At 47.1% G+C, this 71115-nt stretch overlaps 1 protein-coding gene across 2 annotated transcripts; it reads left to right on the forward strand.

Moving 5' to 3' along the window:
* The first annotated feature begins 11345 nt into the window (after positions 1–11345).
* IGF2BP1 (insulin like growth factor 2 mRNA binding protein 1) lies at positions 11346–50184 on the forward strand. 2 transcript variants are annotated; one of them, XM_049702536.1, is made up of 15 exons: positions 11348–11920; positions 13113–13173; positions 36097–36145; positions 36664–36715; positions 40098–40161; positions 41683–41964; positions 42723–42857; positions 43566–43688; positions 44464–44599; positions 45448–45570; positions 45919–46038; positions 46743–46817; positions 47555–47686; positions 47953–48066; positions 49746–50184. In XM_049702536.1, the coding sequence occupies exons 1-15, from the start codon at positions 11746–11748 to the stop codon at positions 49836–49838; spliced, it is 1734 nt and encodes a 577-aa protein (XP_049558493.1). In that variant the 5' UTR covers positions 11348–11745; the 3' UTR covers positions 49839–50184. The 2 variants fall into 2 exon arrangements, with proteins under 2 accessions (XP_049558494.1, XP_049558493.1); XM_049702537.1 differs by lacking the exons at positions 41683–41964; positions 42723–42857 and having other exon boundaries at positions 11346–11920.
* Positions 50185–71115: the final 20931 nt, after the last annotated feature.

Raw genomic sequence — 71115 nt, forward strand, 5'->3', positions numbered from 1 at the left:
CTTCTTTCCTCTTCTGCTCTCCTCCCAGGCAAAGTGCTGGAATTAGGAAAGCTCGTTCTGACTAACGTTTCTCAAACCCTAGGGTCCTCAGATCCAGGGCTCTAAGGAAGGTATAATGGGTACAGTATATCCATGAACTATTTTCAGCCAGTTAGGACATCAAACCAATCAGACATTATTCCAGGCAAGGCTCTATGGGTAAATTCCAATGCCAAGTCCCTTTGCTTTTGGTGGAAATAGTATAACCTCTTGCCACTTGTGTGGAAGCTCTGCTTAGCCACTCAATATTTGATATTACTTGATCGATGGAATTTTTTGATAGGCAACGTTTTTCAAAATATTGGGCTCATGAGGGAATAATAAAGGAGATCTTAGGTGGTAAAAATAATGAAGCCACTCACTTAGAGACAGGAAGCAACATGGATCCTGCCATGTGTATTGAAGGGCATGAGATCCCTCAGCAAGAAACTCCGAGACTAATGAGGAAGAAATAAGCTTCAGTCTTACAGGTTTCCAGTGAATGCAAATGAGAACGAAAATGACTCAAGCCTGGGAGTTGAAAGGAGCAATGTGTCTGCAAGATCCAGGACAGACTGGGCAGGTGTGAATCCGGGCGCTTGCTTCCTGTTGTTCACCAGCTGGTCCTAAGTTTTAGCACATACCACCTCAGTTTATTATAAATACATGTATAATTAATCAGACCTTTAGCTAAAGTCAAGCCACATCCATGATGGATCAGGGTGAGTTGCAGTTAACCCTCAACCCTGACTGCTAATGGAAAAAGAACTTCTGGCTGCATCAAATCTTGGAAGAGCGGATGAGCCAAAGCTATTCCCTAGCTTTTAAAGGTATTTGGGGATGATTAACTTGAATATCCCTTTTACCTTTTTTAAAAGTTTGTTGTAAAAATGTAATAGTCTAGAAATCTTGAAAATATAGCAGAGTCAAGAGACAGCAAAACAGACAGGGGGGAGAGAAAGGGAGAGAGTGGGAGGAAACAGAAAGAAATCCACTCATAGTCTCAAAACCGAAGAGTTATTGTTAGTGGTGATAATTTTGAAACGTATAGAAATATTGAATCACTATGTTCTGCACCAGGAACTAACATACTGTTGTATGTCGTTACTTCAAACAAACAAGCAAACTCATAGAAAAAGAGATCAGATTTGTGGTTACTAGAAATGGGGGGGTGAGAGGAGGGTGAATTGGAAGAAGGTGGTCAAAAGTCACAAACTTCAAGTTATAAGAGAAAGAAGTGCTAGGGATGTAATGTACAATGTGATTAATATAACTAACACTTCTGTGTGTTATATACGAAAGTGGTTAAGAGAATAAATCCTAAGAGTTCTCATCACTAGGAAAACCAATTTTTTTCTATTTCTTTAATTTTGTATCATATGAGATGATGAATGTTCACTGAACTTGTAATCATTTCATGATGTACATTAAGTCATTACGCTGTACACAAACTTATACAGTGCTGTATACCAACTATATCTTAATAAAACTGGAAGAAAAAAAGTATTGTTAACAATTTTTCCAAACTTTATTATTTCCATTAATTTTTATTATGAAATATTTATACTTAACGAAAATAATGCAAACTATATACGTACGGTTTCAAGAATAAAACAAACACTTGCATAGCCATGACTCAGATTAAGAACTAGGACATCCATTCCCAATATCTTTGAAGTGCCCTATGAGCCTCGCTACAATCATCCCTGTGCTACTTCCCAAAATTCACCACATTCTGGAAGTTTGCTTATCATTCTCTTTCTTTTCTTTAAAGTTTAACCTCTTTTGGATGCATCTCTGAACAATATATTGTTTAGTTTTGCATATTTTTTTGAACTTATATAAATGGAACCATAACGTGTATATTACTCAGTCTCTGTTTTTTTTCTTTTTTTCAATCGACATTACGAAATTCACCCATGCTGATACACATTGCTAAAATTCATTCACTGTTACTGCACCTAGTATTCCATTGCATAACTATACCTGGCTTTACTTACCCACTCTCCTGTTGATGAATATTTGTAGCGTTTCTAGGTTTTGTTATTATAAACGACGCTGATGTAAAATATTCTTGCACATGTCTCTGGGTACCCACATGGAAGAGTTGCTGTAAGGTAATTTCTAGTCTTTATGCACATGTAGTTTTTTTTTCAATCACGCAGACTATATGAGCACAAATACTCAATTTTGTGACATGCATTTTTTGTAAGCTTCCCCCAAGTTTTTCTAAATTCTGCTTGAACATAATTTTTTTGATGTTTTAACACAAATGTAGTTTTATTTTATTAAAGATTTATGCTAGTAACTGAGTTAAGAATTTGCATACTCAGGTAAAATAAGATAAAGGAGAAAATTCAAAATAATAAGACATGTATTCAAGGAATTTTATACAAAATACTGAGTCCAAACAATAGCCCCCAATTTAACTCTATAACAAGTGCTAAATTATCTATTTTGGGGACTTCCCTGGTGGTCCACTGGATAAGACTCCACACTTCCAAGGCAAGGGGCACAGGTTAGATCCCTGGTCGGGGAACTAGGACCCCACATGCTGTGTGGTGCAGCCAAAAAAATAAAATGAAATAAATAATCTATTTTGTCAGTAAAACTAATATTACTGAGGTTACACTTTGAAATGATATTACCTCTGTTGTATTTAATCAAGGAAACAACATACAGACATACATCCATTACTGTATTCACGTGGCCAGTTCGTGAACTAAGCAGAGTGTAACGTGAGATAGTTTTATGCCTCTCTAATCACAGTCATCAGTGATGATCTATGGAATCTCATCTTCACACCACTTCATGAAAAACTGATCAAATGTAATAATTTAAAAATTTTTTATTTTAAAATTTAGTCTAGTTTAAAACTTGAATTTTAAACTCAATGTAAATCACGTTTCTTCCTCTGCATTATATATGTTCAGGCTTGATCTGGAACTCTTGACAGTTTATTGTGAAGGATGGTAGGAAATATAAAATATAGGTCAAGTGTACAATTTGATAAGTTTTGACACATGTATACACCCAGGAAATCACAACCCCATTCAAGAATGTGACTCAGAGAGTGTGGAATTTTGTGTATGTCCTTCAGGAGCAGAGTTTCTGTTTCTAACAACCCCCCAGCTCTCCCGAACACAAGCTCCACTGGCCTTGTTTGAACATAACTTTTAACGGCTACATAATATTTTACTAAGTAGCTATGTTAAAGTTACTTGAAGATTCCACTACTTTTAAGCATTTATATTGCCAACGTTTTTTTTCTTGACATGCACATAACACATCCATGTTCATTTTTTTTTTAATTTTGAAAAAGATATTTTTTGCCTTCTTTAATCATGGTAAAATATATATAACATAAAATTTATAACTGTAACCATTTTAAATGTAAGGTTCAGTGGCATTAAGTACATTTACATTGTTGTGCAACCATCACACTATCTCAAGAACTTTCTTATCCTCTTAAGTTGAAACTCTGTACCCACAAACATTAACTATCCACCCCACCTGCTCCTCCCAAATCCTGGTACTTTCTGTCTCTGTGAATTATTTAACTATTCTAGGTATCTCATGTAAGTGGAATCATATATTTGTCCTTTTGTATCTGGCTTATTTAATTTAGTGTAATGTTTTTAAGGTTCATCTATATTGTAGCAGGTATCAGAATTTCATTTCATTTCTTTTTAAGGCTGAAAAAAAAGTTTTATATACTGGACTTTTGGTAGAAGTGTTACTCAAAGGTGCAATTTCTTAGTCAAATGGTATGAATTTTGAAAGTCTTTTGTTGCTTTAAACTTGTTTTCCTCCACAGTTATATGGAATGTTTTATTTCACTATATTCTTGCTAGTAATGAGTATTATAAATTAAAAACAAAACAAAGCACTTTGCTATTTTCATGACCGGCTTAATTTTTTCTTTAATTTAACCTGCTATAAAAATTGGTTTGCCTTCTCCTTGAGGGTTCATAGCTGTATTGATAGCTAGGATATTCAATAAACATCTACTATGGGTGGGTGACTCTACCAGACATTCTGGGAGATAGTCATCAAGATGGAAGGCTGTCCTGGAGTGACATTTTTGCTTTGGATGACATACAAAATAACAAATCATTACATGGTTAATGGGGTGCTAGCTGCATTCCCAGAGGAAGACCCTAAGAGGGCTCTTGGCAGGAGGTGCACGTAGACTGTCCCTTGAGATTGTCATGCTGGCTGTGTGGCATCAAGGGAGATCAGGATGACAAAGAGATGTGCCAACTAACTCTGATGGTTGCCAATGAGTGCCTGAAACCCCGAGTTGAGAATAATTCCGAGGCTATTCCTTTGACCAGACATGGAGAGAGGATGTTCCTCAGTGGGCAATGGGTACTGTCATGGGCACAAGACTAGGGAGCGACAAGCCCAGAGATACCCCTTGGTTGCTATTTTTGATGTAGACCAGTCAGTTTTTTGGAGGGCTGCATTTACTTGTAGTTCATCTGATGATTGTGGAGTATTGTATTTAAAAAAGAAAAGAAGAGGAGGGGAGGGGAGGGGAAATGAAAGGAAAGAAAAGAAGGAAGGAAGGAAGGAGTGGGGGGAAGGAAGGAAGGAAGGAAGGAAAGAAGGAAGGAAAGAAAAAGCACTTACAGGCTGAGCACAGCATTTTATCTAATCACACTGACCTCATCTTCTTCTCAGGTAGTATCAAAAGATACTTATTTTATATATATACACACACATACATATATATACATATATATATACACACATATACATATATATACACATACACATACACATACATATACATATATATATATATCAGTCACCTGTGTCTGACTCCCTGGGTGATAGTCTTTACCCCCAAGGATTTGAAACATAAAATGCTAATAACCAAATTAGTTATAAGCAACACAAGACACAGGAAAATGATGCAAAGAAGTACAAGTGTCTAGTGAATGTTCAGACAACACATGCTGGGAGTACAGGATGGAGGAGCTCTGGGGTCTGAATTACCCTGGAGTTCTCCTCAAAGATGTAACAAGTTTCCCGTTTTGGTGTATAAAATAATTCAAGCATCTCTGTATCCTTCCACTTCACCGGAAATAACAGTTTGAATGACAACAAGTCAGTGATAGTGGGAGAAGAAGGAAGAGGGAAGGAGTGAAGAAAAGCATAGAAAGTTTGAATAGGTACACCGATTAAAAAGAGGGAAGAAATGGGTTGAGGGGCAGAAGAGTCAGAGAATAATAAAAGGGGGAAGAGAAGTAACAAAGAAAAAAGAAAAATTGAAAAGAGGGTAAAGGTAAAGGGGGAGGAGGAAAGGAATTGACAGTGTCGGGAGTAGGAAGAAAAATGGAGGAACAAAAGGAGAGGAGGGGGGAAGAAAAAGGGGAGGGGCAGGGGGAGGGGCGGGGAGGAAGAGGAAGATAGGGAAAGAGATCCTGAACCTCATTTCAAAGCAATTTAGAAATAACTCTAATATTGCTTCCTACACACTTTGTAAGCAGATTTTAGAAATGAAAAGAAATTCATAAAAATTATTCAATCATTTATCATACACATGCTAATCAAATACTTTCCAGTTATGTTTAAGAATGGAAGTTGTGTTAATAATAATTCTAAAAAATTTTTCAGCATTTATGGGAGAAGTGTGTGGACCAAAACTCTTTCTAGATTGTTAACCCATGAAAATTGAAATCACTTTTAGAATTGTATCTCAATTCAGTTAAACAAACAGTTTTTAAAAAATAATATACTGTTAGGCTGGGTCCCTTTCCTTTTACAAAGGAAAGGTTTGTTTTACAAAGACAGATTGAAGTGTTTTTAATGAGTATTTTGCTGATGAAATATTAGTGAAATAGTATATGTATTACTTTTTTCAACTTAATAAAAAATAGTAGCATCCCCTTTTAAGCACTCAGAAACATTTAAGACACCTCGTGAAAAAAAAAAGTCCTAACTAGAAACAGGAGTAAAATCAATTAATTTCATCATCAGAAGTAAATTTTTAATGAAGCAAACAAAAATATTTTGCTTTCCAGATAGAAAAATTCTTTCAGTCTTAAAAAACATAGAAGTTATGCAGCTAAAGTCAAATTAACTCCATGCAGTTTGATGTTGTAACTGATTCATTTTGAATTAAAATCATTTAAATACCTAGAAGATATGTAGCTTTCAAGTACAAAATTGTCTTCCTACTATTCCCAAATAATATTGAGGTATGTATTCCCTCACTTTTGTTGCTTTTTACAATTGTTTTATTTTGAAAAGTAACATTTATTTCCTTGTCTTTTCTTCAATTGTACAATTTCCCCCCAAACAAACCAATAATCTATTTTACATTTTGTGCAAAATAGGGACTAAACAAAGTTGTTCATTATCTTTTAACCAAATGATTTTGGAGTGAAATGCAGTATTTGTAATCTGAGGAATGTTATCGACCATCTCTTTTACATGTGTCAATAGGGGCTAGTGTGGTGCAGTTTAATTGACTAACAAATTGAATTTGGAAATATCCATTTTTTTTTAAGTTAATAAAATAAATGATTCCCTGCCTGATCCAAGTTTCTACATTGTAAACCTGGGCCAAAACCAAAAATTAAGCAGCTTTGTCACACACATTGTGTGACCCATACAAAAACAAATGATTGTTCTTCAAGTTCTTTTTCCTCCTTGAATCTCTTCTATCTCTGGAATAAATACATTTCTATTTAAGGCTTTAAACATTGAACACTTTTACATAATAATTTGAAGGAGTAAATTTCCTTTTCTGCTTATAATTCTCTTACCTTTTATGAGTTATCTTAAACACAGAGTTATCTTTATTTATTTGACAGGAGAAAATGCTGAATGTGCTTTAAAATTGGGACAAATTTACACTTTTTCAAAGTGTATAGGCATTTAAAGAACCACACTAAGACTTCAAGTTGCAGGAAGAAATAAAATATCTGAAGACAGTAACAATGAAAAACAAGCAAACAACAACAGAATAAACAAAAACCAAGCAAACAAAAGACAAATTCTTTCAAACACTTTGAAGTCAAAGTGGCCATATATCAGTAAATGTGAAATTTTCTTTTTCTCTATTTCATAGAAACCATAAGTTTATTTCAATATTGATTATGATTCATTAGAAAACAAAAAATGGAAAAATTATATTTTAATGTATTTTCCTCCTAACTGCTTTCCAGTTTGTGTGTGTCTTTTTTGTAAAACATGTGAACCTTTTAAAATAGAAAGTCATTGATAACTGTTAGATTTAAAATGCAATATATATTTTGGGGATTTATCCAAAGGAGCTAATCTAAAAGAGGAAAAAGTTATATGCCCTCAAATACCTATTCAGCACTAACAAAAGTAAAAAAAATTTGATGTAACATATATCTAAGAATAATGATTAACTTACATCTATTGGACTGATGAGAACATGCTGGCTAAAAATGATCATTATCAAAACTTGGAGGCAGCATGGGAAAATACTTACGGCACAACAGCAAGTAAAACATCAAGATATACAAATAAGATGACAAAATATAAATCTATTACAAATGGAAAACAACTGAAAAGAAATACTAAAATTAATTTTGTATGACAATGGTAGACATTGATTTTTTTTTACTTTATATTTAAATTTTTTAAGTTGTTTTATTCTCTTTTTTTTCTCTCTGCATGTATTTGTATGTTCACACTGAAGGAAAATGGATCAGAATCCCATCTTTAAAATGGAGTCAAGTTTCAGTGTTTCTGAATTCAGAGAATTGAATTATGTAACTAGACCAAACAGTTCTCCAGGAAAAAATAGAGAAGGAGGAAGGGGGGAGGAGAACAACAAGAAGTATAATGATAATACTTTTAAAAATCATTATTCTTAAAGAAAACAATTTATCCTGCAGCTATATTTTTAACTCTCACAAACTAAGTTGAACTCTGCACTGAAGATTAAATTTTCCCAAAGAAGTTGTGTAGAAAAAAAAATATTAACAAATAAGTGTTGAGTAGTTGTCTTTAATTTTTAAAAAGCCAAAGAAAAGAATGATGATAAATTATGGAATCCCAAGTCATCCCATTCCTATCCCTAACCTGGGAATGTGAGTCTTGACAAGAAATAGCCCTTCTCTCAGGTTAATTTTAGAGCTGGACTCACTCAGAGGGGAGAGATGAAGCACCAATCAACATCATTCAGTCTCCCCAACCTCAGCCTAAAATAGCCAGGTCACTGAGGCAAAACTGATTTGGGGGCTAAAAGGGTCTGCATCTCAGTCCCAGCTGCCTCCTCTCTCTTGTGTTCTTGCAGCCTCTGACTATACACAGAAGCTCTTGGTGGGGGTGGGGGGAGGATTAGAATTCAGTGAACAGCTGATTTTTGAAAAGAACTAATCAGTTTCAATTTATCAGTAGTTGGTAAATTTTTAATTTAATACATTTATATTTTTTCCTCTGTCATTTTAAAACATTAAAGAAACAGTAATTTCAGCTAACATTTAGACTTCTATTTTTAAATGGAAAAAATCAACATAAAAGTGAACCGATTTCAATTATTAACTTAAATTTGTTTCCCTTTGAATTTAGGATAAGAAAAGGTGGGCTGCATTTTACAGGCGTCTAGAGATCTGAATGAAGATTTTTGTGGGGTGTAACTTGCTTTTGTTTTAGGAATAAAGAGTAGTGGACATGCTCCCCAGGGAGAAAACCTGAGAGGTGCTTCTATTAATTCCTAAAGATTTAAATTAAATGAAGCAAACAGCACTTAAAGTTTCTGGGAACTGGAATGCCCTCCAAAGTACCCTCTTCCTTGTTCCCAGATATAACAGAAAAGGTTTCAGGAGATCGGGGTTCCTATATAGGGAAAGGCAAAGGAACACAACAGGCTTTCTGAGACCATATTTTAGCCCTTTCAAAAGTACACACACAGCACCAAGAAGAGTCCCCGGGCAACAGACCCACACATTCTCGCCAAGATAATTTTTTTTTTTCCCCTGGCCTCTTAATTTTCCTCCGAATGTTCTTTGCTCTAGTACAAAGAACATTTGTATTAGCTTGCTTTTCACTTAAGAAATTACTTCTTGAATACCTACTATGTGGCAGGCAGTTTCCAGTTCGTTGGTTTGTTTAAAATTGTTTATGGTCAAGAGCTGACTGAATATTAACAGTTAGAAACAGGGGGTAGAGTCGGAGGAGGTGTGGGGGGGTGGAAGAGAGATATCGCCCACCTTCTTGGAGAGAAAACATTTTTTGTCTGCTCAGCAACTGATGGCTTATGGTATTTTAATTTCTGCAGACCCATGGAAAGAAAAAATATCACAAAAGTAAAAATCCGACAAACACGTGGCTGGCAAGAACAAAACGCGGATTTGGAGGGTGGGTTTTTAAGGTGGTGGAGATGGAGAAACCGAGTTGGAAGCCCTCCCCCACCTCCACCCCCAAGCCCCATTTCTTTTCAGCGCGCGGGGAAAACGGGGAGGGGGACAAAGGTGGAGTGTGCAGTTAACTCCTGACTTTTGAACGGTAGAAAATCTTCTGCCAGAAGGGCGGTGCGCCGAAGTCGGAATCGGCTCACTGACTCTGCAAACACAAAATAATAACAAGAAAAAAAAAAATCTAAGGCATTCATATCGGTGCAGCCAACACGTGTTGCGGAGTCGGCCCGGGCCGCAGGCGACTGAGACAATGGGGTCGGGGACCGGGAAAGGGAGAGTGACCCCCTTCCTCACCTGCCCTCGCAGCACGCGTGCCCGCGACAGAATTATTTCTCCCTCCCTTAGAACCCAGAGCAAAACCCCAGCTTCCGCCCAGTTCGAAGAGACTCTGGTATGACTGGGGGTCCACCCCCGCCCCTTTCCCTGGTTCGCTGGGTAAGGGGGCTCCAGGGTCCCCTGGCCGCGCTCTCCACCACCCGCTGGCGCCATCCCAGCCCCCGCCGCTAGAAACTCGTTGGCCTCGCTCGCCCCTCGGCCTGGGATCCCGGGTGCTCGTGGACCGCACGCCCGGCTCTGCGTAGCGTAGCCGGGACTCCGAAACGCGCGGCCAACTGCCCCCTCCCCCACCGCCGAGACGGGGTGCTACAGCCCACATCTCGCCCCTTGCCCAGTCGGGTCCGTCCCTCGGGTTCCCGGGGCTAGAAGATCCGGAACGAGTTGGTCAAAGGCGAGGGAAGGGACCAGGGCGGATCCGCTTCCCCCTCCCCAGGCGGGCGGGGGAGGGGCCGCCGCCCCCTCCTCCGAGCACAGCTCCCGCCCCTCGCTTCCCCGAGCGCCGAGCGGAAATTACCCCCTCCCCCTGCGGGTCTGACCTGGGGACGTGGGCGGGGCTTAGAGCTCGGCCCCCGGCCCTCGGCGCCTCTCCCGCCTTCCCGCCGGGATCCAAATCCCGCACCCCAAACAAAGTTCCGAGACCCGAACCCAGCGCTGGGAAAGCTGCCGTCGCTGTCGCGGGTGGGACGGGGGTAGGGTACTCCACCTGTCTGCCCCCGCGTCAGGGAGGGAGAAAGGGATCATTTAGATCTCCACCCTGTCACTCCCTGCCTGAGACCTCCCCCTTTGGTTAGCCCGGGTCCGCTCACGCGACCACTCCTCTTCCTTCTCTCCACCCCTCCCTCTCTCTCGGGGTCATCTTGGGCCGGATCCGCGCTTTCCCCCAGGACCACGAGACGTTATAGTTCAACAGCCGAACCCCCGGTATGAACCCCGGGGGAATCCCGAAACATGATTTCCTGTGGATCCCTGGTTTCCAGCCACGATCCCCCGTGTTTCCAGCTTCCCAGTCCCGCGCTCGCCGGGCCCCTCGATCCTATATCCCCCGAGGCGAGGGATTCTCCTAGCGCTGGGGCTGGGAAGGCCGAGACCCCCCCCCACTTAAAGATGTAGGGGAATAGCGCTTTTCTTTTGAAATCATCGGCTCGCGCGACCCCCTCTTGAAGACCCCAAAGTCCTCGGCTTCTCTTTGTCTCTCTCGGCCGTCCCCCGCCTGTCAGTCGCTAGCAGTTAGCTGGGGTAGGGTGGGCAAACTCCCCCCACTCCCGGCCACTCGAATGAAAAATAACCGCACATTTTATCCAACCCATTAAGAGGTGGGAGATTCTGGGCCGGACCACTCTCCCCCCAGCTAGGGCCCGGGTAGGGGGATGGGTGGGGGGCGGGGCGCCTCCCTAGGGGCCAGATTCTTGCAAGGGGGAGGGGGCAAGTAGAGCTTCGGGAAAACAGCCCCCACCAGCCCAACTTACCCGGGGGGTGAGTTGAGAGGCACCCTCCCCCCCCCCGGCCGGGAGTTTGGTGGGCTGGGCCAGGTTGGAGGGCCCAAGGGCCCAGAGGCGTCGGGGGTCTTCCCCTGCAGGGTGGGTGGGGGCTTTCACCACGTGGCTTCGCCTTTTTTTTTTTTTTTTTTCCGCTCCATTTTTTTTTTCAAGTCGATTTTATTTAGAGGCGGCGCCAGGGCGGCCGCGGAGAAACGTGACACACCAGCCCGCTTGGAGGGGTTTCGGACAGAAGGGAAGGAGCCGCGCCGCGTCGTCCGCCTCCCAGCGCGCCGCGGGCACTTCTCCCGGGCCTCCCCGAACTCTCCCGCGACCTCTGCGCGCCCTCCGGCCGCCTTCCCCTCCTCGGCTCCGGACAACTTCAGGGGTGGGGTGCAAAGAAAGTTTGCGTCTGCTGCCGCCGCCTCCCGCCTCGGCCTAGGAGGCTCGCCGCCCGCGCCCGCCCGCTCGGCCTTGCCCAGGACTGCGTCCTGCCCGAGACCGCCACCATGAACAAGCTGTACATCGGCAATCTCAACGAGAGCGTGACCCCCGCGGACTTGGAGAAAGTGTTTGCGGAGCACAAGATCTCCTACAGCGGCCAGTTCTTGGTCAAGTCCGGCTATGCCTTCGTGGACTGCCCCGACGAACACTGGGCGATGAAGGCCATCGAAACTTTCTCCGGTAAGAGTGCACCCACCTCCCCGGAAAAAGCACCGCGAAATGCCTAAACTACGGGGACCTGCTCCTCTTATTTCCTTGCCCGCCAACTCCTCTCTGCCCCCGGCCTGCGGGGCTTGGCCTCGGTACCGACTCCCATCCACCTTCTCCGACGCCCCCTGCGTCCCCTCGCTGGCCCCTCGCGCGGAAATATCCGTCTTTCCTCGCCCCTTCCTCTTAGCCCGAGATGAAGAGCTGGAGGCTTTAGTGAGGTGATTCTCCTAGCCCCCAACCGACGGGGCGGGAGCCCCTGTTGGCAGGAGTTGGGGGGGGCTCGCCACCGAGGCGAACTCAGTCTGGGCGCCCTACGTCAGTCCCTCGGTGTCCGAGGCTGGACGCCCCCACCCCGTGCGCACCCCCTCGCCTTCCTCCGCCGTAGGCCTTTCCGGGCTGGGAAGGGGTCCCCGCTCCGCTCCCGACCTCCAGGGTTTCCGTGGGGACGGCAGCCTTCGGGCCTGACCTGAGAGGAGCGGGGTCCCGCCTACCGCCCAGGGCCCGGGGCTTGAGCCATTTTGATTTGAAAGTGGGGCGTGAGCGGGGTGGCGCGGCGGCGGCGGCGGCGGCGGCGGCGGGTCGCCATGCTGCTTCCCGAGACGCCCAGGCTGGGCCGAGAGGAGCGCGCGGCGGCCGCCGGGGACCCTCCTCGCGGGGCCCAGCTCCGCTCCCCCGGACCTCGCCAACCGGCCGGCCCCGACAGGTGACCACCCCGCCGCCCGAAGCCCTTCTCCCTGGTTCGACAGGAAAATAAAGTTTCATTCTGCAGCCCCACCCCCACCTCCCGCCACAGACTTTGGGAGAAACGGGGGAGCCCTTTCTCGGCCCCTTCTCCCCACATCTGGGAGCCGTAAAGGCAGCCGGCCCACACGGACGGACGCCCTCGCACCTCCCCCAGATCCGGCTCCCAGAGCCGTCCACTACTCGGCTACCTCAGTGAGAGAACAAAACAAAAATTCAGAAAACACGGTAATGAATTTAGAGAGTCCACCATTCCCCAGGCGACCTTTTCGCATCCGGCTGCGGAACCCACTACCTGGATTCCTAGGAAGATCTCAAATCCCAGTAACTCCTGAATTACTCTGATTTCTCCTTCCTTTTGCCGCCCCCCCCACCCCCGCCGTCCAAGCTCTCATGTTGTCTTTTTCAATTTAATCTTTAGGGAAAGTGGAGCTGCAAGGAAAACGCCTAGAGATTGAACACTCCGTCCCCAAAAAACAAAGGTAGGAAAGAGCTCTTCTCTGGGGAGGGGGTCAGCCTGGGGGCGCTGAGAGGCTGTGTTCAGGGGTCCATAGTGTCTCCAGTGGAAGAAACCCATTACTGGCCTTCCCACCCCCAACTCCGGATGTTGGGGGCAGGGAGGGAAGATTGGCTAAGATCTTGTAATGGGTGGTTTACAGCTTGTAAAAAAAAAAAAAGGCTGAGGCTGGGGTGGGCTAGGAGATGTTACTTGGAGAAGTAAAAGCGAGAAAAATCAATAGAGGAGGAACCTTGTGGAGTTTGTTCATGGTGTGTGGGACCATTTTTGTGGGGAAGCTAAAAATCTTTAGAGAGTTGAGACTCATGGACATTCAGCAAGTTTCTAGCAGGACTGTTTTTCCCCCCCTTCCCTCACCATAATTCTTAAGTGGATTGGGAGGGGGTCCCCTTTGACTCCCTAGGGGAAGTGGAATGAATTCCTGCCACCCAAAGAATTCTGTGCTTTATTTATATTTCTGCAACAGGCAAAGACATTATTTTTTCACAGACACCTATCTCTAGTCCCTCCCATCACACATCCTCCCCTCCCAACTGGATTTTGCAAATATGCTTTGGCTGTACTATCCTTTCTGAGCCCCCCACCCCCACTCCTTCAGTCCATTGTTGCAAGGGGACCGACCATCTGGGGTGAGAGCTTTGTGTTCAGGCTGTGAGCTGGGGCTCTTTGGAGGGTCTAGAACTCCCTGGATGAATGGGGTGTGTGTGTGTGTGTGTGTGTGTGTGTGTGTGTGTGTGTGAGAGAGAGAGAGAGAGAGAGAGAGAGGGAGAGAGAGAGGGAGAGAAAGAGAGAGTGTGTTCCAATACCTTCCTATCCTCACTTGAGCAAAGGGGGTAACTCTTACCATGTTATCCCCAAAGCTGATTCATGGTTCAGATCTTTCATTGAACTCTGGCTGGGAAGTATAAGGGCAGTCTTTCTGCTTTCTCAGACCTGACTTTAAACATGTTGACAGTGCAGAGTTTTCTCTCATGTTGCAGCCCCCAGTAAGTCTTTGATCTTCTCTTCGCTTTCTCCCCTCATTTCAACTGGAAACTTGCTACATTTTAGAATAGTTCCTGGCCTTTTCTGGGTGGGAAGGTGGAGGTGGGTGGCTGTGTTTTTCTGAAGGCAGTTAAGAGAGTCTAGAAAGTTTAATGTGAGAAAAATCTGTTCCGTGGTTTAGCTTGAGATACTTAAGTAACTTGGAACTATTGTTTCTATAGATGATCAATATGGCTTGTAACTATGTTTATAGAGCTTGTGATGTAACCTCAAGTGCTTGAAATACTTTGTTATTGGAAAGGCAATTAGAGTTAGGAGTAAAGAGACAATAAAATCGGAAGAAAGAAAAAAAGTCTTATTTATTATTTGGAAGCATTTCCTGGAGATGGGAATGAGAGAGCTATGTACACTGACATCAGTAGATCTACTGAGAAGATAGTGGATATTTGACCTGAAAGCTAAGTGTTTGAAACATGTTGATGGACAATAACCAGAATAACTGGAATTCTGAAATATATGGAATTTTTTTCTTTTGCTCTAAAGGATGGTTTAAATTTTAAAGGGAATAAAGTGATAAGCAAGAAAATAGCAAAATGTGATGAAATGGAACGCAAAACATTTATATTTTAATTTTCATGGTGCACAGTGTTTATGGGTCTTTTCCCCTAAGCCATCTGCTTGCTTTAAAGCCATTTTTAGGCTCCTTCTTGTTCCCTCCAAAATGTATTACTGAGGGCTCCTTTGAGTTGGGAAGGGGTGGGGTTTGTGAGGAGTGGGTACAAAATCTTCCCTTCCACACCCATATTCAATCTTTTGTGTATTCTCACCCCCTTCCTGAAATAATTTTTGAGCACAAACATTGAGTCAGTTGTGTTTTATTTTTTTCTGAGTGGTGGTAAGGCACTTCATTTTTCTAGAATGAATCAATTTTTGAAGTTTTAGGATTTAAAAAAAGAAAGTTTGTTTTCATGAAGTCAGTTTGCTCTCTATCATTTTGTGTTCTTTGAGGAAGCATGTTGTGGTATGTGTTTTTAGTCTGTCTGAAAGTATTTCTTCAGTTGGTTTGTTCCTGGCTTTTTCAGTCTCATGATGTATAGAACAGGAACTAGTTAATTAATTATGACTAATATATTTTAAGCAAAATGAACAATGGTGCATATATAGGTATATTTTTGTGTATATATATATATATTGTTTTAACTGTTTAAAATAGAAGAGAACTCTTCTTGATGTACCCAGTTCCAAATGAATTATGACTTTTTAAACATTTCTAAGAGATTCATAAAAACCTGGCAACCTAAATGTTCCTCTTTTTTTTTTTTTAAGAGGGGGGTTATCAAGAAAATGATAAAATATTTTTTAGCAGTTAACTCTAACTGATTTTGAAGTATTAATATATTTTGTTTTAACCTTGTATCTATTTGCTAAATATAATTTATTCCTTTTTAAGAACTCAAGAGACTGAACTTTAAGTTGAAAAACTGAAAACATTAAGTTGAATTTTTAAAATGGGTGGCGTTAAATTTCTCTGAGATCACCTTCCCAAATACCCTCTTAGTCAGTGTTGGAATTTTGGTCAAGAGTTTCAGCTTATTGTTGAGAATTTGTATATATTCACTGTCAAGTATTAGGACAAAGGAGGAAAACCAAAAGCATTTTAAAGACAGTTGTGGAAAGGATTTGTATGTTTTTTTTGTTTGTTTGTTTTTAAGACACTTGAGTAGTTAAGGTAGAGGGGTATCATGTTAGTGAGGCTTGGGTATTTGGGGAGAAAATTCCTTAAAAGGGAATTAAATTTTTGTTTCATTTGCCACTGTGTGTGCCTTTTTCTAGAGGAATGTGGCCTAAAGATAGCATACCTCCTGTCCACTGGTGTCATCAAAATAAAAGTTGTTGCTGTTAAGAAAAGAAGTGAAGAGATGTACTGCATTTCTCTAGGTGAAACGTGTTCAAGTTAAAGACTTTGATTTCCTTAGGCAGATTAATGGTTGTTTTCTCTGACTTAAAATGAGGTGGGCTAATAACACTTTCCCTTAAATTTCTAAATATCAAAAAGCACACAAAAATTGGTCTCCTAGCCCTATAAGTGTGAGAACTCTCAGAAGAGAAGTATTCAAACTTAATTCTGATCTTATGGTTTAATTTTCTGAAGTTAGTTGCTTTAAAAATCTCTGCAAAGGGATGTCTCGTAAGTGGCAAAAATATTTTTAAGTGATTTGTGGAGACTCTGAAGAAATAATTGGATCACTAAATGTTTTCAAAACAGACAAAAATTTTGCCTTCAGAAATGGGTTTGCCTTTAAGGAAAATTGTTCTTATGGGCTGAAAATTAATTATGGGGGTTGTTAAGAAACAAGGGAATGTCTTTAAAAAACAACTATAAAGGAGGACAAGTACTAGGGTGGGAGTACTTGCAGGCACTTTTGCCTTAGTGGTTATGGTTGAAAGATATGTCTGACCAGATAATCAACTAGTAAGTTTAAAGTAGAAACGGTTTGTGACACTTTTAGTCAAAAGGTTTTCTTACTAATATCAAGTTTTTCAGTTTTAAATAAGTTGATTCTTAATTTTTCTGCGTTCTTTGGAGGAAAGGTGGAAATCAATTCACTTTACCCATTTTAATTTTCACCTAGAAAATAAATGTTTACAAATTCATAAATTAAGTTTTTTTCACTGCTAGAGAAATCTTTAACTTGTTATTTAGTGCTCAGTATTTCAAGGTGACTTTCCTAAAGACAGTGGTATATGATTATCCTTTGGAAGAGTTGTAGGTTTCCAGAACACTTTATTTTCTAACCCAAAGTAGAAAGATGAAATTTTACTCCAGTGGTTTCCCAGATGGAGAACTTTTGAGTAAAGAGGGGGAAGAATTGTAATTCCCATCACTAATTTATTCAAAGTATAGTTAGCTGTTTCAAATGTAAAGTTTTAATGGCATAGATTTTGCTGGAACAAGAGCAAAACATTCTTTCTTGTAATTATGTTTTAGAGACAAAATACATGACATTCCCATTGGAAGAATCTTGATTCAAAGGTCCAGAGCTTCTAATCTTTTTAAATTACCTTAATATATGTTATTTGAATCATATTTTATGTGTTTGGGTACTTTTAAGGCTTATTTTTTGAGCTTATTTATTCTATAATGTGTAACAGCCAGTTGACAAAGATACCATTGAGATTGGCTAGTGAGTATAAAATTTTAAAACATTAAAATTTTAGTTAAGTGAAAAGAGGGAGACCTAAGTGCTATTTGTAGAAGTCTAAGCGTTTTTGTGTTGAAGAGATATGTATTGGTTGTACCTGTGTTGGTTTTCGTGTGTGTGGGGGGGTGGTAGTGTTGGTGATGTTGTTATTAGAATAAATGTATGAAGCAAAGGCGTTTGAAGAACAGACATTTTGCCAGCTGTTAGAATTTAAATTCAGTCTTGTTCGCTCCCCATCCTCTTAAAAGATTCTTAAAATGTGGCTAATGCCTTCCAGAAAGTGCAGCTTAGATTTTGGGATGGGAGTGTTTGGGAGAGAAAAGAGGAGGAGGAAAAAAGCAGCAGGGGAGACTGGAAAAATCAGACGAGTTAGTCCTGGGTTGGAAATTCCAGACGGGGAGAAAAAAAGAGAGAGAGGGAGAGAGAGGGAGAGAGAGAGAGAGAGAGAGAGAGAGAGAGGGAGACAGAGAGAGAGAGGAGAGAGAGAGGGAGAGGGAGACAGAGAGAGAGAGAGAGAGAGAGAGAGGGAGAGGGAGGGAGAGGGAGGGAGAGGGAGGGAGATGGGGGTTGGGGTGGATTGCCCGCTTCCCTTTTAAAGAGGAGCGGCTAGAGGCGCACAGCGACCCACGGGAGAGGGGGTCGCAGACACCAGGTTTGGAAGACGGGTGGTAGATTCAGCCCAGGGCAAGGCGATTTTTGCTTTCGGAGTTGCCTGCCTTCCCTTCGCTTTTTCAAAAAACAGAGAAAGTCGCGGCGGCGCTGGAGGCGCTTCCTGGAGAGCCCGCGCCGGCCCCGCTGCCCTTCCCCGCCCGCCGCAGACCAAGCCCAGCCCCGGCCTCGCAATCTCTGCCCGCTCCGCGCAGGGGCCCTCGCCTGCCTTTGAACCAGCCCCTGCCCGGGAACATCCGCAGGCCTGGGTCTCCGGCGAGGGCTTCCTTTCCCAGGGTCCCGAGACCCCTGGCTGCGGCGCGCCGGCCCACAGCCTCGCCTTCGTCCTGGGAGCCCCCAGATCCCAAACCTCGCCGCGGCTTCCCCAGCCTTCCCCACTGGGAGAGGTCCCAGGCCCCGCGGTGCAGACCTTCCAGCGCCCGCGCTGTCTCAAGCCCTTTACATTCTAAGGCAAAAGCTAAAGGCTGGAGGGTGATTGTGGAGTGAAGAGTCAGGGGAGGGAGGAAAAGAGCAGGTCAGGGGAAAGTAAGAGGATGGAGAGGTGGAGAGAAAATGGAAGTCCATGTTAACTGTTGCCCTCTCCCAGGAGCTGAGGCCCCCTGGCCATGGGGCATAGAACCTTGGAGAGTTAACAGCGTCGCATAATCTGTAATCTTCAGTAGATAGACTGTGTGTCCCCATGTTCCAAAGGCTGACTGAAACAATAACAAAGGGAGTAATAGTAACCAGAGGTTCTATGATGGGTTTTATTTATGTTGTAAAAGATTGACAACAGGTCTTCCATTTGGCCACTGGTGAGGCTTTGAAGATCTTTCTCGGGGTCTCAGTCAGTGTTTGACTCCATGTTAATGTCAAATTTGCATAATACCATTTCCACCTGGGCCCAGTCCACACCTTTTTAAATGTCTGTCAAAACAAATAAGAAAAGGTCTCCTCAAAAAACGTGGAATCAAAATGTATGCTTTTTTGGTTATTGATAAAAGTTTGATTTAGCTAGAAAATGATCAACCAGGAGAGTGCCTGTGACAACACAAACCATTTCAAGGGCGCATCGCCAGCAGGGAGATGTCCAGTCCCCAGTTTGTTAACTGCATTCTAGTAGAAGAACTTGAGTTTGTTCAAAGGGGGCTCTGTACTTTTTAGTGGGTCCAAGGGGTCATCCTAGTATTGAACAAGCAGAGCCAGCTTTGTAAGACCTGCTTCTCCTTCGCAGCCAGTAGGTTTGCAATAAATAGTCATGGAATGAAGGAACAACAGGCTGGAACAAGCTTTCACCCTAAACGCAGACTGCTGAAATCAAACGTGTGTTGATAATGGGTAAATCACAGGAGAAAAGTAGGTCTGGACCTCATTTTAATATAGTTGGAGAAAACCTGATTGCGAAACACTGAAATGTAACTGTATACAGAACAAACACCACCAGAAATGCAGTCCTAGTGCAGAAGTCCAGGCTTCCAGGATTTGATGTTCTGGTCGTGTGGCAGAGAGCAGAGAGCATGGCGAGCCCACCAGTAAACTGCTTTTGGATGAAATACAGAGCAAGAAGCTGGATGAGTAAAAGAATTTTTGACTGGATTGTCCAGATATTTTCAACACCCCTAGGACAAGTCTGATTAATAGACAAGTGGCATTTTGGTGGCTAAAGGCATATAAGTGACCCATCAGGATGGGTGGGAATTTTGGCCATAGTTTAGGGGGAAGGTTGTGGAGACAGGAGAAGTGGAGGATCTCTCTTCATTTTCTCTTTCCCTCTCCAATGTATCTGTCTTGTGGATTCCAGTCAGTCCTTTCACCGTTTCCTTAGGAAAAGTGGGTTAAGGAAGGCTTCAATTTTTATTCATTTTGCGTTAGTTTCAGTTAAAAAATTAGTCCTTCATCCAGATGTTTTGGCCACCTGAAATGGAAAATGTTAAGTCTAAGTGAGGTGTGATTGCATAGTTTAGTTGATTGGATATAGTTAGAATCTTTAAGAGGAGAAATCGGAGAATTTAGAAATTTTTTAAAAAATTGTCTTGTGTAAAGGTTGTTTGTGGAGTCTGAGTTCTTTGGCAACAGGAGCAGGGAGGACAGGAATCATTTTCAGAATTCTTGAGGCTCAAGGAGGGAGGAAGCTCTATTATTAGGTCAGAGTCTCATGACCTACCCTAGGTCCCTCACTCAATCCTACAGGAGTGTGGAGGAAAGGTCTCTCCAGGAGAGCTCAGTGCTCAAAAACAAGAGTTTTGGAGTCAGGCAATGACTGGGAAACTGGAAAAGTTACTTAACCTCCTTGAGCCGTCATTGCCTTAACTGTAAGCTGGTGCTATTACGCATTAGCTATTATTTGTTTCCCATGTGGACCTGTGCCTCCTGTCTTTGGACTGTGTGTAACAGCTTGGCCATATATCTAAGGCAACAGGTACGGTGTTCAGGTACACTTCTGCGGATATGGCGTGTATTTTGTGTGGAACGATGATGGATAGGCATATTGAGGGGGATTTGTGTGCAGGATGCTTTTGATCACCTGTGTGCTGAAAGGAAAGGCCACCTTTTGGGAGAAGGAGATGAAGCTCATCAGGGCAACCCTCAAGAGCCCCTTACCACTGTCTCTTAACCATCCTCTTAGGAGAATGGAGCATACATTGCAACGTTGATGCCCTCAACCTGGGCCAGGTTCCTCGCTGAAATTTCACACTTTTGGTGCTCCTGTCAAAAGTGCATGTAGGGTAGGACTTTGATGAGAGGAGAACTATCCTAATTCTGCAGATGAGGTGTTATAAGAATTCAGGATGAAGGGGACTGTGTAAGTCCTTTTGGGGGTCTGAGGAAGAAGAAATGGGCAGCTTCCCCTATCTGGTAGGAGATGGGCATGTTTGTCTTGAAGTTCCCTTCTTGCTTAAGCTAACAAAGTAGGCATTCAGGAGTTGGGGACCCTTGGATGCGGAGGAAGTGACTGCCATGGCTCCCCTTCCCGTGCCTCTTAGATAGCAAAGCCACAGTGGTCTCAGTTTCTCTACCTGGTCTGGAAACAGTCCCCAAAGGGGTGCTCAGGACCCACTTTGATGTCCACTTGCTTTTTTCAGCCCTCCCTGCCCCAAAGGTACAAACTCACAAACCCACAGACATATAGCCCCTTTCCACATCTCAGTCCAGGGAATGAAGGTTGAATCTTCTCTTAGTGGGGTGGGGAGAAGGGCTTCCAATCCGGATGTGGTTTTAGGCCATTTAACAGGCTTGTGACTTTATTCAGTTACTATAAAGGGTTTTACAATTAGTTTATGCGGAATGATGTGTGTTGCCTCTTTTCTGGAGTGGCATTTGGGATTGCTTGGGGCTTGTCACCTTTCCATCAGGTACTCTGAGGAGGAGAAAATGCGGGGAGAGAGGAACTGGAGTGGGGCTGTTGGGTGGAGTAAGCTTGGTGAGGCTATCTATTCAGAGTTAGACGTATTTATGCCACTTCCTCCTCCAGGTCTCTGAGTTGCTTGGGAGGAGAAGTCCAACTGTAATAGCAGTTGCTTTGGCAGGATTTGGAGACAGAACCCTAAATTAAAGGGCAAAGATGATCCTTCACAGACGTGGCTGTTGGTGGCTGCAGCCAGTGTGTTCTGAGCGAGGATGAGATGTAAATAGGATGTTGGCTGCGGAGACGGCAGGGTTAAGAAGAACAGTCTCTTCACTTTTCTAGAGTGTCCACTCCAGCAACCTTTTATTTAATGTAGAAGGGAAAATCTAGCTGACTGAAGTTATTTTATATAGAGAGGTTTCCTCCCAACGTTTATTACCATTTGATTCAAAGCCGCTTCTGCTGACTTTTTAGAATAGAGTGGAGTGATATCTGTCCAGAATAAGCTGTGGGAGGCAAGAGGTGGAATAAAATGATCTTCACGAACCTCATAACCTCACAGATCTCTCGGATCATCTTTCTTTCACTTTCCCACCCTTGCCCCTGACCATCTTGAGTAGTTTCCTTTAAACTTCTTTTTTTTTGTGGGGGTGGGGGGCATGCCTTACGGCATGGGGGAGCTTAGTTCCCCGACCAGGGATCGAACCCCTGCCCCTTGCATTGGAAGTGCAGAGTTCTAACCACTGGACCGCCAGGGAATTCCCTACACTTCTAACTAGAAGAGGAATGATGCCTGTCTAGGCCGGAGTTCCTTTGTTCTCCTCTTCAGAACATCACATGGTCAGCCACTTTAGCCTGGGTGTGTGGGGCTCTTGCCAGTCAGTCATTAGCCATTTTTTGGAGATGGAGTGGGGTGTAAATTTTAAAAATACATATTTACAACTAAATCATGCAAGAAAATATTTAACATGGTGTAGACATTTGTTAGCTTGCATATTGCTCCAAAGCTTGGTACTTCTAATCATGCATTCATTCACACATGTATGCGTGCACCCACTTATTTTTATCTATTCAGAGTCTACTATTTATTTATTTTTAATAAATGTATTTATTTATTTATTTTTGGCTGTGTTGGGTCTTCGTTGCTGCGGGCGGGCTTTCTCTAGTTGCAGCGAGCGGGGGCTACTCTTTGTTGTGGTGCCCGGGCTTCTCATTGCGGTGGCCTCTCTTTCTGCGGAGCACGGGCTCTAGGCGCAAGGGCTTCAGTGCTTGTGGCACGTGGGCTCAGTAGTTGTGGCGCACGGGCTTAGTTGCTCCGCGGCATGTGGGATCTTCCCTGGCCAGGGCTCGAACCTGTGTCCCCTGTATTGGCAGGCGGATTCTTAACCACTGTGCCACCAGAGAAGCCCCAGAGTCTGCTACTGACATGCCCTCTGCCAGGTTATAGAAATATAATTAAGAACAAACAAAAGACCTTGGTCTTTACAGTGGAGATGAGATGGCAAAGAAATACAATTTATCAGATCATTTTTCTCCAGGAGCTTTTAGGTTTCCACCTCTATCCTTTTTTATTTTTTTATTCTTTATTTTGCTAAGCTGAATGTCACAGCCAAAAAAAACGCACCTAAATTTCAAATTAAATTTTTATATTAAAAATTAAAATTAATATGAAATAATTAAAATAATTTTACATAGTAAAATACACATAACGTAAAATTTACCATTTTTAAGTGTACAGGTCGGGTGTATTAAGAACATTCACAATGGTGTGCAACCATCCTCTCCGTTCGTCTCTAGAACTCTTTTCATCTTGCAAGATTGAAACTGTACCCAGTAAACAGTAACACCCCATTCCCGCCTCCCTCTGGCCATATTTAAAGATCACCAATTTTGTTTCTTACATGGTGGCCACCTCCTCATTCTGTATAAAATGGGGGTCTTTGCCTGACCCCTCTCCTGAATTAAACATTTGATTATTTATTGGGTTTTTATTTAGCATTATTGGGTCTTTTTCAGGGCAGGGAAGGGAGATATAGGGAGGAGGAGCTGCACAAAAGAGGTGCAAGATAAAATTCCTGCCCTCCAGTGTTTTCACTTTAGATCCAGGAAAAGCTGTGGGACAGCAATGAGAGGCACACAACCTCAGGAACTAACAGGAGGTAGGCTTTGAGTGAGCTTAAGCTGTGTTTTTGGAGGACAGGCAGAAAAAATAGGAGTGGATTCAGGAGAGCACTGTGGACAGGCAGGGAGATGTTTGTGGGAAGACAACTCTTCTGGAAGAGAGGGATGGCATCCTAGTGGGGAGAGGCCCCCAGGTAAGTATGGCAGATGTCCGTAATTTCCCTTATTGAGCATCTTCTTTTCTCTAGAGCTCTGTGTGACGTGCTGTGGGTCAAAAGACGAGTTCCTTCTGCCATAATAGGCAGCACAGGGCTTCCGTGGTGGAGCAGTGGTTAAGAATCCGCCTGCCAATGCAGGGGACACGGGTTCGAGCCCTGGTCCGGGAAGATCCCACATGCCGTGGAGCAGCTAGGCCTGTGGGCCACGACTACTGAGCCTGCGCTCTAGAGCCCGCGAGTCACAACTACTGAGCCCATGTGCGGCAACTACTGAAGCCCTCTCACCTAGAGTTCGTGCTCTGCAACAGGAGAAGCCACCGCAATGAGGAGCTCATGCACCGCAACTAGAGAAAGCCCACGTGCAGCAACAAAGACCCAACGCAGCCAAAAATAAATAAATAAATATTTTAAAAATGCTTTAAAAAAAATAATAGGGAGCGTTTATTGACTATCTGTCTACTCAGAGCTAGGCACTGTTCCTTCATTGAATCCTAAGAACGCTGCAGGCATTAGTCTTCATTCCACAGAAGAAGAAGCTGGAACTCTGAGTGGTTATGGTAACTTAGCCAAGGTCATACCTTGAATACTGGTGCTGGGTTTCAAACCCAGGCCTTTCTACCTTCAAGGCCGAGCTCTCCTAGAAGGTGGGAATAGCTGATCCTCTAACATTCAGAGAAGTTGAATGTTTTGCGGGGGAGAGCATAAGGCTAGCAAATAAAAACATGCCCAACATTAACTTCTCCCTGCTCTGAGCCTCCTTCCTCCGTAGGTGTTTCATACTCGCCTTGCATTATTTTTCCTCTCACCATTGGGATGTTCAGGCAATCTTGAATGGTTGAAGAAAACTAAGAACATTCTCCCCTTGTCTGGGCAGCTATCATGGGAAATGGGAATTCTGCTTTTAGTGAAAAACCATGGAAAGGGGGCTGAATGAAGTGGAGAAGGACTTGAGTGGTTTAGGATTCAGGCGTCAACCTCGGTTTGCCCTTCTGCCAGATGTGTGCACACTGTGGGATCTGGGGTCAGTATCTTCCTGGGCCTCGTGTCCTCATATGAAGCCTCCCCATCTCCATGAACCCCGCAAAAAAAAGCTGGTAGCTATTTTGAGTTCTAAGAGCTTCCATCCTTTGGCATTCCTCTAGGTGCCAGGGCTGGCGCTTTGGGCTAATTTTTTTTTTTTCCCCTTCCCCTTTCCTTTTGTTTGGGTTCAAACCTGGGGAAAATGAGAGGTTGGGGGGAAGGGCGCAGGGATCGAGTGGCTTCCCCTCCCATCCCCCCTCCTCCTCGCAGGAAGGGACAAAGAGTTGACCTTTGTTACAAGCCTGCAGAATCATAATTCATAGCTCATACATGCTTTTGAGGAGCGAGAACCCAGTTACCTTTCCCTGAGGAGCAGGAGCCGGCTTCATGGTGTGGTGACAGTGGCTGGCTAGTGTCACCTTGGGACTAGGCACTTAACCTCTCTGAGCTTCTTCCTGAATTGCAGAATGGAAATAAAAATATTCTCAGTCTTCTGTGGTTTAGAGGCTCAAATCAACCTGTGTTCTAGGCTCATAGGAGAGTGTGGATTGTAAACCCTAAAGTACTGTGTAAACGTGAGTTATTAATAAGACTATCAGTAATTGATGACACCCCAAGGGGGCAGACAAAAGAAGGTCATTCGCATCCCCAGACAAATGCCCTACTCTGCATGGAGGTGTGACTCTTCGATTATAAATTTTCTGTAGCGGCTCCCAGAACGCCCTGGGAGAGGAGGGTCTTTTTTTCGAGGCCCGGAAGGCGTCTTGGTTCTGCGCCCCCAGCCCACCCCACTCCCAGGCCTCAGTTCCTGCCTTCTCAGTGGGAGGCCTCCCGCCCGGGTCCTGCCTCCTCCCACAGCCCAGCCGAGGTCTCCAAGGAATGCCGCCTCCCGGGCCATTTTCTCCCCTTCTGCTTCTGCGGCCCCACTTCCAGCCCCCTCCCAGCCCCCTGCCCCCAGCCGGTTCCCACTTAAATGCTTGCAGGCCTGTTCGCAGGCGGGAAGCCCCCTCCCCCACAGGACCACCTCAGTCAGCCCTGACCACGGGGAGGTCGGGTCTGGATTTACTAAAGGACCCCGGAGGGGGAGCCTGCCCCTCGCTGGCTGCCTGGCTCACTGATGGGGTCGGGTTTCGGCCGGTGGCTCTGGAGAGAGAGAGAGACAAAGGGCAAAGTCCTGGTCCCCACCCCCACCCGGCAGCCCCCGGCGCGTGTCCCCTCCCCCTCCGGGCCCTGCGCGCGTAGCCCAGGGCCCCCTGGGCCGGGTGGGACGGGCTGGGGAGAGTCGGGACGCCGAGGGGGTTCTGGCGGCAGAACGTTCTAGACCGCCGGGCCCCGCAGCAGAGGGGGCCCCCGGGGACATCCTCTGTCCCCCTCCTTGTGCTCTGCCGACTCGGCCCACCCAGCGGCCGGGGTGCGGGGCCGGGCGTTCAGCTTCCCCTGGGTGAGGTGAGAGGGGCTGGGGGAAGGGGCCGGCCCACGTGGGGCACAGGCCCGGCGACGCCAGCCCGGCCGCTCAGCTGCTCGGCCCTTCTCAATTGCCCGTTCATGAGGACTCCCCTCCTCCCCCCCAGCTGCTGCCAGCCCTCCCCCACTCTCAGCTGCTGCCGCCCTTCCCCGGCACCTCTTTCTCAATTGCCCTGCCCGCGCCTGCTTTCTGCCGGCCTCCTGAAAGGCCGTGTTCGCCGTCCCTTGGGCTGTTAGAGACCTTGCCCCTGCTCCCCCCAGGATGGATGAGAACCGTCTCGAATGGTGCTGTCGTGACGCCCTGGCAGAGGCTGGGGCTGGGGAGAAAGACCTCTACAGAGAGGGCATTTTGCTCCCGCACAAGCGAGGGCAGAACTCAGGGTAGGTGTCCATGTCAGAAGAGAGTTATTCTGATGAAGACCTACACGCTGGAAAGAAACAAACAGCAGCTTCCTGAAGTTTTCGGCCACCAACAGGTCTGTGTTGGCAGCCGTGGAGAGGAGACAAGGCTTCCGTGAGGTTGTTAAACCTCCTGTTGGAGGGTCACACCAGAGCGCCTTTCCACTAGTAGGGTGAATTCGTATTTTTCAACGTATGCTGGCATGCATTCTTATCCTTTAGCAGGAACACTGACAATTCCAAGAAGTACCCAAACTCCACTAGGGTCTTTCTCAGTGCAAATTGTGAGTTGCAGAAAACTGATTTCTCTTGAGTCTGGTCTAGTATCCTTTTCTTTGCTTCCCTGCCTCCAAATCCTAGCCTGGAGCTGTGCTTCCAAGCTTGCCAGTCCCTCCTGAGGAGAGAGCCTCTTGCTCCATTTCCGAGGCATGCCCCGCAGGGCTTTCCTCGGGGTGTCAGCTCCACCCTCAGCCAGGTCTCTGGGCCCCAGAGTGCCAGACCTTTTGTCTCTTAAGCTTTCTGGAGAGATGCTGACACCTCCACTGGGGGGTGAGCTAAACCAACGTCTCTAGTGAGGCTGGGGCAGGAAGTGGTCTTTCTAGGTCCCCTCCACCTTACCCTCTGTCAGAGGAAATTAACACCCGCGCCGCTGCCCCACCCCCCCACCCCCCGAAGAAGATCCTGGAAATGCTTCCCACTGCTAGCCAGAGAAGGCAGGTGAGCAGTGTCCCCAGTGGTTAATTTCTTATCCACACCATCGCTGCCTGCACCAACAGGGTTGCACTGCTTACACTGGGTCACTTCTCCTGTTTGTCTCCACGCATGAGGTTGAATCTGATGGCTTCATCACACCTCGCACTTCACACTGTGTAGGGCTCAGGAGGCCAGCTCTGGCTCTAGGAGCCCCTCAGGTGAAAGAGCACGGTTCTAGGCAGAGAGAGCACGGTGGAGGGAGGGAGTGGCAGTTGGCCCAGGCTGACTTGGAATTTGACTGGAAAGAGCTCCACTGTCTCAGCTTCTGTTTTGGCTTCCTCTGGCACTGCCTAGATGGGCAAGAAAAAAAACCCGTGAGCTCTCTCTAGTCAAACGGTGTATTTCCGAGATGAGTGAATTGAGCAAAGGATTTATTCCTCTTCTGCTTGCTTTCCAACATCGGGTGGCGCCTCCCACCGGCCTCTCACCTTTGCAGCCCTGCCTATCCCAAACCAACGTGAAATTTTTCAAGACAGAATTTTTGGTGACTACACTTTTTCCCTGCTAACAAATCTCTCTGACAGTCATCCAGCCGTATTATAGTACAGTTAGCTCTTCTGCAAGTTAAATCCTGTGCCCAAATTGGAGCCGCATGCAGTAAAAGCCAGTTGGCATGCACTTAGCCATACAGGATATGGGCATTTTTCCTGCTGCTGACATCGGGGCTATACAACTTCTGCTGTGTTAACACTTCTTGTCAGAGAGAAAGGAGCGAAGTTTGGTGAGATGAGCATAAACCAGCCTGGGAGGAGGCTGGTATAAGCTCATCATAAACCAGGTAGGACTAGAGCTCAGCATAAACCAGCTGAGTTCTAGTCCTACCTCAACGTTGCCAAGTCTCTTTCCTTTTCCTGAGCCTCAGTTTCTCCATCTATGAAATGAAGGTGACTATTTAAGACCCTCTCAGACCTCGGTGTATGAATCTTATTCCCTCAATGTAGGAATCTGATTTTCTTCAATTGGAACTTCCGATTGCCAGGTTCATGGGGTGTGTGTGTCCTTGGTCATGTAAGAGGCCTAGTGAATCCCCCTCTTCTTCCCTGACTCCAGGTAGGCCAAGAGCACATTAAACACAGCACAAGAGCCTGCCAGAGAGGGAATGTCGTCCATCACAGAGTTTCTCCCCGAGATTTGCTTTTCCTTCCTATCCTCAGAATTGGTTCAGGAGCACATGTGGGACAGTGTGTGTGTGCCTCATACCTTTAAAAGACCATGTTCGTGGGACCACAGATACATTCCAGTGGTGTCCCTGCTTTCCAGCTCCTCCCCCCGATACTTTGACCCCTTGGTGGTAGCATCTGCCCTGCTTGGTCCTGCACCTTCCAGTAGGTCAGTGTTTTCCTTTCCAGCCCCTACCTTGCTGGTCAACCCACCCGACTGCCTGCCTGTCTGGCTGCCCTGCCTCTGGATCAGCCTGGCACGGAGCCCTGGGCATTGGGCCAGCTCCTCCTCCCCTCCCCAGCCTGGCCCGCTTTCTCAGCTACTGCCATGCTTGGAGCGTGCCAGGTCCGCCCCCTTCAGAAGCTTTCCTAGACAATTATTTTTTTCTCCACCTCTCCACTCTACAGGGATAAGGAGGCAGGGTGGAGAGGAAGGACTAGGTCAGTGGTGATCTTATGGAAAGGGCAGAGGTTGGCACGTTAGGACATCTTTTATGTGTGATTTCCAGCTGGGGGAAAAAAACTGGGATGGGAGCCAGCTTTGGGGGGGGGCGGTGCTTATTCTCCGGTGTCAGCCGCATGGGACTCTTGTTGAGAAGTCAACAAGATCACCCACTTCTTTTCTTTGGCCGCACTGCGTAGCACCCAGAACTTCCCCGACCTGGGATCGAACCCACACCCCCTGCAGTGGAAGCATGGAATCTTAACCACTGGACCACCAGGGAAGTCCCAGGATCACCCACTTCCGAAAGGGTACTGTGGCCAGCCCACCTCCCCAACCCACTTAACCTTGTCTGTTCTCTTCTCCCATCCCAAACCAAACTGAGGGGAATTCCCTGGCAGTCCTGTGGTTAGGACTCCTCGCCTGCACTGAAGGGGCATGGGTTCGATCCCTGGTCGGGGAACTAAGATCCTGCAAGCCCCGCAACATGGCCAAACAAAACAACACAAAACAACAACAACAACAAAAAACCAAACTGGGGTCCCCTGCTGGACTGTAAACTCCTGAGAGCAGGAGCCTTACCTGGCTTCTTCATCCCTCCATGCTGTGTACTGCAGCGTAGTGCCTTGCACTGTCCAGTAGAAGTGTGAGGCAAGCCACGTGTGTAAGTGTAAATCTTCTAATAGCCACATTAAAAAAGAAAAAAGTGAAATTAATGTAGAAGATTAATTCAAAATTACTTTTAAAGTTAATTCAAAAGATTATTAGTTCAATATGGAATCAATATAAATGATTAATGAGATCGTTTACTTTTGGGGGGCTACTAAGTCTTAGGAACCCAGTGTGTATTTTATTTTACTGTTAGGGCCTGTCCCAATTCATATGCTAAATTTTCGTTGGAAACAGTTGATCTGTATTTAGAGTTCATAAAATATACAGAAGAAAAAGTTACATTATACAAACATTTTAATTTTAAGAAAAAATTCAGTTGCTGCTTTGAAGTGCTCAGTAGCTTACACGTGACTAGACTAATGGCTACTGTATTGTGGACAACACAGGCCCAGTGCCTAGTAGGTGGCAAGAAAATCTGGAATGATGCCACGTCAGCTGGACACCAGAAACCTTGGGGGAGTGGCGGTGACCTTCTTGATGGCCGATCAGAATGGAAAGAGCATGGTGTTACTGCAAGTTTGAAAAATCCTAGTTGCTCACTCTTAAAATTGCCAGGTAATAACCCCAACTCCGTCCCCAGTCAAGCTTAGCTTTCTAATTGCCTTGGGCTAGTTTCTTCCCACACTTTCGAGGAGATGTCTGCAGGCTGGAGTGAATTTTGCATTTTTCTGGTGGAGAGTGTTCTTAGCTTTTATCATATTTCCTAATGGGAACCTAGTCTCCAGGAAAAAAAAAGGGGGTTAAGAACCACTTAGGCAGACCATTAAGGCACAGAAAATCACTCTAATGAAGAAAGTGTATCGCTATAGGTGGACAGGGTTGATCTCTGTCTGGGGACACAAGATCCAGTAAAAAGGACTAATCCTAATCCTTTGGTCCCTCATGTGAGAGAAACTGAGGTCTAGGGAGTTGAAGGCCTAACTTGCCCTAGAGCAAGCAGACTGCTAGTCAGAGAATCACGGCCCGGGGGAGGGGTGGAGGTAAAGGGTCTAATCTGGAGATCCTGGTTTAATCCTAGTTCTCTGGAGAGATGAAAGTCCAGGTTTGACTCTGATAGTGGCCTCTGGGGGTTGAGGCCCCAAGCCTGAAAAGATTTCCAAAACCTACTATTGCCTCTGTCCTCACAACTGGTCTGCCCCACCCTGGTTTAAAGGAACGCTTCCCTCTCGGGCAGGGTGAGGCCCACGAGCATGATCAAGACAGCACGCTACCCTCTGGGAATGGGGGTGGAAAGAGGAAGGAGCTGGTTTGCAAAGGTTTAGAAAAAGAAGACTCCCTGGGGCAGTTTTTAGCTGTCCTCCGGAAGACCTGAAGACTGTTCCCAGGGTGTATTCCGTCCAGGTGTGCATTCTGTCATATGGGGACCCCCCCTTCTGAAAAGTGTCCCATCTATGCATCTGTTCCGCTCTCCGCTGGGCCTGAGGCCCGTTCTCCCTGCCCTCAGCCGGCTCCTCACCAGGGCCTGGATTCTTGCTAATAAAGATAAAAGAGGAAAACCTCATTGGCTTAGACCCATTCATTTTGAATCTGTGATGACTTTAAAATTGGGTGAGCTAGAATTATCTTTTTATTTTTATTTATTTATTTTTATTGGAGTATGGTTGCTCTACAATGTCGTGTTAGCCTCCACTGCACAACAAAATGAATCAGCCACACACACACAGATATCCCTTCCCTTTTGGACTTCCCTCCCACCTAGGCGGCCACAGTGCATTAGGTAGAGTTCCCTGTGCTATAAAGTATGTTCCCATCAGTTGTCCATTTTATACATAGTATGAATAATGTATACGTGTCAATCCCTGTCTCCCAGTTCCTCCCACCCCACCCCTTTCCCCCATGGTATCTATACATTTGTTCTCTACGTCTGTGTCTCTGTCTCTGCTTTGCAGATAAGATCATCTATACCATTTTTCCAGATTCCACATATATGCGTTGATATACGATATTTGCTTTTCTCTTTCTGACTTCACTCTGTATGACACTCTAGGTCCATCCACGTCTCTACAAATGACCCAATTCCATTCCTCTTTATGGCTTAGTAATATCCCATTGTATATAAGTACCACATCTTCTCAGAATTATCTTTTTATTTAAAGTTTTTTGTTATGGAAAAAAAAACTTTGAAATAGGGAAAGGATAATTAAATAATTCCACCACGTACTCATCACCTAGCTTTAAAAATTAGCAAATCGTATCCAATCTGTATTAATTTTCCCCCTAATTACTTTAAAGCAAGTCCTAGACATGCCATTTTATCTGTAACTATTTCAGTATGTATTTCTAGAAATCAGTATGATTTTATTTTATTTTATTTTTTGGCCGTGCCGCACGGCTTGTGGGATCTTAGTTCCCTGACCAGGGATTGAACCTGCGCCCTCGTCAATGAGAGCGCAGAGTCCTAACCGCTGGACTGCCAGGGAATTACCTGATTTTAAAATATTAACAATATTATCAAATGTCTAGTCAGTGTTCAATAAGCACAGAATCACTTTTCCACTAACAATGGAAGTATGCATCTTAAGGAGTTATAGGTGGGATGTTTCGACTTATTGGAGAGCAGCACCCACTCAGCAGGCCCGCTCTTCACTCTGTTGTGTGAACTCTGAGTATTTTAAACTCGTTCTCAAGCCAAAACCTGAATATATTTTGGCGAAGGCTTTTGTTTCCTTTCTGCCATCGTCAAGGCAGCGCAGGGGACTGTGCAAAGAGCCTGGAACCAGACAGTCTTTGGGTTCAAATACTGGCTCTGGCTCTTAGAACCTGTGTAACTTGGCAGATACTCAAGCCCTCAATCTCAGGACCCCAGTCTGTAAAGTGGAGCCGTGGTTATCGTGCTCATGGGTAGTGGGAGGCTTATAGGAGGTGCTGAATCTGAGCCTGGCATCTGGTAAGCACTCCTCACATGTTAGCTTCTTCCTTAATGAACTGTTTTCCTTCCCATTCAGTCTAAGTCAATGACATTTCTCTGAAAAGGTGAAAAGGACGAGAGCTTCCTGCGCAGGGAGCACTCCCAGCCATCCTTCCGGGTGCCTCTAGCTCCTGTGCTTCCTGAATCTCTTGTTTTCCTACTTAACTCCTTACGACGCTGCTGCCCAGATTCTCTCTCCCTCTGTTCTCTCCTGGAATCTCCCCTGGGCTTGAATGGTCACTCGGTCCCTGTGGCCCTGGTGTCCCCTGCTTGTCCCCAGCAACATTAGAAAGGAGCATCCCTTGTGATTGCTCTGTATCTGGGGAGCTGCCCCAGGACCTGGTAACTGCCCTGCTGGTCGGGGCAGGCAGAGAGGGTAAGAAGCCTCCGGGTATCAGCCCCTGGGGAAGTCATTTGACTGGCGCAACCACTGCCTTCATTGCCGGGGGCTGGAGGCTTCATTCTTTCACTCAACAGGTTTATCAGCTCCAGGGTGGGTGGCGGCTCCTGAACCTCTGGGAGTTCCCTTGCTTTTCTAAACAAGGGGTGCTAGAGTTGAGGGTCCTGCGCAGAGTGCAGCGCCCTGTTGCCTGTAGGGCGAAGGCTCCGCTGGAGCCTAGTGGAAGCCCGTCCTCAGGAGTGCTGGAGTGGGGCCCTTCGGTTGTCACGGGAGGTGGGAGCGCGGGGGCTCTCTCTAGGCTGTGGTATCTCCCGCTATTTCCCCACCAGTGCAGAAGCCTAACCATTTCACTATCACAGGTAGTGGCTCCTGGGGACTGGGACTGAGCACCACGGCCTGGCAGGCACACCCCCGCCCCCGCAGCCCGCCTGCTTTAAGCCCTCACAAAAGCCCAGTCAGCTTTCCACAGGAAAGTAAGGTACTGAGCAAAGAAGTAAGCAGTTAGGGTCTCTTACCTTCCATGCTGATCCCCCAAGCCCTCAGCACACTGCCCCGGCCCAGTATGAGCTAGGCATCCAGAAATACCTGTAGGGCGAGTGAGTTACCCATGGGCTCCTGGAAGGGCGTACCGGGTCCAGTTCTCAGCATGGTCACATGTGCTTTGGGCCAGAAAGAAATTAGGTAGCACCACACTTCACACAAACCAGGCCAACGGCTTAAAAGACAAAGGTTCTTCTTGGTCTCTGTGTGTGTGTCAGGGTTGGGGGCTTTGCCGGCCAGGTTTGCAGGCCTCAAGGGGCCTGGCATGGGTTCCCAGGATTGGGTGTGTGTGCCCTGGAGGGGTGGGTGAGTCCCTGCCTGTTGGGGGTGGGGGAGGGTTGCCAGGATGTCTTTTCTTCCATTGGTTGGGTGTCCCTGCCCTCCTCCCCCTCCTGGAACATTCCAGACATTCCAGACTGCCATTGCTTTCAGGATATGGATTAACATCCCAAACTGAGATTTGATTTCACCTCCCCATCCCCTCCCAATTCCTCCCTACCCTGAAGAGGAAGCCCTTAAAACTGGGAGTTTGAAGTAGGAAGAGGGTATTTTTGACCCTTGACCTGAGATTAGAGTAATCTATAGGACCATCTTGAAAGAGGGCTCTTCAAACTGAACTTTTGCAGGGGACTGCTTTAAGCTCTTACTGATTTGAACTCCAGGCAGGCACTGCCCATCTCCTTGCAGTCCTTCCAGAAGCCTCTGCTTGAGGGAGGTCCTCCCTCAGCTTAGGTAACCCCCCGTCACTAGCATTAAGGTAGATCAGTATTCTCAATCTTCCGACGGTATAATCATCTCTTCAGCTCACCAAGAGTTTGATTTTCCTCATGGGAGGGCCCCTGCGTTTTCTTTGCCCATTTCATCACGAAATGTGTTGTGTATGGGTAATCCTGTACACCATGTCATGCAGATGCCATGAGGCTCCTCCCTCTTGGCCAGTGAATTGGATCCCAAGAAGCTGGCCCGGTGTGGGAGCCGAGGACCTGGAACGGGACTTGTTTCTGACCCTTGTTCTTTTGTCCTCCTATAATCTAACCTCCTTAGATCAGGTTCATGAACCAGCCAAAGTAGAAAACCGTGGACATAGATTCTCCAACACTTATGCTACATTTCCACTTCCCTTAAGTTATTTTAACCCGGGAAAAGATTTCATTGACAAAGACTTTCTACCCTCAAAGCGGCAGAGCTAGAAGGGATCTTAAAGACCCTTCTGCTTCCATTTTATATCTCAAGATACTTGGTCACAGGGATGAAATGAGTGACCTGGCTGAGGACAGAGCCAAGATCAAAAACATTTACAGTTAGAGCTTAGCATCCCTTCCCTTGCTCTCGTGTGTTTTGAGTACCCCTTCCCCCTAGCTTGGCAAGAACTGCCTTGGGCCCTGTTGCATGTCAGCCAGGAATACGGGGGCCTGAAGCTTGAGTGGCTTAGTCAGAACAGCCAATCAGGGGCAGTTTAAGGGCTAGAACTGGATTTTCTTGCTTCCTAGTTTCATTTTCCCTCGTGCCACTAGAATTTTGTTGCACCATGTCCCTGAACTAAGAGTTTGTGATCAAGGATATGCAAAGACATAAGTGACCATTGACCAATGCAGATCAAGTCAGTTGAAATGTTTTAAGCCCAGGGATTAGGGCATTGATTTGGGTGGTGAGCAGTTAATCACCGTGGGAGTCAACCTTGAACCTGAAAGCCTTCCTCAGGGAAAATTATGTTTTTAAGAAGTATTGGAAAGATGGAAAGGAGAAACTGTAGTAAACTGGGAGGAGGGAAGGGGTTGGTCCTAATGCTGGGTTGCGTGTGTGTTAATTACTCCACCTTAGCGTCCACACATGTGTCTGTTATTACATTTTAAGTACTTACTCCAAGCCCTTTGCTAAGCTCTTGATAATATTATCTGACATTACTTTATACCTCCCTGTGAATAGGTATTATCCCTGTTTCACAAAGGAGAAAATTGAGCCTCAAAGAAGTTAAATAACCTTTTAAAGATCAGTGCTGTTAAGTGGAGCACAGGTTTAAATCCATATCTGTACCGAGAAAGAGCCGAGCTGCTGCCAATTATCCCGCTGTAATTTGTTTGCATATATGTTTCCCCTAATAAATTGTGAGCACCTTGAGGCCAGGTACTTTGTCTGTTTGGCTTATCATTGTGTCCCCAGCATGCAGAACAAAGTCCAGCATGGAGTAGACACCGATTGAAAAGGTATCAGGTTAATGATTCGTGTAATAATTCACACAGCTAGCTCTGTATTCCTAGATCCTGAAACACGGTGGGTGGTAATAGATGGTTGCTGAGTAAGAGAACTGGTGAGGAGAACCTAGGAGAGACAAAGCAGATGTGACTGGTATGTGGAGGGGGGAAACTATGTTATCCCAGTGCTTAGGGCATCTGATTTTGGCTTTCCTATCTGTGGTAGCACTCTATTTTGCTTTCTAAAACGCAGCGAAATAAATCTCCATTCCCAAAGGTTGTCGTTCTCAGACTCTTAAGTCTTTGGTGTTGAGCAGAAGTTTAGGAAGATGGACTGGAACAGGACTGAAAAATGCAAAAGGTCACAGGCGCCTAAAGTATCCAGAGCTGTCACTGATGCTGTTCTCTCTAATTTCAGGAGTCGAAAAATACAGATCCGAAATATTCCACCCCAGCTTCGATGGGAAGTAAGTGATTGGGGGAAACTGTCAGTGGCACTGGGAAAGAAGTCTGGGTCAGCCTGAGCTGGCAGAGATGACTGGGAGGTGTCCTGGGGGTTTGGGGCTAGGCCAGAGAAGCTGGAGCTGAGGGGAGGCCGGTTGGATCGCATCCTTAACCTAAGACTTCCAGTATTAGTCCTTTGGGCAGTCCCTACCGTGAGAGGCATTAGGGAGGTGGGAAGGGTATCCCCTGAACCCCAAACTTAGTGATGACAGAGGATCAGCTAGGGACTCAGGTGGCACAGGTCTGCTTCCAAAAAGGCCCTTAAATGCCTTTTTGAGCTCAAGTACATCCTGTGAAGACACCCCGACGGATTGCCGTCAGCATTAGTACCTGAGAAAGGGCAAACTGAGCAGGTGACGTGCTCAATCCCCACCAAAGGCTCTGCCTGTACCCCGGTGCTTTGGGGTGAGGAGTGTCTAGTGATGCTTTGTGAGTTCCTGGGATGCCCAGAGCAGCCGTATTCCCTTCTCCCTGCTCCCAGGTACTGGACAGCTTGCTGGCTCAGTATGGGACAGTGGAGAACTGCGAGCAAGGTAAGAGTGGGCAGAGGAGTGGGGCGGTGGGGTAGGGGTAGGTGTTGGAGTTGGGGGCGGGGGCGTGGGTGAGGAAGAGGGGCAGACGGCCAAAGGTGTGGAGGGAGGTACGCTGGGGTGGGGGCTGGGACATGGAGTTCCAGCTTCAGCTCTGCTGCTTCTCTGGGACAGGTTTCTCCTCTGTTTAATGAGAGACTCAACAAAGTCACTCATTCCAAGCACGGGGTCCCCAGGCTCCTGGGGTCAACCAAGGTAGCAATACACGTCCCAAGATTTTAGGAATAGATTAAGAATGGAAACTGTGCACGCGGCTTGAGCAAATCTGTAGCCCTTTTACTTTTAAAAGCTTCACAATTCTTTGTTTTTGTCTGGAATAATCAATGGGTTGTCTTTTTTTTTTTTTTTTTATAGAACCTCTGATTGTGAGCTACATGTCTTTGGTCAATTAAAAAAAATAACAGGATTTTTGTACATATTGATAGCGGGCAGGCAACATCTTTCAAGAGTGCAGAAGAACTTATTTTTATTATTAAGTTCTTTTTATCACTTCTTCTCTTTCAAGAAGGAGAAATAATAAAAAAGAATTCTAGATCATAAGAAGTTTGGTACAAGTTTTGAATTTATTGCTTAAGGTTATAAGTTATTTTAATTTATTTATTCTAGATCATAAGAAGTTTGGTACGAGTTTTGAATTTATTGCTTAAGGTTATAAATTATTTGCAGAGAAAATAAGCTAAAATAAAATGTGGAGTGATTTGGGTTGGACTTAAAGCAGAGCTTGGTCGTTAGGTAGACAAAATAGTTTGAGTTTGCAGACCTTTAAGAAACCTAGACAAGACTTAAGTATTCATCTCCGAATTCTTTGTGGAAAGGGGCAAGCTGTAAATCATTATAAATGATTAAAATACTTGCCTGCATAAAGGTATGAAGTGCTGAATCAATCAGACAGGTTCTCTCCTGCTGACCCCGAAGCTTGCCTTTTATCATAAACGCCAGGACACAACTGGAAGCGCTGATAACCATCACCCAGTCCTGCTTACAGCTTAGACTGATGACTCAGTTACTCCTGGACAAAGAGACAGCAATGGCTTGGGAGCACACTGGAGAGCCTCACTGGGGGCGCCCAACAGGAGTCACCGCTGGTTAAGAGGCTCACCAGGGAGCTATAACATACAGAATCTGGGGGTAGTACCTGCTACCTGGAGAGAACAGAATGGGAAGTGTTTGATTTTGTAAAAATTAAGTCTTCTAGTCTGCTCAGATGCCACTTTTTAGTTAATTAATTTTTGGCTGCGTTGGGTCTTTGTTGCTGCGCACGGGCTTTCTCTAGTTGCGGCCAGCGGGGGCTACTCTTCGTTGCGGTGCGCGGGCTTCTCATTGCAGTGGTTTCTCTTGTGGCAGAGCACGGGCTCTAGGCACGCGAGCTTCAGTAGTTGTGGCACACGGGCTCAGTAGTTGTGGCGCACGGGCTTGGTTGCTTCGCGGCACGTGGGATCTTCCCGGACCAGGGCTCGAACCCGTATCCCCTGCCTTGGCAGGTGGATTCTTAACCACTGTGCCACCAGGGAAGTCCCATCAGATGCCACTTTCTAAGCAAAGTCCTCTCCACCCTTTTACTTTTTTTCAGGGAGAGAATGACTTTATTATTATTATTTTTTAATTGAAGTATAGTTGACTTATAATGTATTAGTTTCAGTTGTACAGCATAGTGATTCAGTATTTTTAAAGATTATACTCCATTCAGAGTCATTGCAAGATAATGTCTATAATTCCCTGTGCAATATATTTTTGTCACTTGTCTATTTTATTTAAAAATTTTTTTTGGCCACACTGCGCGGTTTGTGAGATCTTAGTTCCCTGACCAGGGATCCAGCCTGGGCCAATGGCAGTGAAAGCGCAGAGTCCCTACCACTGGACCGCCAGGGAATTCCCATCACTTGTCTAATTTTATACATAGTAGTTTGTATCTGTCAATCCCATACCCCCTACCCTTAAGATTCTCCCCCTTCCTCTTGGGTAACGGCTAGTTTGCCTTCTGTCTGAGTGTCTGTTTTGCACATACATTCATTTGGATTTTTTAGATTCCGCATATAGGTGATAGCACACTATGTGTCTTTCTTTGATATTTCCCTAAGCATAATGTTCTCTAGGTCCACCCACGTTCCTGCAAATGGCAGAATTTCATTCTTTTTTATGGCTGTGTAATAGTCCTTTGTCTCACCGTCTTTTACATTTATTTGTTTGTTTGGCTGCGTTGGGTCTTCGTTGCTGCATGCGGGTTTTCTCTAGTTGTGGCGAGTGGGGGCTACTCTTCGTTGCGGTGCGTGGGCTTCTCATTACAGTGGCTTCTCTTGTGGCAGAGCATGGGATCTAGGTGCGTGGGCTTCAGTAGTTGTGGCACGTGGGCTCAGTAGTTGTGGCTCACGGGCTCTAGAGCTCAGGCTCAGTAGTTTTGGTGCACGGGCTTAGCTGCTTCGCGGCACGTGGGATCTTCCCAGACCAGGGCTGGAACCCGTGTCCCCTGCATTGGCAGGCACATTCTCAACCACTGAGCCACCAAGGAGGTCTCTGCTGGATTATTCTTTCAGAATATTCCTCTCCGCTGAGGTGGGAGAGCTGTACCGCTGAGGTCAGAAGGGCTGAGAGTGGTCTGCGTTGCAGTTTTGTGGCTAAGTGCTTTCAGTGTCGTCGGGCGGCGGCTTGATTTTTTTGATCCAAGTCCTCCATGCCAGGGGCTAAGCAGGCCTAGGCGACCCATAATCACAAGACGAGGCATAAGCGGTTAATTTTATCAGTCCCAAAAGGGGGAAGAGTATGTGCCCAGATCGCCTGGAATTCTAATGTCCAACCCAGGTCCACTCCCACGTCCTTCCCCCCAGGCTCCGTGGCAGCCACCCTTGTCAGCTCATTCAGCCAGGTCATGATACACCTACCTTTGATCAGTATATCCTGGAGGATACTCTAAAATGCTTTTGGGTGTTTCCCCAAATCTCTTCAGCCATGTCCTTGCAGACCATTTCTTGGTCCAGTCTCACTAGGTGTGTGATTTTTTACTAGTTAAAAAAACTAGGGGTGTGTGTGTGTGTGTGTGCGTGTGTCTTTTCTCCCTGCTGCATAACTGCTGAATGTGTTGACTGCACACCCTTGTGTATTCCTGTCTCTCTTGAGGGCTGGTAGGGGAATCAAAGGAAGGCACGTAAAGTCTAATTTGAATTTTCCAGGAGTTGTGGTGAACGTGGTCTATAGGGGAAAGGCTTCATCATTCAAGTATTTCCTTCCTGATCGCGTAACCATCAAAGATGAGCTTTCTACAATGTTTACACCATTGGTGCCGTCTCCAGATCTCGCTGCTCTAACCTTGACCTCTGTTTTGCTTCCCCAGTGAACACCGAGAGTGAGACAGCAGTGGTGAATGTCACCTATTCCAACCGCGAGCAGACCAGGCAGTGAGTGGACCCAAAAGTGGGGCAAAGGAGGGTCTTTGTGAGTGGTGGGAGTCAGGTGCCCCTGCTTGGGCAGGGATGGGGTCCAGGTGGGCACGAGTCCACACCTAGCCTCTGATTTTGTGGCGACCAAATCCAGACTCTTGTCTTTTGGTTCAGGAATCTCAGGTTCAGAAACCTCACCAGGATTGATAGCAAATACTTTGAAGGGAGGGACCCAGAGATCTCCCGGGGAAGGTGGGACATCCTCTTTAGGACAAGATACTGGCTTTTAATAGGTCTCTGGTTGCGGGAGAACCCATGGGGTCCTTTGCTGTGTTGATGGCGCCATCTAGTGGTGATGAGGAGGAACTAAGACCTAAAGGGTTTGTTATGATGTGGCGGAGGCAGACATTTTATCTCAAAGGTTCAGAAACCTCACCAGGATTGATAGCAAATACTTTGAAGGGAGGGACCCAGAGATCTCCCGGGGAAGGTGGGACATCCTCTTTAGGACAAGATACTGGCTTTTAATAGGTCTCTGGTTGCGGGAGAACCCATGGGGTCCTTTGCTGTGTTGATGGCGCCATCTAGTGGTGATGAGGAGGAACTAAGACCTAAAGGGTTTGTTATGATGTGGCGGAGGCAGACATTTTATCTCGGGGGTTGCCTTGAGTCCCATCACACCCACAGTTTCTGGCTCCTTAGCCTGTTTGGTTGAGTCACACTTCTCCACCCACTGGTACTGACAGACTTGTATACTTTGTGTCCTCATTTATGCTCACTTATAGGCCATTTTGCTTTTGATGGCTTTCTTGTCCCTTCAGCATGTTGCCTCTATCATATTTGTTTCCTCCAACCTAGTGTCAAATCCACCCACTTTCTCAAGCCATTCAGTTTTCTTTTAGATGCCTGCTGGACTCAGGATTTTCTGGAGGTCCCTGTGGCTGATCTGTGGGCCTTAACCTGGCTTTAAGTCAACACTTGCTTCCTTCCTACTGCGTATTGTTGCCTTGTTAACATTTCTAACCAGCATCAGCCTTGGGAATGCACGGTGCTTGCCCCCTCCCTCCAGTGTTCATCAGTCCCGCTTTTCAGACATTCCAGACAGACTTAAACTCCTGCAAGCCATTCTGTCTCCACCTCTTCTGTTTCCATGGAGTTTGCTTAAACATGGACAGTATCATTCTCAAGAGGTGACACAACAAACCTTGTTCTAGCATGTTTTATTTATTATTCACGTATCGCAAATCACATGTGATTCTCCTGTGAATCCTATGATAGGTAGCTCTGGTCGAAATTCCCAAGCCAGTTCCAGAATTCAGTGGAGATAACTTATTTGTGTTACACTACCTTACTTGATGTCTTATGCTACTTAGACTGGAAGCTTTTCTAAGGTGGAGGTGGGAGTGGTGCGCAGGTGGTCATCTCCCTTTCTTCTGGCATGTTCCGCGTTGTAACCCAGCTGAGTGCTTTACACCTGGAGGGCATTTGGTGTGATTGGCATGGATTGGAGTGACCAGTAGATTCTCCCTCTGTCCTCAGAGCCATCATGAAGCTGAACGGCCACCAGCTGGAGAACCACGCCTTGAAGGTCTCCTATATCCCTGATGAGCAGATAGCACAGGGTCCCGAGAACGGGCGCCGAGGCGGCTTTGGCTCTCGGGGTCAGCCCCGCCAGGGCTCTCCTGTGGCAGCGGGAGCCCCAGCCAAGCAACAGCAAGTGGACATCCCCCTGCGGCTCCTTGTGCCCACCCAGTACGTGGGCGCCATCATTGGCAAGGAGGGCGCTACCATCCGCAACATCACGAAACAGACCCAGTCCAAGTGAGTCTTGGCTGCAGGGGAAGGGGAGGTGGGGCCAGGGAACAGTGGCTGGCGCCCAGGAGGCGAAGCCTCTCCTGGAAGCACGCTGAGGGTCCTCAACTCAACTTAACCTCTTAGGAAACGTTGGGGAGGTAGAAGAAGCCTGGGGGGTGCCATCTGGTGGCAGTGGCTGGGCCACACACTTTCGTTAGTGAGAAGGGTTTGTTTCTTGTAGAAAGTCTCACTGAGCAAACCTAGTCTCGGTAAGGCGGCCACTCCTTAGTGCTCTGTGATTTCAGCACCGCTTACTGGCGGCAGCAGGATGGGGCCCGTCAGGGACCTTAGTAAGAGGTCACAGTTCTGACCCATCTCCCATTCCACCACAGCCACCCCTCTTCGCTGATCTTTGTAGCTGATCGTTGTGTGTTCTGTGGAAAGAGAACAGGTCACGTCGTGTCCTTATTCATAATGCATCCTTTTATTATTTACTTTTAATTTGGGACAGCGTGCCTTCTCTTTATAGTTCTTTCAAGGGGGAAATCCAGAATTCAAGGGGAAATGCAGCTTCAGAGCTGAGGACTGTTGATCCCCCAACCCTGTATTCCCATGATAGATGCCACCATTCTCAGCCACCACCTCCTGGCTGAGACAGAATCCATAGCAACAGGCTGGCCCTTTTCTCTGCCCGTTTCAGCTCTGCACTTGGCCTTGTTCCAAAAGGAGCCGGACTGTAGCTTCGGCTGAGGGTTAGCTAACGTCCGTGTGCTTGTGGCCCTCAGGATCGACGTGCACAGGAAGGAGAACGCAGGCGCTGCCGAGAAGGCCATCAGCGTGCACTCGACCCCCGAGGGCTGCTCCTCTGCCTGTAAGATGATCTTGGAGATTATGCACAAGGAGGCAAAGGACACCAAAACGTAAGGCTTCAGCTTCTGGGCACATGGGGACTGCCACCTCCTCGACTATAACACAGACTTTTTTTTTTTTTTTTGCGGTACACGGGCCTCTCACTGCCGCGGCCTCTCCCGTTGCGGAGCACAGGCTCCGGACGCACAGGCTCAGCGGCCATGGCTCACGGGCCCAGCCGCTCCGCGGCATGTGGGATCTTCCCGGACTGGGGCACGAACCCGTGTCCCCTGCATCGGCTGGCGGACTCTCAACTACTGAGCCACCAGGGAAGCCCTAACGCAGACTTTTTAAAAGCAAGAATAGAGACAGATAGGAGACACAGAAATTGTACGAAAGGATAAAAGCTGAGAAAATGAATCCTCCATGTAAATAACGCCTCGTGTATCCTAGCAACGCTGTGCCCTCACAGGTGTGTGCACGTGTGTGTATGTGCGTGTATTTTAGCACAAATAGGACATAATGAACACGCTGTCCTATAGTTCGCTTCTTTCCATCTATAAAACCATCACCACAGTTAGGATAAGGAACATACCCATCGCCCTTATTGACCTTGTGCCCTTGGCCACCCATCCCTGCTTCCCATTTCTCTCCCTAAACAACCACTGATCTGCTGGTTTTCTTTGAAAACATAATTTTGTCTTGGGGTTTACCTTGGAAACCCCTCGTCTGCGGTGGCCCACCATCTAAGAAGCGCTTGTCCCTCACTCCTTCCCAAGGGCTGACGAGGTTCCCCTGAAGATCCTGGCCCATAATAATTTCGTGGGGCGTCTCATTGGCAAGGAGGGGCGCAACCTGAAGAAGGTGGAGCAGGACACAGAGACGAAAATCACCATCTCTTCGTAAGGCACTCTCTCATTTCCCTTTACGAGTGGGATGCCTGGGCACCTGGGGTGGCAGTATCTCATCGCTGAGCCTTAATATCTGCCCCTTAAGTTGGATGCAGTTTCTGCTTGTTGAAGAAGAAGAATCAAAGCAGCGGTAAAGAGCGTTTATCCGTGAGGGCTGGAGCATTTATTATAGCGCCCGTCACCGCTCTGGGCTGCTGTTAGCCTGCTGCCTCTTCAGTCCTTTGCTGCCACATCCTGTCTCTCTTGCTCTGCATCTGGAGGAGAGAACCTGTGGCCAGGAGCCAGGGCTTTGGGGTTTCGGGAGCATTTGCCAGGCCATGGGATGTGGACAGACCCAGATCCTTTTCTGAGCCCTGAGCACCTGCTGTGCGTGGTGGTTTGCCTCACTGCGGGGGGAACCAAAGTCATGCAGCTGGACTGGCAACTCCGTGAGCACTGTGCCTCTTGATGTCGTCAGAGACTTACCCGTGGGCAAAGTAACTGCTCTGTTCCTGAGGGCACAGGAAGTGGAGTGCTCGGCACCATTGGGGACCAGCTTCCAGTTATGAGCATCCTCCTTGCCCTACCAGTCTGCTCTGAGTATCCTCACCTCCCTGTGGGGAATCCTTGCCCCGGTTACAAACCGAAGGCCAGAAGCAGAGAGCTATTTGCCCAAAACTAAACAGCCTGCAGAAATGGCATCGTTGTGTCTCGGCCCCAGCCAGGACCTGTGTCCCGGTCCTGGCCTGTCAGTGGAAGGTTGACACTGCTCTGCTCCCTGCCCCAGGCTACAGGACCTCACCCTCTATAACCCCGAGAGGACCATCACCGTGAAGGGCGCCATCGAGAACTGCTGCCGGGCCGAGCAGGAGATCATGAAGAAAGTTCGGGAAGCCTATGAGAATGACGTGGCTGCCATGAGTGTGAGTGTCGGGTGCCTCTGCTTGCCCTTCTGTGAGCCTGAGCCATGGCAGAAGTGGGTCTCCAGTGAGGTGGGCATTCACAGGCTGGGGGGCCTTTGTGGTACGCAGGCCTCTCACTGTTGTGGCCTCTCCCGTTGCGGAGCGCAGGCTCAGCGGCCATGGCTCACGGGCGCAGCCGCTCCGCGGCACGTGGGATCCTCCCGGACCGGGGCACGAACCCGCGTCCCCTGCATCGGCAGGCGGACTCTCAGCCACTGCGCCACCAGGGAAGCCCGGGCCTTGGAGCTTTTGCTTTGCTTTTTGGACCTCGATTCATCAGAATCCTTTTTAAATTAAATTAGTAGGGATTCTTCATTTGATTCCTGGGGTGCAAGTGGGAGTCCAGTCTTGGGCTTTGAGGTCTGTGATCCTCCTGTAAAGTTTGTGTTTCCGTGCACTTTAGTGGGGAGAGGGTCCATAATTTTCATCTGGTTTTTAAAGGGGAGTGAGGATGTGGGGCACGTGACCAAAAAGGTGAGTCCTGAAAGTCAGAGATGTGTCTCTTCCTTGTCATCGGCTGAGTCCGACATATGTCTCTGTCAGAGCGCTGTAAACCACTAGAGAGGAAGGACGTCTGAGGGTCTAACGCTGGGCCTTCTCCTCAGAGCTGCCGGTTCTTAGTCCAGCGAGAACCCTCGGTGTACATGTGAGTGTGTGTAAAAACCAGAAGGGCAGGCAGGTTTGGGGCAAAAGCACGTCATTCCGCTGTTGAGGCCCACTCACCCTCTTGTTCAGCCGGGGCCACGTACAAGGGCCACCAGGTCCTGTCAGAATGAGCCGACCTCTCTCTCTTCACCTTCCTTCCCCAGCTGCAGTCTCACCTCATCCCCGGCCTGAACTTGGCTGCTGTAGGCCTTTTTCCAGCCTCCTCCAGTGCAGTCCCACCACCTCCCAGCAGCGTCACCGGAGCTGCCCCCTACAGCTCCTTTATGGTAGGTGCAGGGTCTTATTACAGGGGACCATGCGGCTGCAGGGTCCAACTCTGTGGCAGCCTGACGCTTGGGGATTTGCGGGGAGAGGGAAGGGCTCCCAGCCACTGGCGCCAACCCTCTGGAGCACCAGCCCTGTGCACGGCAGCCTCAGATGCTGGCAGCACTCTTCCTGTTTGTCTGGCCCGGCTTCTTCCCTTTGTCCCTGCTGCAAAGAGCTACAGAGCACGTAGCCCAGGGTGGCCGCTGCGTGCCTGCACCCTTCCCTCCTCGAGGATGCAGGGCAGGGCCACGGAGGGCTTCCGGGCTGTGTCCATTGACCTGCGTTAATAACACGTCCTGTCTTGGCAGCAGGCTCCAGAGCAGGAGATGGTGCAGGTGTTCATTCCTGCCCAGGCAGTGGGCGCCATCATCGGCAAGAAGGGGCAGCACATCAAACAGCTCTCCCGTTTCGCCAGCGCTTCCATCAAGGTGACCTGCCCTGTCTCCTTCCGGTGCCCGGGCTGGGAGAGCGCTCTGCTCCCATCACCCTCCGCTTTTGTTCTCAGACACCCCGTCTGCCTAGCGTTGGGCAGACGCTTTGCTTTTGACCTCGCTTAGTCCTCCGTGGGATGCCTTCCAGGCTCCTGGGCTTTCAGGCTAAGGGAGGAGGTGGTATTGTAGCACAGAAGAGAACTTCAGTTCAGACAAGACCGACCGGGTTCAGATCGCAGCTTCTGAGCTCTAGGTCCTGAGCCTTGGATTCCTCGTCAGTACAGTAGGGATGATGATACTCTGAGGCAATGCAGCCAAAGCCCCTGGCTCAGTGCCTGGTGCACAGTGGTTGCCCAGTAAACGTTAGCCGTCTTTCCACCTTCCCTGGCCATGGAGAACCTGTCACAGTGAACAGATGTTTTGTTAAATTTCTGTGCCCCTCCCTCTTGGCAGGACTCTGCTGAAACCTGCTGGGGAGTGGGGGAGATGGGGTGTGGGCGGGGCGCCCCTACTTAGAATACGTCAAGAAACGAACGCACCCACGCCCTCATAAGAGTTCTGGTGCAGGCGCAATAGCCTTGGGGTTCGGGGTCTCTGTTCTCCCCTCCCCTGGCCGTCCCAGGTGGGGAGTGGAAGCAGGGTGGTAGAGGTCTGGAGGAGGTGGAGGTAGAGGGCACCTCTGACGGGCGTTTGCTTTGTAGATTGCTCCTCCTGAAACTCCGGACTCCAAACTTCGTATGGTCATCATCACTGGACCCCCAGAGGCCCAATTCAAGGTTCCGATCTTTATTGTCTTTCCAAGTAGGACCCAGAGGAATCGAGTTTGGATGGGAGCGCAAATCTGCGTCCTGTTTTTAAGCTTCCCTGCAAAACAGGGCTGCAAGGCTGCTTTCAAATTGACGTCAGGCGGGAACTCTGTTGCTCTCCCTCTTTGCCTCCTGAGAGTGAATAGGCACGTGGGAAAGAAGGCAGTCTGAGGGCTTCTTCCTCGCCCTCTGCCTTAGTGACTAAGGAAGGCCCTTCTCTCCTTTATGTCCCTATGACGTGCCGAGGTTCTGGAACTTCCGGGCAGACAGTCAAAGAGCTGGTAGCTTATTCTGACCTAGGGAGGGGTGGAGAGCGGGGACAGCTCTCTAGACTGTGTGGAGTGACCAAGAGCCCGCCCTCTGCGTGGGTGACTTCCACCAGCTGCCACTCAGGGCCTTGACTTGCCAGCCACAGCTTGTCCAAGTCCGCGCAAGCATCCCAGACCCCATAGGTCTGGTTTGTAGCTTAGGTGCTGTGTTCCTCTGGGGAGCTACGTACTCATACTCAGTTACTCTGCCCGGGCTCCCCAGTGTTACAAGTGAGCAGGTCAGTCCTGTGCACCTTTTGTATCACCTGGCCTAGATGGTGACCCACCCCGAGCGGGCGTGGGCCTGTGGGCCGGAGGAGGAAGGGGTGGGGCTTGGGGAGCTTCCCTTTCGTCATATGCATGTGGCCCGCTGACACAACAATGACCTCCTCTTCTCAGGCTCAGGGAAGAATTTATGGAAAACTCAAGGAGGAGAACTTCTTTGGTCCCAAGGAGGAAGTAAAGCTGGAGACCCACATCCGGGTGCCAGCGTCGGCAGCTGGCCGGGTCATTGGCAAAGGTGGCAAAACGGTGAGCCGTGAGGGTCAGGTTGAAAGCTCTGGACATTAGTCCCCAAACCCAACAGCTCTTCCCTGGCCCCCAGCTCCTCCGCCCGGCTCAGCCTGGGTACTCCCAATTTGCCCGTTTACTGGATTCCACTTCCCAAGCCCAGCTCCTGACTCCTCCAGTTTCTAGCTGCTAGTGACCACGCTCTTGAGCCTCCAGTCCCATCCATGTTGGACATGGACAGCACGCTGAGCTCCTCTCTGACCTTTCCTCCCTGCCCCTGCCCCCAGGTGAATGAGCTGCAAAATTTGACAGCAGCTGAGGTGGTGGTGCCGAGAGACCAGACCCCTGATGAGAACGACCAGGTCATCGTCAAGATCATTGGGCATTTCTATGCCAGCCAGGTACGTATGTCACTCCCCCATCGCGGGAGGGCGGCAGGGCTCCAGGAGCATGACCTCGACAAATCCCGTGCACTCTGCCCGCCTCTGGGCTGGGTCATTCTTTCCTTCCAGGTGTAAGGGTGTGAGGTGTAGATGTTTTATTTCCTCTGAAGGCTGTAGGGACAGTGATTTGACCGTTTTCATAGGTAGTCTACATTATGTAATAACTATGGTGTATCATGTTATATGTTAATAGTCTTCCCTGTCGTCTAACCTTAGTCCTTCTCTTTTGCACTGGATAAGGAGAGAAATGGATCTTATCCACCACCCAGGCTTGTTCATGGAATGACATCCTGGGTTGCCCGTTTGCAGTGCAGTTCCTTCACCTTTCCCAGAACCACTGCTCCATCCTTGCTTCCAGTTCTTCCACCCTCCTGTTCTCTTCCTGGAACTCACCATCTATCCCTGCACTGCTTCCAGTAAAGCCAGTCAGCAGTGCCCAGCATTGGGGCTGACCCCAGAGTCTAGAAAGGAGGGCAGGTATCGGGTTCAAATTATAGGATGATTGGAAGCTAGTGGGGTTTTCCTAAAACCCCTTAGTGTTGGAGCTAGAAGGGATGTGAGACTACTGGATACGGTCCCTTCCACTCACAGAGGATAAGCACGTCACATCAGGCTTGTGGCCCACCTGAGGCTGCTCACGCAGTCAAGGGCAAGACAGGAGCCCAGACCCCAGCGTAGCGTGACAACTTTCTCTGACAGCCCTTTGGGAGCCATTAATAGCCACAGAAATATTTAAGATTTATGGGTTCTGCTGCTACACCAAGCATTATTCTATGTGGTCTCTATTAACTCATGTAACCCTCATAACAACCTCGTCGTACAAGTGAGGAATGTGAGATTTAAATGATGTATCCAGGGATGCAGAGAGCCAGGGTGTATTAAGTACCAAAGTGGTGACATTTTTCATTGGTTAAAATGAGAACTCAGTGAAAAACTGTGTAAGACATCAAGCACAGGGCTGACAGAGGAAGAATTAATGTATAAATATTGACTCCACATTCTTTCCCCAACCTAGACCAACTTTCTCTTCAACCAAGAAGTCAAGCACTCAATTTATGGAAAGGAGACATTCTGGTAAATTTCTGTCAAGAGAATCACATTCTACAGTTGATTTCCCTTAGACAACTGTTCATAGGGAAGACACCTTTAAGAAGGAGAGAGTAGAGATGCCAATCTTTGGTGTTCTGTCCATTTCCACAGTGGAGCTTCTTCCACTGCCTTCGGTTATCCCAGTTCATCCCCTTTCCTGGGATGTTTACATGCGTAGTGGAGTTGTGATTGGTGACGAGGTCTCCTGCTTTTCGACCTTCTGACAACACATGCTCCTGGAAGCTCTGGGAGTTCCCCCTCGAGTTCAGCAACGTGTGTCAACTTGGTCATGTTTTAAATTCTGATGAATGAGTTTATACTACTGTTTATCCTCCCTTCCTCTGTATGAATCCAGTGGGTGCTCAGGGTCTGCTTGGAGGCAAAGAAACTTATGGTCACTCTAATCCTCAGTCTTCTCTTACCTTTCTTACAAGTCCAATATGACCTGTGGTTGCCGCTGGTGTCCAGACCCCGATGGCTTCTCTCCGCACGTAAGGCTGTAACTCCTTGCCTTCGGAGACCCTCACTCTCGTTTGTTCTATCTGCAGATGGCTCAGCGGAAGATACGAGACATCTTGGCCCAAGTCAAACAGCTGCACCAAAAGGGACAGAGTAACCAGGCCCAGGCCCGGAGGAAGTGACCGGCCCCTACCCATCACGTCGGCTCAAGGACAACAGGCCGAAATCGAGAGCACGTTCTCCCCAGCAGGCCTGAGAATGAGCGGGAATCAGGGACACTTGGGCCGGGATGTAGATCAGGTTTGCCCACTTGCTTGAGGAAGTTGTTCCAGTGAGGAACCCTGATCTCTCAGCCCTAAACACCCAACCGATTGGCCCAACACTGCCCACCCCTGAGGGTGTCACCATGGAAATTCTAGCTCAGGGTGCTTTTAAACGTGGATTGTTTAAGTTCTCTAGGTCCCACCGAGAGGGTGGGTCAGACCCCAGTGGGAAGAGAAATAAAATTTCCTTCAGGCTTTTAAAACACGCAGAGGGGTGTTTTAATCAACCTCAAAGGATGGTTTACTTCTTGACCCTAAGATCCTTCCAACCTTCTACTTGGTTTATTGATTAAAATACCTCTATTCTTGTGCCCTGACATAGCCTTTTCGTATATTCACGCTGGTTATGTTACCTTTCTGCTACTGGCAAAAGTGAGAACCAATCCATTGCTTTGCTTACGTTATTGACTCGAAGGGAGAAGACACATTGGCATCTGTAGATTAATTCCAATCCCTTCCTAACCAGCCAGTAGGAATGGCAAGGAATGGGGGAGAAATGGGGAGAAAGGTGATTGAACTATACAGTAATCCACGTTTAAAAGGAGTGCCCTTGTGGCTGACTGATTCCAGATCACCACCTTGAAAAATTGGCACAGTTCAAATTTCCCGCTCTGTTGGGGCTTCCCCACTAGGATTCCCGCCCCGTTCATGTCCCTCTAACCATGTAAGTCCCACGTCATGTCCAGGTGCACATGGGTGGTACTGACTGCTCAGCGGGATAGGGGCTGACCACTGTACTGTCCCTGATTCCTATCATTCTCAGGCAGATTTTATATTTTTTTAAAGTCTATTTTAATGATTGGATACGAGCACTGGGAAGGGGACACTAACGCCCCTTGATAAAGTCTCAGTTCCATGGAGGACTTGAGTGGCCCCAAAGGCTGCCACTGTGCCCTCACGCCAGCCCATGTGCTCCCATAAGGGCTGGTTCCCAGAAGCAGGGGTTGCGGGGCACTCCCCCCCACGGCACTGTTCCCTTGGTGGTGGTGGGACGTGGAACCCGACCCTCGGCTCCTGATAAAGCTGAAGTCCATCATTTGGCATCTTTCATGACTGTTCAGTAAATTGGAGAGAAAATTTGCTTCTGTTTCTATCCTAGAGGCCTATTGAACTGATGGCTTCTGCCTCCACGAGTCGTTGGCATGACGTTACGTGTGCCTAAAAAAAACAAAACTCAAAATACCAGCAACGTTGTGCACAAAGGGGTAAACAAGCTTAATTTATTAATTCTCCAGGCTCAGCAAGATCCCGTTTTCAGTTCAGCCCTTGTGGAAGACTTATCAGCCATCAGTTAAATGAGGTTAGGCCTCCCCTCCAGACGTACTGACCGTCAGTGCATGTTAGCCAGGTGGTGCACTTTAGCTACCTTGGACAATGCTATCAAGTGTGCTGGGAAAGGAGGAAGGCCTCCCGCATGTGGACGAGCCCATGCTCTGGACTCCCCTCCTTCCGACATTGCAACAACGACAGTAACAACCAGACAACCTTGACATGTGGGCGGAGTCAGTCAGGTAATGCTGTGCGCGAAGTAAACTACCTCAAGGTATGAAGTTACCTCAGCAATTACTTTCCTCTTTGTTCCCCCACCTCTTTTTTTTTAATCTTTTTTTTTCTTTGCGGCTTGCTGATATTTTATATAAAAAAGAAAAGAAGCAAAAGAGAAGCTGATAGTCTTGAATATTTTATTTTTTTAATGAAAAGAAAAAAAAACGAGAAAGTTATGTTTCATAATTTCTTACAACATGAGCCAGTGTAACCCTTTAGGAACTCTCTATGGAGAACAGGCCCTGTGGGAAAGGCAGCTGGAGCTGCCCCTTGGACGGAGGCTGGGCCGAGTGGGGGAAGGCCCATGCGTGTGAGAGAGCCCAGGGCCAGGCTCTGATCTCCTAAGCCACCAGCCTCTCCCAGGAAAATCCTGCCTGATGAGATTAACAGGCCCAGCAGAACTGTGGCCCCAAGGGCGAAACAACAGCCCCTCCAACGGCCGGCCTGTGGTCTCCCCTCCCCGCTTTGGTTAAAGGGCACCCCAGTTGGTTTTTCCCACCAGTGGTGCTGTTGAGATATTTAAAAATATTGCCTCCGTTTTATCGAGGAGAGAAATAATAACTAAAAAAAGATACCCTTTAAAAAATCTATACTTCTCTGTCTAAAAATATGGGAGCCAAGATTCCATTAGTGGAAGAGACAAAGCCATCCTCTCGCCCTCAGAGAGGTCCACCTGATTTGTTGTTGCAGTGCTTTTCACTTTTTGTTCTTGTTATTTCATTTCAATCCCGTCTTGCTATTCTCGGTCTTTTATCAACAGACCAAGGGGCAAACAGTTAACTGCCCCCTCTGTCTCCCCGTCTTCTTTCGATTGATCTGATGGACTCTTAACCGTGGACCCAAACTTACCAAATTCTTGATTTAGGGTGGTGGGTGGCAAGGAGGGGCAGGGGATTCGGGAGTGTGACTGGGGACAGGTTCCTGCCTCATTTGTGTCTTGTCACTCTCTCCCCATGACATTCCTGGATAGCCCCCAGAACTGTCTACCCCAAAGAGGAGGAGGCAGGAAAGCATTTAGGGATGCTATCAGGCCAGTATAATTAAGCTTCCCACCTGTCCAAACCACAAAAAAAGGGTCTCCCAACTTCTCTTTCTGGCTCTATACGCTTTATTCCAAGATGAAGCAGATAACGTTCAGACGTCGGCCGTTTAGTGATGTAAGGTGAATTTCCGGCAGCAAGCATGCTTTGATATCCGGTTCAAACGCTACCATCGGAATAAAATCCCCACAGTACCTGAAATGTGATTGTTGCAGTGTTCAGTTTCCTTGGGATCCGGCTCCCTTCACACCTGAAGCCCACTTCCTTTCCCTTTCGCTGACTCAGCTCCCAGAAGAGACCAGGAGTGTGGCAAGGGACTGTCAGACTTGACCTGGATTAGGCACGGCTGATACTCGCCCAGCAGGAAAATGGTGGAAGTTACGCTACCAGAAAGCAAAGGAATATGGTTTGGTGGTTAAGGTTTAGCAGGATAAAAGGCCTGTCTTGGTGGGTCTGCCTTTGACCTGTAGACGAGGGCCTTGGGCACCTCATGCCCGCCTGCACATCACCTCCATTTCCCCATCCTTGGTGAGATAACAACGTGAAACGCACTTGGGAGGTTTGGTTGATTTGAGAAAAACGACTTTAAAAAAAAAAAAACAGCTTCTGTGCTCTGATATGTGTGTGAGCTACATATATATTTTGAAGAAAGGACCATCACTTTGGGATATATTGTTTAATTCTGTGGAACACGTAAAAAACCAAAATGGTTTTGATTCCCTGACTTTGAAGCTGCATCTGACAGTGACACCCAATGGCTTGAATCCCCTCGAGGGTCTGCTTGCCTTTTGCAGTTTGGGTTGTGGACTTGGCTCTTAGGGAGGGGTCTGGGGAGGAGAGAGCTGTTTTTAGGGACAGGGAGTTTCATCACCTTCTCTTTCCTCCCCTTCACCTGGTCCTTCTCAGTCTTTTTCCCTTTACCCTGAGCTCTCCACTTCTGGGGGGCGGTTGGGGGCTGTTAAGTTATGCCTCACGATTGGCAGAAAAGACCCTGTGTAAAACCCAGAGAACACTGGAGGGGAACACTCCAGTTGGTTCTGTGTGTCCGTTTTCCTCTGTGCCAAAGACAGACAGACAGAGGCTGAGAGACGCCATTTCTGAATCGAAGCAATAACCATCTTTTGACGTAGACCTGGGCTGTCTGAGTGGGGGAGGGCTCCCGGACGCAGCGTGGGCTTGGAGACCCGCCCCTTCCCTTCTGAGGCTCCTGGGGGATTGGGGGCGGTACGTGCCAGGGGGCGGGGAGCTGAGAAGGGGGTCCGATGGCTCCTGGTTGCACTTTGGAGATGGAGGGGAAGTTCGGGGCTCCTCCGAGTGGGGCTGTGCTCTGTCCCCTGACCCCACTGCAGAGGCAGCACTGCGAGTTCTCTTCAGGCCTGGCAGACTGGCAACGAGGAGGGGCCTCAGTTAGCTCTCAAGGGTGCCTTCCCCTCCTCCCACCCCAGACGTACCCTCTGCCAAACTGGGAACAGCAGTACTACATAACTACCTCACAGAGCCCCAGAGGGACTGCCCGAGCTTCTGCCTCCAGTCCAGCCTTCCCTCCTCCTCCTGGCTCAGGGGTGGGGAGTCCCCTTTCCCCCCTGAAGTGTGGGTGGGGAGATCCTAGTGGCTTTTGACGTTCAGACCCCGCCAACTTTTGCCTATTTGTTGAAAACTGGTAGGAGGAAAACAGTACAGCCTGCCACCGTAGCTGCAGGAAGCTAGGAGAATCCTCGATGCCAGGGGACATAAAGCCATTTCTTCTCCAAACTCTTGGTGATTTAGATGCGGGACTTTTCTCTTGTGTTCAGACTTAGAGGAACACCAGCTAAAAACTTCAGTTTCTTTCCTTTGGATACATAAGGCTTCTCTGTCGGGGTACAGAACAGGGAGGGGGCCTCATGACCGAAGGTGGATTTAGAGGGTGAGGGCGGGAGCCCCAGCCCTGGCCCTCGGCCCCGTGCAGCTCCTTGGGGGCACCATTCCTGGTGCCGTAGTCTGGTTGCATCTGGATGGACAAGACAAAAGAAAGAATTTCTTTCCTTAAATGAAATAGCAGGAACCTCCTCGGGGCATGTGTTCTGAGTAACCACAGGTGACGGATGCTAGGAGTATAAACGCATTAACTACCTCAATCCTCACAGAGAGATTAGAACCAAGGGCTGGGACTGGCGAGTAAGGGTTTGGATCCCAGTCAGGAGGAGTGAGCTGAGGCTTGTGCCACAGAAGGTTTGTCCTTGAGGAACAGGCATGCCTGCTAGATACTCATCGGTTGGGTTGGGAGGACTGGCCATTAGGCCCCCCTCTCTGCCTTCCTTGCCCCCGGGGTCCTATGCTTCACCTTGTTCCCCTCAGCCTGTCCCTCCCTCACCTGCTGTATCTTATTGGACCAGAGGGTGAGGAGAGGACTTGCCTCCTCTCTTCCTGCAGAGGGGGCTGGCTGGAGGTGAGATGTGGGGCTCAGCCTGGAACCCGCTACTCAGCCCCAAAGCCAGGAAGCCTGGGGAAGCCGGAGCTAAGACCTCTTCAACAGGGTTTCTTGGAGATGTTCCACCTCCTCTGTACCCCTTCCCAGTCTTCACAGGGACGGTTGGCTCTAGAAGGACAGGTGGTGCAGGACCCCTTATCCTGAGAGTCCGAGGGCCTGGTCCTCTGGTCACTCAGGAGTCTTTGTAGTCGGGGAGTTCCACTGGGCGATCCCAGCCCCTCCCCACCCTCTAATGGACCTCCTCATAGAAGCCCCATTTCACTTTTGTTTTATCTACCTCTTAGCAAGACAATAGAGATAAATTAGGTAGTGGCAACTCCACTTGCTTAGATTAGGGGGGGAAAAAGATTTCTTTTTCCAAAGGAAAAGAAAAATATTACCTTAAAAATACTTTCCAAAAAATTAAAAAAAAAATACAAAAAAACCAAAAAAAAAAAATTTTAAGAGGGAGACATTTTCCAGTGACTGCTGGAGTGTTTTAATTCCCCAAACTTTTCTCTTTTTTTCCCCCGCAAATAAGTTTCACTCTTCGGCGATTTTCTCCACTTGTTTAAGATGATGTGCTCTTCTAACAGGTTCAGCTTTCACAATCTGCCCCCCGGCTTGCCCCATCCCAGACGCCATTCCTGCCAGTGAGTTCCTACCTGTGCTCTCCCTGTTGCTTCTCAGCCAGGTGACTTCACTCACCCCCACCAAGAACAAAGGCTTGTGTATGTTGGGGTGCTGAAGTCTGGTCTCACCATTTCAACCTCCGGGGGTTGGGGGAGCACCTGTAACACTTCCATGCAAAGTTTCTGTAACCTGCCGCAGTGCAAAGGTGTTCGAGACGAATTTCAGCCGATAATGAGTTAGCAGGAGGAATAAAAACCCTCTGCCACCGTTTGAGGTCTCCCCCTTTCTCCAGCATCTCGATCCTGGTGCCAGAAACCAGAATAAAAGAGCCCCCTCCCCTGAGGCGAAGTGAATTGGTGTCTGGTCCTGAGACATCACTCACGTGGGAGAGTGAAAAATGTATTTTTATAAATGCGAAACATGGGTGGGGGCTGGAGGGGGGACTCACGCCTGTGATATGTGTAACCGTATTCTGTAACTGCGGCCACTTTGAAAACTGTACTTGGCTGGGAATCTGCCGGCCCGTCGCCACCGGGTTTTGATTGTACCCTTCCTTCCACCCTTTAACCTGCTCTGCGCTTGGTCTGGGGAGGTGGGGCGGCTGCCTCCGACTCTTGGGGTTTGTTCTTTTGCTGGGTGAGCGCGCTCCCGTTTTCTTTCCTGTGAAGGTTGTTTCAGCTACAAATCACTTCATTCCGCTGTTTCAATTTCAAAATAAAAGGAAACATATTGAAAGCTGTGAACTGTGTCTATGTTTCAGGGAGGGTTTGGGAGATCTGGTAGCTGAGATGCTCAGACTTCTGGGGGGCTGAGCTCTGGTCTCCAGGGACCAGAGCCACTCAGATGCAAAGTAGGCGGCTTTTCTTATATTTACAGGATAGCAAGAGAGGAGTGGCTTTTAAATGGCCTTGCTCCTAATTTACTTTGCATATTGGAGTAAGGCCTCCACCGTTAAAGAAGATGTTGGATAACGTCTGCAGAGGAGTCGCAGTTGCTGTTCCTGACACCTGCCCTAAGAAAAACGGTGCCAATGGCTTTTTGGGGGAGTTTCCTGGAAGGGAGCTTGGTCATCATCTACTGTGACCCTGCCCTCCCTTATTTTTTTTTCCTTTTTTGAAGCCCGGATTGGTTGAAGGGACAGCCTTGTGTGACAACCTGGACCCGAACTTGGCTCTCCTGATTCTCGGTCCAGGCTTTTCCACTCTATCACCCATCCTTAAAAGATGACATGATGGTACTGGGCAACGCCACACTGAAAGAAACGTTCCAGGTTATCTTTTGAGTGAATAGATGCGGCTACCCCCAGAAATCTGGTGTAGAAGGAACACACTAAGGACTGTCCCTCCCACTTAGGCTTTTTAGCAGCCCTGGATGTTGAGCAGATCAGTGAAAACTTGATTTCCACAGGGGACAGTGAGGGATATTTGCTAAGTATGGTGATCCCATACTTAACCCTCTTCCTCTGCAAAGTGACTGGGTGGGGGAAGGTCATTGGGCTAGATTTAGTGTTGCTGTTACAGTGCCTTCCCAAATAATTGGATAAATGTTGGGACATGATTTTCAAGTCTTAGTTTAAGCTTTCTATAGGAGATTAATATTTATTGGCTCCCTGACTCTTTTTTTAGGAATAATTAAGGTGGAAAAAAAAAACAGCTTAGGGAATTCCCTGGTGGTTCAGTGCTTTCACTGCCGGGGCCCAGGTTCAATCCCTGGTCGGGGAACTAAGATCCTGCAAGCCACTTGAGGTGCGGCCGAAAAACAAAACCAGGAATAATTAAGGTGGTTAAACATGGGAATGAAACCCTGTGGATACTTTCCTAATGGTGGCCAGTGTTTGTCGAGATAAATATTGTGCTTGTTACACATTTAAGGCATTAAGGACTTTACGTGATGGATTATTTATTTAACCCTTACAACAATTCTAAAGTGAATGTTATTCCCATTTTGTAGATGAAGCAACTGAAGTTCAGAGTGGTTGTTACTAAAGTCACACAGACATTTGATTCTAGAAACTACCTTTCACAGCAAGGCTAACCAGCATCTCTGCGAGAGAAATCGTCATTGGTGCATGTGAGACAAGACGAAAGGTTTACTGGAAAACCTTTTTCTTCTTTTCACCATGCACGTAAGTAATTAACTGTAAATCTCTTTGTATCTTTGCTGGTCAAGTCCGTTAGACCTTGACCTTGGCCCTGCCTTGTCACGTGTACATGAGTTTGACAAATTGGTGCCCAGTGTGGAGCTCATAAAGTTAAAATGCCCTTAAAAGAAGACTGGAGGCTGTGTGGACCAGGCTAGGGAATAATATACTTGCCCGCGGACCTGGTAACTCAGTGGTTGCCAAGAGGGCAGAGGTCCTATCTATTCAGGGGCTGTGTGCTTCGTGGGTCGCATTAGGGGACAGGACTTCCAGGGATCTGATAGCTAATGCCACTTGATAGATGTTGGAGGTCAAGTGGCCAGAGGTAGGATTGGAGCTTTCAGGTGTTAAAAGTGAGTTTGAGGCTGAATTAATGATCACTTAAAACCCAAAGTAAGTGCAAAGCTGCTTATTGGTGCAAGTCGCTCCCTCAGCTTCCAGCTACTGCAGTGCCTGTGTTAAAACTCCTTGGTCTCTGTTTCTGTGAAAAAGCACCTAATAGAGTTTGGGCAAAAAACTTGCAGTGAAGACAGGGAAAAAAAACGGTTAAAGTAACTTTGCAGGCCAAGGGTCCAGCCCATTCATTGTATGAACTATTGTATAAACGTGCAATAGGTATTGAAATGTGTCGCCTGTTTGAATTGTGACTGTGCATGAAGTGTTAGAAAATTCCTCTGGTTTCCAGAACATTCACTTTATGCAGGTATCTTGTTTGGTGAGTTTAGAGGTCTCGTTCTTAGTGGCCTTGGATGCCTGCCCGTGGCAGCGACCACAACCCATGGGCCTCAGCGAGACTCACGCCTGCTTGCCAAGTCCGGTGTCTTGAAACAATGATTTTCTCTGACAGTCAAGGAAAAGCTGCTTTTTTTTTTTTTTTTAAACAAGAAATTCCGTGTCCTAATTCAAAACTTGTAACTCTGGCAAAAGTTGGTCAAAGTTGGCCTATTCATCTTGCTGTAAAAGAGGCCATATTAGTTTCCTTGGGCCGCTGTAACAAATTACCCCAAAACAAGTCAGACCAAGGTGTCAGCAGGTCTGTTCTCTCTGGAGGCCCTTAGGGACATCCATCTCATGCCTGTCTTCCAGCTTCTGGTAGTTAATAGCAATCACTGGCCCTCCGTGGCTTGAAGGCAGATCACTCCAATCTCTGCCAGCATGGTCTTCTCTGTGGCTCTGTCTCTGTTTTTCTGTCTCCTATAAAGACAGTCCTCACTGGATTAGGGCCCACCCTCGTCCAGGATGATCCCATCTCGAGATCCTTGCACATATCTGCAAAGACCCTTATTTCTATTAAGGTCTGGGGTGGGGATATCTTTTGGGGGGACACCATGCAACTTACTACAGAAGACATAGTACTTGGGCCTACCTGACAGGCTGCCTACATGGGTTTTTTGGGGTTTTTTTAAAGTTTATTTTTGGCAGCGTTGGGTCTTCGTTGTTGCGTGCGGACTTTGTCTAGTTGCGGCAAGCGGGGGCTACTCTTAGTTGCGGCGCGTGGCCTTCTTGTTGCCGTGGCTTCCCTCGTTGCGGAGCACGGGCTTCAGTAGTTGCAGCACGTGGGCTCAGTAGTTGTGGTTCATGGACTCTAGAGCGCAGGCTCAGTAGTTGTAGCACACAGGCTTATTTGCTCCGCGGCATGTGGGATCTTCCTGGACCAGGGATCGAACCTGTTTCCCCTGCATTGGCAGGCAGAGTCTTTTTATTAAAATAAATTTATTTATTTATTTATTTATAGCTGTGTTGGGTATTCGTTTCTGTGCGAGGGCTTTCTCTAGTTGCGGCGAGCAGGGGCCACTCTTCATTGCGGTGCGCGGGCTTCTCACTATTGTGGCCTCTCTTGTTGCGGAGCACAGGCTCCAGACGCGCAGGCTCAGTCGTTGTGGCTCATGGGCCCAGTTGCTCCATGGCATGTGGGATCTTCCCAGACCAGGGCTCGAACCCGTGCCCCCTGCACTGGCAGGCAGATTCTCAACCACTGCGCCACCAGGGAAGCCCCAGGCAGATTCTTAACCACTGCACCACCGGGGAAGCCCAGTTAGTGGGTGTCCGCCTCCACAGTGAAACAATGGCCTACCCTGCAGGAGCTTCCCTTGTCTGGTAAGCATCCATGGGTGATAGAAGGAGAACCTATACATTTCCTTACGGTTACTGGAACCCCAGCCTGGAATTTCAGTGGAAACCATGAGGGCCGAGGTGATGAGATAGTTACTCAGGGTCAGACTGACTGGCTTGGTCAATTGGCACCAATCGTCGGGGACAATTAAGTCCAGAAAACTATTTAGCTACTGGGCAACCAACTCCACAGGTCAGAGGCCTGACACAGGTTGAGGTAAATGCCCTTCAGACTAAAGAGGAGAGAAACGGATTGAACATCCAGTCTGTAGGACAATGTGGACCTAGCATTTACGTCAGGGAGTTCCCAAACAGGAGGTTGATGACTTGCCCACGAAGGAAATTATCACTCTTGGGCCATTAGAGGGCCACAAATTTTAAAGATCTGGGCTGTAGCAGGTGAAGATGCCTGGCCAGCTGTGACATTTACTGTGGACAAATAGGAGGACCAGGAGGGCTGAGAGGCCCTGCTGAGGTCTGCGCTGCTTACACTTGTGTTGGTCTGATGCCTTCACTTCGCCCGTCTAACCAGACGTCACCCTTCAAGAACAAACAGGACTATGGCAGAAGCCAAGGTCCCGTCTTCCCTAAGGGAGGCTGGAGGCTGTATGCACTGGTCAAGATGTGCTGGGGACCTGATGGCAACCAAGGTTGCCAAACATTTTCAGTCCTTTTGGACACTGAGGTACAAGTCTGTGGTGCCAGGAAACACCCAGGGACATGGCTGGAAAGCTACTGCCACTGGATTTGGGACTAACTCTCAGCTTGGACAGTGGACAACTGTAACTCGATGAGTGGGCCCTTTGGCCAATACACACTCAAGTGGTTGTCACTGATACTGCTTTTGACTACAAAGAATGTTCCCAATGGGGAAATGCCACAATTAGAACAGTGGTAGTGGGACAAGTCCACAGTCCGGAGCCCAACAGGCTTCCCTGGCCTACTCTTATGACTGTGAACCAATACAGGATGCTATGAGGTAGGGGCCGAAGAAGGGGTAGGAGGTCACTATACTGACCAAGAAGCTAATGGAGTCAGAGATGTTTAAGAAGTGTTATCGGGGCTTCTCTGGTGGCTCAGTGGTTGAGAATCCACCTGCCAATGTAGTGGACACGGGTTCGAGCCCTGGTCTGGGAAGATCCCACATGCTGCGCAGCAACTGAGCCCGTGCGCCACAACTACTGAGCCTGCACTCTAGAGCCCGCGTGCCACAACTACTGAAGCCCACGCGCCTAGAGCCCGTGCTCCGCAACAAGAGAAGCCACTGCAATGAGAAGCCTGCGCACCACAACGAAGAGTAGCCTCCATTGGTGAAAGTGGGTTGCTAAAGTCCCCTACTATGATTGTGTTGCTGTCGATTTCCCCTTTTATGGCTGTTAGTATTTGCCTTATGTATTGAGGTGCTCCTATGTTGGATGCGTAAATATTTACAATTGTTATATCTTCTTCTTGGATCGATCCCTTGATCATTATGTAGTGTCCTTCTTTGTCTCTTATAATAATCTTTATTTTAAAGTCTATTTTGTCTGATATGAGAATTGCTACTCCAGCTTTCTTTTGATTTCCATTTGCATGGAATATCTTTTTCCATCCCCTCACTTTCAGTCTGTATGTATCCCTAGGTCTGAAGTGGGTCTCTTGTAGACAGCATATATGTGGGACTTGTTTTTGTATCCATTCAGCCAGTCTGTGTCTTTTCGTGGGAGGATTTAATCCATTTACATTTAAGGTAATTATCGATATGTATGTTCCTATTACCATTTTCTTAATTGTTTTGGGTTTGTTATTGTAGGTCTTTTCCTTCTCTTGTGTTTCCTGCCTAGAGAAGTTCCTTTAGCATTTGTTGTAAAGCTGGTTTGGTGCTGCTGAACTCTCTCAGCTTTTGCTTGTCTGTAAAGGTTTTAATTTCTCCATCAAATCTGAATGAGATCCTTGCTGGGTAGAGTAATCTTGGTTGTAGGTTTTTCTCCTTCATCACTTTAAATATGTCTTGCCACTCACTTCTGGCTTGCAGAGTTTCTGCTGAAAGATCAGCTGTTAACCTTATGGGGATTCCCTTGTGTGTTATTTGTTGTTTTTCCCTTGCTGCTTTTAATATGTTTTCTTTGTATTTAATTTTTGATAGTTTGATTAATATGTGTCTTTGCGTGTTTCTCCTTGGATTTATCCTGTATGGGACTCTCTGTGCTTCCTGGACTTGATTAACTATTTCCCTTCCCATATTAGGGAAGTTTTCAACTCAATACATAAGGCAAATGCTAACAGCCATAAAAGGAGAAATCGACAGTAACACAATCATAGCAGGGGACTTTCACCAATGGACAGATCATCCAAAATGAAAATAAATAAGGAAACACAAGCTTTAAATGATAGATTAAACAAGATGGACTTATTGATATTTATAGAACATTCCATCCAAAAACAACAGAATACACATTTTTCTCAAGTGCTCATGGAACATTCTCCAGGATAGATCATATCTTGGGTCACAAATCTAGCCTTGGTAAATTTAAGAAAATTGAAATCGTATCAAGTATCTTTTCCGACCACAACGCTATGAGACTAGATATCAATTACAGGAAAAGGTCTGTAAAAAATACAAACACATGGAGGCTAAACAATACACTACTTAATAACCAAGTGATCACTGAAGAAATCAAAGAGGAAATCAAAAAATACCTAGAAACAAATGACAATGGAGACATGACAACCAAAAACCTGTGGGATGCAGCAAAAGCAGTTCTAAGAGGGAAGTTTATAGAAATACAATCCTACCTTAAGAAACAGGAAACATCTCAAATAAACAACCTAACCTTGCACCTAAAGCAATTAGAGAAAGAAGAACAAAAAAACCCCAAAGTCAGCAGAAGGAAAGAAATCATAAAGATCAGATCAGAAATAAATGAAAAAGAAATGAAGGAAACGATAGCAAAGATCAATAAAACTAAAAGCTGGTTCTTTGAAAAGATAAACAAAATTGATAAGCCATTAGCCAGACTCATCAAGAAAAAAAGAGAGAAGACTCAAGTCAATAGAATTAGAAATGAAAAAGGAGAAGTAACAACTGACACTGCAGAAATACAAAGGATCATGAGAGATTACTACAAGCAACTCTATGCCAATAAAATGGACAACCTGGAAGAAATGGACAAATTCTTAGAAATGCACAACCTGCCGAGACTGAACCAGGAAGAAATAGAAAATATGAACAGACCAATCACAAGCACTGAAATTGGAACTGTGATTAAAATCTTCCAACAAACTGAAGCCCGGGAGCAGATGGCTTCACAGGCGAATTCTATCAAACATTTAGAGAAGAGTTAACACCTATCCTTCTCAAACTCTTCCAAAATATAGCAGAGGGAGGAACATTCCCAAACTCATTCTGTGAGGCCACCATCACCCTGATACCAAAACCAGACAAAGATGTCACAAAGAAAGAAAACTACAGGCCAATATCACTGATGAACATAGATGCAACGATCCTCAACAAAATACTAGCAAACAGAATTCAACAACACATTAAAAGGATCATACACCATGATCAAGTGGGATTTATCCCAGGGATGCAAGGATTCTTCAATATACGCAAATCAATCAATGTGATACACCATATTAACCAACTGAAGGATAAAAACCATATGATCACCTCAATGGATGCAGAGAAAGCTTTGACAAAATTCAACACCCATTTATGATAAAAACCCTGCAGAAAGTAGGCATAGAGGGTACTTTCCTCAACATAATAAAGGCCATATATGACAAACCCACAGCCACCATTGTCCTCAATGGTGAAAAACTGAAACCATTTCCACTAAGATCAGGAACAAGACAAGATTGCCCACTCTCACCACTATTATTCAACAGAGTTTTGGAAGTTTTAGCCACAGCAATGAGAGAAGAAAAAGAAATAAAAGGAATCCAAATTGGAAAAGAAGTAAAGCTGTCACTATTTGCAGATGACATGATACTATACATAGAGAATCCTAAAGATGCTACCAGATAACTACTAGAGCTAATCAATGAATTTGGTAAAGTAGCAGGATGCAAAATTAATGCACAGAAATCTCTTGCATTCCTATACACTAATGATGAAAAATCTGAAAGTGAAATTAAGAAAACACTCCCATTTACCATTGCAACAAAAACAATAAAATATCTAGGAATAAACCTACCTAAGGAGACAAAAGACCTATATGCAGAAAATTATAAGACACTGATGGAAGAAATTAAAGATGATACAAATAGATGGAGAGATATACCATGTTATTGGATTGGAAGAATCAACATTGTGAAAATGACTCTACTACCCAGAGCAATCTACAGATTCAATGCAATCCCTATCAAACTACCACTGGCATTTTTCACAGAACTAGAACAAAAAACTTCACAATTTGTATGGAAACACAAAAGACCCCGAATAGCCAAAGCAATCTTGAGAACGAAAAATGGAGCTGGAGGAATCAAGCTCCCTGACTTCAGACTATACTACAAAGCTACAGTAATCAAGACAGTATGGTACTGGCACAAAAACAGAAACATAGATCAATGGAATAGGATAGAAAACCCAGAGATAAACCCACGCACATATGGTCACCTTATCTTTGATAAAGGAGGCAAGACTATACAGTGGAGAAAAGGCAGTCTCTTCCTTAAGTGGTGCTGGGAAAACTGGACAAGTACATGTAAAAGTATGAAATTAGAACACTCCCTAACACCATACACAAAAATAAAATGGATTAAAGACCTAAATGTAAGACCAGACACTATAAAACTCTTAGAGGATAACATAGGCAGAACACTCTATGACATAAATCACAGCAAGATCCTTTTTGACCCACCTCCTAGAGAAATGGAAATAAAAACAAAAATAAACAAATGGGACCTAATGAAACCTAAAAGCTTTTGCACAGCAAAGGACACCATAAACAAGACCAAAGGACAACACTCAGAATGGGAGAAAATATTTGCAAATGAAGCAACTGACAAAGGATTAATCTCCATAAAATACAAGCAGCTCATGCAGCTCAATATCAAAAAAGCAAACAACCCAATCCAAAAATGGGCAGAAGACCTAGACATTTCTCCAAAGAAGATATACAGATTGCCAACAAACACATGAAAGAATGCTCAACATCATTAATCATTAGAGAAATGCAAATCAAGACTACAATGAGATACATCTCACACCGGTCAGAATGGCCATCATCAAAAAATCTAGAAACAATGAATGCTGGAAAAGGTGTGGAGAAAAGGGAACCCTCTTGCACTGTTGGTGGGAATGTAAATTGATACAGCCACTATGGAGAACAGTATGGAGGTTCCTTAAAAAACTACAAATAGAACTACCATATGACCCAGCAATCCCACTACTGGGAATATACCCTGAGAAAATCATAATTCAGTAAGAGTCATGTACCAAAATGTTCATTGCAGCTCTATTTACAATAGCCAGGACATGGAAGCAACCTAAGTGTCCATCATCGGATGAATGGATAAAGAAGATGTGGTACATATATACAATGGAATATTACTCAGCCATAATAAGAAACGAAATTGAGTTATTTGTAGTGAGGTGGATGGACCTAGAGTCTGTCATACGGAGTGAAGTAAGTCAGAAAGAGTAAAACAAATACTGTATGCTAACATATATGAAATCTAAGAAAAAAAAAAAAGGTCATGAAGAACCTAGGGGCAAGATGGGAATAAAGACACAGAGCTACTAGAGAATGGACTTGAGGATATGGGGAGGGGGAAGGGTAAGCTGTGACAAAGTGAGAGAGTGGCATGGACATAGTATACGCTACCAAACGTAAAATAGATAGCTAGTGGGAAGCAGCCGCATAGCACAGGGAGATCAGCTTGGTGCTTTGTGACCACCTAGAGGGGTGGGATAGGGTGGGTGGGAGGGAGGGAAACGCAAGAGGGAAGAGATATGGGAACATATGTATATATATACCTGATTCACTTTGTTATAAAGCAGAAACTAACACACCGTTGTAAAGCAATTACACTCCAATAAAGATTTAAAAAAAAAAAAAGAGTAGCCTCCACTCGCCACAACTAGAGAAAGCCCGCTTGAAGCAATGAAGACCCAACGCAACCAAAAATAAATCAATTAATTAATGAAGAAAACCCGAAGTATTATCACCTTATAATAAGCCTTGTGGTCAGTGAAAAAGCCATTGGCACCTGGCATCTTCCTGTGGACCCCTACAAGCTCAATGTGGCCTAGTGCCCCACTGTGCAGACTGGAGCGGCCTCATACACCGTGGGGGAGCGATGCTAACGCCGACTCCAGCATCCCACTGCTTCCAGATGATCAGAGCCGATGTGCCTCCACGTGGCTTAGGTTACAGTGTTGTCACTGGGCTGCTGCAAGGCGGCCTGATCTCTCCCACAACTTGTCACCAGTGCATAGATCGAGACCTAAAAAGGCTGACATCTCACCAGCAGGGTCCAGTACCATTATATGGAGACATTATTCTGACTGGAAGGGCTAAGGACAGTATACCGACTGCCTTAGATAAGATGGTTCAGTTTCTGAGTGAACAGGGCTGGAAGATGAACCCCATCATGAATCTGGGACCAGTAACCCAACCAAAGTTCTTGGAAACTGTTATGGTCTGAATTGTGTCCCCTTAAAATTCATGCGTCAAAGCCCTAACCCCCAGAATTCCCATGCAGGGGTGCAGGGGTTCGATCCCTGGTTGGGGAACTAAGATCCTGCAAGCCACGTGGCACAGCCAAACAAAACCCCTAACCCCCAGTACCTCAGAATCAGATTGCATTTGGAGAGAGGGGCTTTAAAGAGGTGATTAAGTTCAAATGAGGGTGTTAGAGCGGGTCCTAATCCAGTCTGCCTGGTGTCCTTATAAAAAGAGGAAATTTGGACACACACAGGCACCCGGGATGTGCAACACAGATGACAGGCCATATGGAGATACGGTGAGAAGGTGGCCGTGTGCAAGCCAGGGACCGAGGCCTCAGAAGAAACCAAACTCGCTGACACCTTGGTCTTGCACTTTTAGCTTGTAGAACTGTGGGAAAATAAATTGCTGTTGCTTAAGCCACCCAGTGTGTGGTATTTTGTTGTGGTAGCCCTAGAACATGGTTGCAGACTGCATGGGCAAAGGAATTCTGCCCAGTAGGCAGAGTGCAGACTTCGGTGCTTGTCTTGAAAACACCCCCCCAAAAATGTACCTTGTGATCTATTTATTAACTCATGGGACTGGCAGTGTGGTCTGGTGCCTGGCCGGAGTTGACCGGATCAACACGTCTCAGGCCCCGTGGGGCCGAACACCATGGCAGCAGATCGCACAAGAGCCACACCCCCTGTTCATGACCCTTGGGGAAAGAGACCCTTCAAGGATGAACATGGATGGGATCGACAAGCTGGTCTGCACTGCCCAGGTGAGGACCACAGCTTTGTGCATATACACGGTCACACAGGGTGTGGTCATCCATGTACAGTTCAGAACTGGGCCCTAAGACAAGGCCTAGTGATTCCAGCCCAGGAGGCTAAGGAAGCCTGGAAAATGTGCCTGGACTGCCAGCTACATAGTTGAGTAGCAAAGGGGACTTCAGAGTGTATAGTTAGGGGTACCACACAGGGCTGGCCCTGGCAAGTAGACCACGTAGGCCCCTACTCTTTCTTTTCTTTTTTTTTTTTTTTTGCGGTACGTGGGCCTCTCACTGCTGTGGCCTCTCCCGCTGCGGAGCACAGGCTCCGGACACGCAGGCTCAGCGGCCATGGCTCACGGGCCCAGCCGCTCCGCAGCATGTGGGATCTTCCCGGACTGGGGCACGAACCCGCGTCCCCTGCATCGGCAGGCGGACTCTCAACCACTGCGCCAGCAGGGAAGCCCCCCTACTCTTTCTTGAGGGCACTGGCTGCAGGAGACTTGTGTTCTTTCCCTATCGCTGCTGTAACAAGTTGCCGCACGTTTAGAGGCTTAAGTCAACATACAGTTATTATCTTACAGTTCTGCAGTTCAGAAATACAAAATGGGTCTCACCGGGCCCACATCAAGATGTTGGCAGGCCTGCATTCCTTCCTGGAAGCTCCGAGGCGGAACCTTTTTCCCTGTCTTTTCCAGTTTCTAGAGGGTGCTCACACCCTTGACTCCTGGCTTCTTCCATCTTCAAAGCTAGCAGTGTCCGATCCAGTCTTTCTCACGTGCGTCATTCTGACGCTGACCCTCCAGCCTCCCTCCTTCACTTATAAGGATCCTTGTGATTTCACTGGGCCCACCCAGAAAATCCAGGATAATCTCCTCACCTCAAACTCAGCAACCTTAATTCCGTCTGTAACTCCAGTTCACCTTCCCAGGTAACATATGTTCACAGGTTCCAGGGATTAGGTTGTGGATACCTTTGGGGGTCCATGGATATCTTCCTGGGGTGGCACAACCATCTCTGTCTGCACAAGAGATGGATGCCGTACTGTTCAAGGACTCTTAGATGGACTGAGTAATGTTTTTGGATTCCCCGAACACATACAATCAGACAGTGGCATTGCCTTTGCAGCAGAAAGTACAGCAGCAGTGGGCAGCACCTGGAACATTCACTGGATCTTTCATGCCCCATATCACCCCCTGGCTGCACGTGCCGTTGATGCCTAGTATGGACTCCTTTTTATTTTTTTTTAAAATAAATTTATTTATTTATTTTTGGCTGCACTGTGTCTCCGTTGCTGTGTGCGGGCTTTTTCTCTAGTTGCGGCGAGCGGGGGCTACTCTTCGTTGTGGTGTGCAGGCTTCTTATTGCGGTGGCTTCTCGTTGTGGAGCACGGGCTCTAGGTGTGTGGGCTTCAGTAGTTGTGGCTCACGGGCTCTAGAGCGCAGGCTCAGTAGTTGTGGCGCACGGGCTTAGTTGCTCCGCGTCACGTGGGATCTTCCCGGACCAGGGCTCGAACCCGTGTCCCCTGCATCGGCAGGTGGATTCTTACCACTGCGCCACCAGGGAAGCCCCCCTACTATGGACTCTTAAAGGAAAAACTGGAAAAGACAACTAACCAGACAACCGAGGTTCAGTTTCCAGCAAATCACACTTAAGAAAGGCAGTTTGGTCTCTGAATGTGGCAATTTTCTAGAAAGTACCTCCCGTTTAAATAAATTGCTTAATTACGAGGTTGGGGAGGAGACCCAGAATGGCTGTAAGAGACCCAAACCACATAATGAACCGTTCTCAGGTCACATTTTTCCTTTCCACATCTACCCCTGGGAGACTGGACCACTGGAATTGGAGAGTAACAGAGAAGATCAGGCACCGCCAACCCAACCCGGTGATTCTTTTGCCCCCACCCCCCACCCCCTGCCCATGCTTGCTGGATTTGGACAATTATGGACACTGAAGTTAATGATCAGGAATGCAAGTGACAACTCCTAAGCTAGTCCTGGCATAGATCACAGAGCAGTGGAGCTCACACAGTGGGTAAGGTACAGGGTGAGATGGTCTAGGATCGTACAAGTTATATAAGAAAGAAATTGCTGAGCCACCTAGGGATGAGGCTGAGTGTGCGATGCAGGCAGGACATGGGGAGGACTGGATAAAGGGTGGAATGATCCCTGCAGAGACTGGTCATATAATCACGTGGCTGTGGAAGGCAGGGAAGAACCTGGGTCGGTGGGAGAGACAATCCTAGACCTCGAGAGGCTAGTCAGTGAGGCTCAGTCAGGCAGTGTGACAAGGCAGAGTGGGGCAATCCCACCAAGTGGGTCTCGCCGCTCTCGGCAGGGAGAGGGATGGTACCTAAGTGTGCAGATTCTACCTCCCGTCTTTCCACCTGAGAGCCTGACCCGTGCAGATATGTGATTCCAGGTGCTGCATCTTTCATTCCAATCAGCTGAACTGTTGTGTCTTTCCTTTCCTGACCGAAGCAGAGAGTCCTACCTCTGCCCCACTCCGAAGGGAGAATGCAGGGTGAGGAGAGTCCTGACAGTTCAGCAGGGGAAGCGGTAGATGAGGCAGGGAGCTTTGAGCAGACGCTCCTGCAGGAGGCTGGAAAGAACAAGGAAGTGGCAACATTCCCAGCAGCAGTGGTTTCCAGGGCAGAGACGAATCTACCCATGTCACTGAGCGCAAACTGAGCCTCAGGAAGGGAAAATAAGGTGATAACATCAGATCTGGGAGGGGAATTGGGGTGGGGGACAAAACAGGCTAAGAAACTGATAAAGGCTGGAAACCTAATCCAGAGAAGGGAGGAAAGAGAGGGAACTCAGGATGGGTTTACATATTATTTTCACTCTCCAGGATTAAGGGTCTTGCTCAGAGGGTCCTTGGTTTCTGGACATCATGTGGAGGTGAAACCGCACATTTAGATGCAAACACCTAACTCATTTGCCTTCTCTCCTCCTTGCCGAGATGGCTTTTATAGGTTTACTAATTGTTTGAAGCCAAAATTCTAAGCCAGTCTCAAGGCATGGCTTGGAAGGCGGGTCCAGAAACTGTCCAAACAGCTGTCTAGGCCCCGCTCTCCTGTGAGAGCATCTGCAATCTTCTCCTGGGACAGAACCAGCCCTGCCGCGAGGGAAGAGCCCCTGCACCAGGAGGAGAGAAGAGGCCTTCTTTCTGGCTGTAGTGTTCCGACAGAAGAGTGAAACCTTCCCAGGGAGAGTCAGAGCTGATATGCGATCCTGACCCCAACCCCAGGGGAAGAGCTAAGATGCCCTGACACTGCGGGTTGGGGGCGGAGCCCATAGTGTTTACTCAGGGGAGGAGTCGGCACCTGGACTGGGGCCTGAGGAGACTACTGAGTTTAGGATGATTATCCCTGCCGCCAGCCCCATTTTTTTCATGTCCCCAAGCTAGGAACTATTTTCTTGACCAGACTAGAAGAAACCAGCACCTGTTTCCTCCACCTGGACTCCCAGGGTCAAAATCAGCTCTACTTTCCCTGTAGGCTCAGCCTTGACTTAGGCTCCTTCAGACCACAGCCTCCTTCCTGCCGTGCGCTAACCCCGGGTTTGCAATCACTCAAACTCTTAGGCAGAGTGCGGGAGCCATGTAGACCTAACCTCAAATCCACAACTGTTCACTCATCTGCAAGATAAGGCTATTAATACTTAAGTTCCAGGATTGCTTTGATAATTAAGAAAACAAACTACCATACTTAATCAATGCCAAAATGATATCAGTTGTAAGATGCAGCATTAATCACCATGAAAAGAAAGTCGCGTCATTGCTTCTTTTTTTTTTTTTTTTTGGTACGCGGGC

The sequence above is a fragment of the Orcinus orca genome, chromosome 19, assembly GCF_937001465.1.
Source record: "Orcinus orca chromosome 19, mOrcOrc1.1, whole genome shotgun sequence".
Lineage (NCBI taxonomy): Eukaryota > Metazoa > Chordata > Mammalia > Artiodactyla > Delphinidae > Orcinus > Orcinus orca.

Excerpts from the sequence above, each read along its gene's own strand:
- IGF2BP1 (XM_049702536.1), top strand. The coding sequence starts at position 11,746 with ATGAACAAGCTGTACATCGGCAATCTCAACGAGAGCGTGACCCCCGCG. Across the intron at positions 36,146-36,663 it reads CACCCCAGCTTCGATGGGAA|GTACTGGACAGCTTGCTGGC; the intron begins GTAAGTGATTGG and ends CCCTGCTCCCAG. Across the intron at positions 43,689-44,463 it reads ACGAAAATCACCATCTCTTC|GCTACAGGACCTCACCCTCT; the intron begins GTAAGGCACTCT and ends TCCCTGCCCCAG.